The 60,948-nt window shown below is 32.2% G+C and overlaps 6 protein-coding genes, 1 long non-coding RNA gene, 1 other non-coding gene and 1 pseudogene across 9 annotated transcripts; 6 read left to right on the top strand and 3 right to left on the bottom strand.

The window, feature by feature from the left end:
• LOC109362308 (shikimate kinase 1, chloroplastic-like) lies at positions 283 to 5,893 on the top strand. The gene is made up of 11 exons (XM_019608015.1): positions 283 to 393; positions 507 to 751; positions 2,432 to 2,490; positions 2,665 to 2,719; positions 2,822 to 2,894; positions 3,308 to 3,395; positions 4,672 to 4,754; positions 4,839 to 4,968; positions 5,113 to 5,191; positions 5,480 to 5,544; positions 5,693 to 5,893. Exons 2-11 carry the CDS (start codon positions 526 to 528, stop codon positions 5,738 to 5,740), a joined length of 906 nt encoding a protein of 301 aa, XP_019463560.1. The 5' UTR covers positions 283 to 393; positions 507 to 525; the 3' UTR covers positions 5,741 to 5,893.
• LOC109362305 (protein SUPPRESSOR OF GENE SILENCING 3-like) lies at positions 8,628 to 13,228 on the bottom strand. The gene is made up of 6 exons (XM_019608010.1): positions 12,946 to 13,228; positions 11,029 to 12,139; positions 10,484 to 10,778; positions 10,086 to 10,330; positions 9,297 to 9,454; positions 8,628 to 8,976 (listed from the first exon to the last, which is right to left on the bottom strand). Exons 2-6 carry the CDS (start codon positions 12,112 to 12,114, stop codon positions 8,772 to 8,774), a joined length of 1,989 nt encoding a protein of 662 aa, XP_019463555.1. The 5' UTR covers positions 12,115 to 12,139; positions 12,946 to 13,228; the 3' UTR covers positions 8,628 to 8,771.
• Positions 18,662 to 18,742, bottom strand: TRNAL-AAG. Its single transcript has one exon. It is a non-coding gene; the product is annotated as a tRNA-Leu (tRNA).
• On the top strand, positions 21,710 to 26,998 carry LOC109361901 (annotated as a pseudogene).
• Positions 27,374 to 28,121, top strand: LOC109362314. The gene is made up of 3 exons (XR_002109388.1): positions 27,374 to 27,407; positions 27,672 to 27,736; positions 27,884 to 28,121. It is a non-coding gene; the product is annotated as an uncharacterized LOC109362314 (long non-coding RNA).
• Positions 30,840 to 35,327, bottom strand: LOC109362306 (protein SUPPRESSOR OF GENE SILENCING 3-like). 2 transcript variants are annotated; one of them, XM_019608012.1, is made up of 6 exons: positions 35,116 to 35,327; positions 33,252 to 34,311; positions 32,711 to 33,005; positions 32,313 to 32,557; positions 31,524 to 31,681; positions 30,840 to 31,202 (listed from the first exon to the last, which is right to left on the bottom strand). In XM_019608012.1, the coding sequence occupies exons 2-6, from the start codon at positions 34,284 to 34,286 to the stop codon at positions 30,998 to 31,000; spliced, it is 1,938 nt and encodes a 645-aa protein (XP_019463557.1). In that variant the 5' UTR covers positions 34,287 to 34,311; positions 35,116 to 35,327; the 3' UTR covers positions 30,840 to 30,997. The 2 variants fall into 2 exon arrangements, with proteins under 2 accessions (XP_019463557.1, XP_019463558.1); XM_019608013.1 differs by lacking the exon at positions 35,116 to 35,327 and having other exon boundaries at positions 33,252 to 34,455.
• LOC109361702 (protein SUPPRESSOR OF GENE SILENCING 3-like) lies at positions 39,477 to 43,439 on the top strand. The gene is made up of 5 exons (XM_019607228.1): positions 39,477 to 41,032; positions 41,279 to 41,573; positions 41,727 to 41,971; positions 42,603 to 42,760; positions 43,082 to 43,439. Exons 1-5 carry the CDS (start codon positions 39,998 to 40,000, stop codon positions 43,284 to 43,286), a joined length of 1,938 nt encoding a protein of 645 aa, XP_019462773.1. The 5' UTR covers positions 39,477 to 39,997; the 3' UTR covers positions 43,287 to 43,439.
• Positions 49,334 to 51,836, top strand: LOC109362010. The gene is made up of 2 exons (XM_019607587.1): positions 49,334 to 49,676; positions 51,514 to 51,836. The coding sequence occupies exons 1-2, from the start codon at positions 49,419 to 49,421 to the stop codon at positions 51,736 to 51,738; spliced, it is 483 nt and encodes a 160-aa protein (XP_019463132.1). The 5' UTR covers positions 49,334 to 49,418; the 3' UTR covers positions 51,739 to 51,836.
• LOC109363091 lies at positions 52,972 to 59,024 on the top strand. Its single transcript, XM_019609272.1, has 14 exons — positions 52,972 to 53,241; positions 53,683 to 53,721; positions 53,811 to 53,864; positions 53,978 to 54,041; positions 54,152 to 54,210; positions 54,552 to 54,676; positions 54,782 to 54,844; positions 55,995 to 56,053; positions 56,587 to 56,666; positions 56,785 to 56,823; positions 57,282 to 57,344; positions 57,432 to 57,479; positions 57,551 to 57,679; positions 58,418 to 59,024. The coding sequence occupies exons 1-14, from the start codon at positions 53,110 to 53,112 to the stop codon at positions 58,463 to 58,465; spliced, it is 1,002 nt and encodes a 333-aa protein (XP_019464817.1). The 5' UTR covers positions 52,972 to 53,109; the 3' UTR covers positions 58,466 to 59,024.

The raw sequence follows: 60,948 nt of genomic DNA, 5'->3' as shown, positions 1-60,948 counted from the left end.
TCAACTATGATAAAATATTATGCGGTATGAGTCTGTTAGTATGTATAACTATTTTGCGTACATTCTTTTTTCTCTTAATTGTCTGAAGAGTATTTGGTAACTTTTCGAGTGTATTTTGTCTAAGGAGTATTTTTATGGGTACATTTTGTCTAACGAGTATGAAATAAAGAAAATATTGTTGGGAAAATTATCAATATTTTTCATGCGAAAAAACAAAGCCATTAAAATTTAGCACGAGCCTCCCGTGCAACGAGAGTGAAACAATTCCACTACAAAAATCATATTTTGCTTAAAGTTTCACTGCTTTTTAAATCCTTTTTCAACTCTGATATTCCATTCAGATTCTCTTTAAACTATTCTATTTTTTCCTTCCAATCCAATTAATAACAACAGGTCAGATTTCGGAATTCTCTTCCTCTCACTCTGGATTCAAATTCAATTTCCATTTCCTCATTTGTGTCGTTTTACATGGATAACTGAGCCATAATTGCGTCGTTTTAATACAGTAATTGAGTTGAAGAAGCCATGAATGCTTACGCTGCTCAAACATCGTTACAAGTTTCAGCTTTCCTCCTCCAACATGACAAGGTTGGAACAAGACCTTGTAGTTCTGTGACTCTGTCTCGTGATCCGAAGAACCTTCCGGTTAATGTTTCGGTGAAGTTGCAGAAGCAGCAGCATTCAAGAGCTTCAAAGATTCGCCGTAGAACAACAACGTTGGAAGTTTCTTGTTCCCATGACAATCTTCCAGGTTTCATATTAATATCCATTCATCTTTTTGTTTCTTCTATTTTATTTTTATGGTGTTGGCTTTCGAATTTTAGAAGTACGGATATGTGTTGTCTTTCTGATTCATAATTTCTCAATTTGGATTTCACTCTTTTACTGTTATTTTTTTAAAAAGAAATATTAATTTTGAGATATAGAGGGTGAGCTTCCGCAATGGTAGGCTTCGTGTTCAAATCGTGGAAGAGACTCTTCCTTACTATGGTAGTGCACTAAACCGTCATTATATTAATTTTGAGCTCATCGTCATTCAAAAAGTACTAATTACAGTCAGAAGGTACAGTGGACCATACTTGCTAGTCGCCAATGAATTGAATTGGGATCAGACCTCTCCTGATTGTTTGCAAATTTGTATATATGTTATGAATCACCAATACTACAATAACCTTCATGTATTCCATACAAATATTCTCCAATACTTCATCAATATGTATTCATAGGGTATCGAAATTATTTTTTGAAAAATAAATAAGATACGTCCGGATACTCGCCTATACTCATAAATTGTTTTTCCGATACCACTCTGACACCCAAACAACCATATGATAGTATTTAAGTAGGCTTGTAGTGAGAGAAAAAAGAGGAAATGCATCTCCATAATGTTGATCAGGAATCAATACTATTCCTATTTTTCGACACTAAGCAATAATTTCTTATAATAATATGATTTTCATATTATTCCTATTCTTTATTTGGAATTTTATAACAATTATATGTTAATTATGTTTTATGGATTTTATGTGCATATTTTACATGCATATCCCACGTAATGTATCCTGCATTTTCAAGAATATGCATATCGACGTATAAGATTTGTATCGTATCAGATACTCGTATTAGTATCGGTGCTTCATAGTATATATGTATGCTTCATTAGGCAGTGGCTTTTGTTTTTGCTGTTTTCTCCATTTCAGCTGTACCTTTTCTGTTTTTATTTTTTTGCAAATTTGCTCTCAAAGGCTCCTTCTCCATTTCTCCTTTAGAATTTTTCACAAAAAAGTTGTGTTGAGGTTTTTTCTTGTTTTTACTAGCAACGGATAGATGCCAAGTTTTGTTTAGTTTTTTTTTCTTTTAACACATCTGATTCCTCCAGTGTTCTTTAAATAAGGATATATTGTAAGTAAGATTTGCTTTATGACAAATTGATTGAAAAACTTAGGCACTGATGACAGTCTCACACTCTCACTAGATGGATCCTCTAGAGTAATTTCTGCCAAGGTGAACCAGAGGTTCTTTATTGCCCAAATTTCAGCTAGTTTAAAATACATTTCCTTGTACTGATTAGTTGGGAAAAAACTACTTCCTTGCCGTTCCTATTTATCTGTTCCATTACGTGAAACACAAATTAAGAAATGCAATAAATATGTTGATATTCATCAAATTTATTGTGTTTTTCTTCTTCTAATATGCCTTTTATGGCATTAACTTCTAAATTAGGCAGATAATTACGAACAAAAATTCTTCAAATGATACAAATAAATAGGAACAGGAGGAGTAACTTTTCACTTATTTTAAAGAAAAGCATGGTGTTTAACAAGATGTTGTATGTACATATGTCTGCATTGGATTCTAGTTTTAACTGACTGAAATAAGCCTGATACCCATCTTGAATCTTTACACTTTATTTCAAATGTTACTCTTGTAGCTTCAACATTGGAATCTGGAAGCTGTCGTGCTCCTCTTGATGAAGAGTTAATTCTGAAGGTGAAAGCATGATACTCTACGTCAGTTTTAATTAACTTAAGCCAATTTAGTTCAGTGATGTTAAATCTTTCTATTGTAGTAAGCAAAGCATCAAGAAATGGTAATCATAACACGGTTTGTTACTTGTCTAAGCTGCTAAATGCCATTATCTTTCTTGATTCAATAAAATTGCAGAAAAAATCACAAGAGATCAAGCCATATTTAAATGGACGCAGTATATATCTTGTTGGTCAGTTTCTTGGTTTAAAGTCTTTGTGATTACACGGTGTATGCTGAAAGCATAAATTATGTTGGCTTTGGCATTCAAAAATACTTTAAATCTGACATGCAGGAATGATGGGCTCTGGGAAGACAACTGTGGGGAAGGTTATGTCGCAAGTGCTTGGTTATTCTTTTTGTGATTGGTTAGTATGGTAACTTCTTCTCTTCTTTTCTGTAAAGAAAACAATTGAGCTGTCAAGCAAGTAAATCATGCATCATTGGAATACCCAGTAGACTAGTAGAATAGAGAGAGATAGAGATCTTTGGCTATAAAGCTACTCCATATGTGATCTAATGTATTTCAACAGATGTTTATATTCAATTGATATTAGAGGAATCCATGGAGATGCAACAAAGGTATATTTGTATGATTGCATCCTATAGTTGAAAACAGGGTAGGTCTCAGTTAAGGTTAGGTGTACAAGATTTATAGTTGAGATCATTTTATAACAAGGTTCATGTATTTGTCTTTTACAATACAAATGCTCATTTCATGGCCACATTAGAGTTTTTGCTGAATATTCTTCTATATGTTCTAAACTTATCTGTGCTTCAGTGACTCATTGATAGAGGAAGAGGTTGGTGGAAACTCTGTAGCTGATATATTCAAGCACCATGGAGAGGCTTTCTTTCGTGATAAGGAGGTTGGTTGGAAAGCACTACGTTTTCATTTTACGCTTTGCTGTTAACTTGTTTTGAACTTTTAGATTTCCCTGTAACTTTAATTACATCCAGTCTCCACATTCATCTATCTTTATATCATAGGCTTTGCAAAGAAGATGCAGGACCAATGTGTTCTGAAATACTGATTAATGATGGTATAGTAGGTCATGGGCAGGAGTGTAAAATTTGCAGAATCAACTTGAAAATGCAAATTAAAATGCTTTCTAGTAGTTTGTGTTGCTGACCAATCACTTCTTCTGAATAAGTCAATGGATGCTTGCCATATATTTTAGGCTCTTTCGTAAAAATATATGAATAAAAATATTACTCGAAGCAGTTTGGACTACTGCAATTAAACTTCTGGGTTTGGTTTGTTGAGAAAACAAATGCAGTCAGTAACTGAGGAAAGAGCATGAATCATATTTATAGTGTAGGCTCTCCCTTAACAGCATGGCTTTTAGGAGTGAGTTTTTATGTAGATTAAGTGGTATTGGACAGCCTGATTTGTCTTCCCTTTGGTGTTGGATTTAAGTCTCATATTGGCTGGGTGTGAGAAACAGGGTTCCATTTATAGTGGAGACTTCAACCTGTTAACACACTGCCTTTTCTTAGGTCTGATTCTCATTTACAATGCCCACTGTGTTTGAATAACTTTTGAATAAAATCGTCAAGGTTCGTTGCTCTACCTTCTTCCACAAACGAATCCTTCTCTCAGAATTTATAGAGGGAAGGTACTGATTGTGAAGTTGTAAGTCACTAAATGTGGTCACAGGAGGCCTTTATGCAGCAAGAAATTAATTGTGAATGTCATTTTGGTGGCCAGCAGTACTGAAATTGTTGCTTGGTACTTATGGTCAGAGGGCACTGGCTATGCTACCGTCTCCCTCATGGAAGTGGAGTTACAGCCTAATCCTAGCCCTGATAGCGGAAACATGCTTATGCTTTTCAGTTCTACTGTGAGATTGGTCTCAAACAACATGCTGGATCATTTGATGCACTGGTTTGTTTGTTACAAAACTAGGCTAGGTTTAATGTTTGGTTCATCTGTAAAATAATTCCTTATAACTTAGGCTCTGGAATGTGATGTCAATAAAAGTAGATGACTTAATATCTAATGATGATGGTAAAAGCTAACAAGCCACTGCAACATTTCCCTAAATCCTAATACTATTCTTCTATTCTAATATAAATTGTTTTCCTTCATAGTTCTGTTAACACATTCACCGTTCCTTTTCCTTGCTTGTTGTACTGTTTTAGACTGAGGCATTGCACAAGCTGTCCCTGATGCATAGACTTGTTATTCCTACTGGTGGAGGTGCTGTTATGAGGCCCATCAATTGGTATTACAACCAACATACTAATTAGAAATGTCTGGCCTTCCCTTTTTATGATTAATATACATGTCCTTGTACCTGGGTTGCTAGGAAATATATGCACAAGGGGGTTAGTGTTTGGTTAGATGTACCGGTGGAAGCTTTGGCACAAAGAATTGCAGCCGTAGGAACAAATTCTCGCCCTCTTCTACATTATGAAGCAGGAGATGCTTACACACAGGTAAATTACTTATTTACCATGGTACAGGTATTTTTGTTTATTAAGCATAATCTGTTAATGACCAAAAATTCATACGTTTCCACTAAATATGCATCAAAATTACTTTTCCACTAAATATGTTGACCCTCTGGAATTCACCTGCAGGCTTTCATGCGTTTGTCTGCTCTTTTTGAAGAGAGGAGTGAAGCATATGCCAATGCCAATACTAGGGTCTCATTAGAAAGTATGTCTAAAACTTCGTTTTTTTGTTTTATCAAGAATTTGTGGGTTTGTATTCATTCATAGTCTCCTTAGTGTGACTTCTTAAGTTTATATTGGTGTGATTTCTGAAGTTATATTTTTGGTCCTAATGTCTGTATCAATAAGTGTTTCAAGGCTTCCAAAGGAAAAGGTTCCGTACTTCCATTGCGTTTCAATCTTTTGTGAAGCTCAGTATATTATTCATCCACATTGTATACCTTCCTATATAACAATAAGAATGCAATATCTAATACTTTTCTGTTTTGTGCAGACATAGCATCAAAACTGGGTCAAGGAGATGTTTCTAATTTGTCTCCAACAGCCATTGCAATTGAGGTCTTCATCAATTTCTGCCCCATGCACTTCTAACTCCATTTCAGTTTTTCTAATCTTGGCCAACTGAAACATTCTTGGGGCGCTATCATTGTATTTAAATTTAATGTTGGTGATGCTTATCTAATTTATATGCCTATGTATCTTACAGGCACTAGAACAAATTGAAGGCTTTGTGAAGGGTGAAGATGGCTGTTAAGCAGGATCCTAGTACATACTTTACTTCAAGCATGTTTTGATTGTTTTTATTTTTCACAAGTTGCAATTTGCAATTAAGGTCTTGATATTGTGCAGTCTCAAAAAAAAAGTAATGAATCTTTAACACATGTTTATAAATAACTTGTGCTATAGCCATTTTGCATAATCTCAAAACTAATAGACCTGTTAGTCAATAGTTAATAGCCACAGCAAAGAATTCTTTAACACTGTTAATATGTATTTTATGCCTAAAAACCTTTCAAAGTGGAAGTAGACAGCGACCCCAATAGTCTTACATATATGTTTGTGGGCATACCCAGTAAGACAAAAATAAATGGTATCCTCTATGAAGGGTACTATATGGCTCCAGCTTGGGACTATGTTTCTTTCACAAATTGCAAAGGCTCTATGAAATCCTAGTAATGATTGAATAGAGTTATGATTTGTGAAGTCTTATTAAAGTTTAGATAGAGTCTAATGGTGGATACAAAATTTGAGCATATGAAAAGTTGGCTCCCCATTTCTCTTTTGTTAGCAAACTTGATGTAAATTCGAACAATTAAATTGCAAGGAGGAATGAAGAAGAAACAAAAACAAATTTAGAATGGAAACCAAATCCACGCACTCCTTGTTTCTGTTATGTTTGTGACATTCAAGGAAAAGCTGCAATATAAAGATGAAGTATCTTGCAATTCAAAATCTTTAGAGCTATAACAAACTGACAGGAATTGAAACCATTTAATATAACAACAAAGATAAATGCCAGCCTAAGGTGATTTGATGGAAGTAAAGCAACGCTGCTTCATTTTTGTATCTCAATATCCAAAGGGAAAGGGGAGAAAATAAGCTTAAAAAGAAAACAGAAAAAAGAAAAAAAGGGAAAGAAGAATAAAAAGTGTGAAAGAGGAGTTTAGTTATGGATTTTCTAGTGCAAGGTTGAGAGCCAGTTATGACAGAATTTGTAACCTCAAGAAGCAGTCCTGCCATTTAGGCACATCAACTACAAAAAAGGATTGGCTTAACTCAGATTTTAAGAAAACCAGCTATCCTATAGAGAGGGAGAGACAACTTGAAGATTATGACCTTTTTAAGATAATGCTCTTCTAGATGACCAAAGACCTTGATGTAGAAGTAACTCTAAATTGTGTCTGTGAGATTTTGAAGGCACAAAAAGAACCACAGTCTCTTTGAACTATTTATTAATTATTAGGGATCTTCTAGAGTTCAATATTTACCTTAAAGGGGTTATAATTTATAAGGTCCTACCAATCAAAGCATGAAGTAATTCACTTCAAAAAGAAATAGTTTTATTTGATTTCATAAAAAAAATTATCACTGGCTGGGAGACACAAAATATAACAAACATACATAAGGAAATAGGCATCAACTCTACCTTGCTAACATTAGTTTGGTTGTTAGAAATTTAAACCAATGTAAACTTTATTTTTCATGTATCAGTAATACTTTGCTCATCACATGCATGCAATATGTCATGTCAGACAATGTATCACATTTTAATTTTTGACTCCAAAAACAGGGAAATACTCTCATTATAAGGTCATGAATGGAGTCAACCAAAATATTTTCTGTTTGGTTGTGTGAAAATCGTACAACATGTTGCTTAATTCAAGAGGAACTTGGCATCAAATGAAAAAAAGCAGACAAAACTAAGGTATACATCATACGCTTTAAGGCAAATAACCTAACCTGAAAAACTTAACAGAGGAAATAATTAACAAAGTACATTCAATAATAAACCAATGTTATCGATGGCGGATGGCAGCACATGACAATTCCCAAAATTCAGCAATCATAATATTGCAAGCAAATAGCAGACATCATCAACGATTGATAAAAAATAATTACAAAATATAATCACAGAAAAATATAAAAAACGCATTTCAAAAACTTCACTTGAAAAATATCAGAGAATACAAATTAAGTATTTTACTAAATATGTCAAGAGTAGTAATAAAAGTTTAATAAAAATTAAAAGCCTTCTAAAAGACAATATTACAGTTCATAAAAAATAGAGTATAGTTTTAAAATAAAATAATATAAGTATATAAGTAATATATCAGTTAAGAAAAAAATAAAGAAAAAGGAAAACGAAGAGACTTAATGAATTAATTTGAAGATATAATTTTCCCATTATAACAGGTCGTTTAAAAAGATTCTCTGTTCTTCCATCAACTATTCGGTTTTTCCCCAGATACTCGGGTTCAAATATCCATGGATTCGCTGTTTGTTTACTGTCTTCATATAATTCAGAAAACACAAGTTTTCTCGAAGCCTCTTGTTCATACGATAACAGTGGTGGTGGAGGCAGAAGCTGGTCGTAGACTATAGAGACGATAGATAGGGGAAAGTTTCTCTAAAATTAGAAAGGGTTGGAGTTTAACCCAAAATTGGGCCAAAAAACTCAACCCAACCTATTATTTATTTCAACAAACCTACCTAGAAAAACGCATTTATCTAAGTTCCACATTTTCTTTCATATCGATTGTCGATTCCACTGCTATACGGACATAGCTCTGCTTTCGCATAATGGCAGACAAAGCCATATGATAGTTTTTTGAAATAACTAATGACAATTGACTGGAAAAAACAACAGCTATCTGCTATGACGGGACCATGATTATCTCTTTATAAAGAAGTAACCGATTCAAAGTTGATCATAATATTGAATCAGTCATCCTTAGAAGCAACACAACTAGGATTGACTGATGATCCTAATCAAGCCCCTCCACATATCAAACAAGATGGAGTAAATTTGGATACACTCCTATGACATGCCCATCTTGTTTTGGATATAAGCCTGGTTACTATTCATAAAATTTGTATCGAAAAACACAAAATAAAACCAATGACATCAAATATCTAGCCAATGGTATCAAAGATCAGCAAAGATGCATAATCATTATTTTAGTGAGCTTTCAATCCAGAAAGAAGTCATTGTCTCCATGTACTAAAGGAGAAACATAAATAGAATGTTTTTAATTCCCAATTCATAAAATGCTGATGGAATTTGTTTATGCCTGAGATGGGGCATATTTCTCCATGAGCTTGGCCTTTTCCTCATTGAATTTTTTTTCCAACTGCACCTCTTCATCTAAATACCTCAACTTCAGTGCGGCAATATTTTCTTCATGAAATTGGCGAAGGTTCTCCTCTTCGGCAACATATTTACTCATTTTTGTACCCTGAATCTCAACAAACTCTTCACATCCATCCACCCTATGATCCAAAAAAAGTCAAAATTAATCATAACCATTGAAAGTTATAAATATCACAAGTGCACAACCAAAACAATGGGGATCCAAACATTCTTTCAATATATGTATATGCACCTCTTCGCACACAAAAACAAAAATCAGAGTCATGTGAAATTAGTTTTCTTTCAAATTAGCCTTAGACAATCCATTTCATAACCACCTAAAAGATATTGCATTCCCCAGAATTTACAGAGCACATATAAACAACGGATGTGAAAAATTATTATATGAGATTATCACAACTAAATCCAACATATAATATGAGGGAATGACATTCCATACTTGATTATCTGTTCCTTTGGATTTAAAGAACTGGTACTTGACTGCTTCACCTCCTTACGTTTCTCTTGATGCAACCTCTCAAAATCATCCTCATTTGCATTCCTTAAATCCTGAATGATTCTGATCTGGTCCTTGAAAAATTGCTCTTGCAAGTACAACTTTCATTGAGACACAATTTACAATGGTTAGAAGAGGTAAAAAGAAACATCAGAGATATTTTGTGACCAATGAAAAATACACTAGTGACAATTGCTAATTGAGAAGGAAAAGCAAATTGAGCCTGAAGTCATTATGTGGGGATAAAGTATTACTTCTTTAAATTGAAAATAGACAACGCTTATTTTATTATATATTTTATGAATATCATTAGATAAAATAGCAAAAGAATATAAATCATACTTCACTACAAAACATATGCAATTTTCCTTCACTAAATATTTACAAGAACGGGTCTTGTTCTTCTAATGCATTATAAAAAACATCCCTTTTAAATAAACTATCACATTTTGGGATATGCAACTTACTACCAATGCCCATTGATTGAAAAGAAGACGATAAAGTGTGAAAAAATTGGACAAACTCAACAATATATTTTCTTCCTAGCTCCTCAACTATGACAAGTTAGACAGAAATTCTATAGGCACACAAATCACATCGTATACAAAACCGTTTGAATCATAAAGAGAAGGCAAATTTGAGTGTGTTTAGCTTATCCATGCTTTCTCTAACAAAGCTTCGGTACATCCCCATAAATCTAGGTTACCATAAAGATTCAGATGTTAACATTACCTCTTCGCTAGTTTCGTCATGTTGCTTTTTGGTTCTAAGCCTTACGATATGACTTTCATCTATTGTCTGCCGCATTCTCTCAGCCATTACACTTAAAGATTCTTCTAGAATTTTTTTGTGTTTTTCATATTTGCCAGCCTTGGTCACCCAATAGCGAAGTTGTTCATTGTCCTCACCCATTTTACGAATTTCTTTTACAACCACCTCCAGGAATGATTTCATCTCATACTTAAGCTGAGTTTTGCCTATGCGATTTCAGATAAAACAAACAAAATAAAATCAGCACACCGTCTCCATAAAAATTGTTTTGCGGACATGCAACCATTACTCATCAAACAACCTGCATGACCTGAGTATGACAAAGAAAATGAAATGAATGAGGAAGGATGAAAAGGAACCTTGAGAATGCCTGTTGAATAAATCCAGATCTTCTTTTTGAGCCATGTATCCATAAAGCTGACGCTGTCCACCAGGGAGAAATAACTTTCGGTGACCAAGCCAAGAATCTCGGCCAGTTCCTTCATCTATAAAATGCATGTGCAGACGCTCTGCCTCAATATAACCTGTAGGTGACTTTTCAAATATCAAAAGACTTATCCCTCGATGACCTTGTGGGCCATATGCGTGTCGAGCTTTTGCAGCAGCGTATGTGTTGAAGTACTCCAGAAGCTCCTGGTTACCCATACCTATCCACTAAATACAAAGAAAATCTGGATTTAACATAACAACTAGGAAAGTTTTTGTTAAATTGAGAATGTTTTGCTATATTAATACAAGAAAAAAAGGACAGACCAATGCACAAGGCTCCCACCTAGTGGGGTTTGAGGAATGTGGATATACACAGTCTTACCCTCATAAGAAAATAGGTTGTTTCAAGGATTTGAACCCATGACCTTCAGGTCACAAGGCAATTTTTGTTGCAAATATGAAAATATAGTTATACCTTCTCATTTTCAACTTGTTCAAGTTGTGTATTCTGAATAACAACCATCGGAGGCCAAACTATTTCATGATCCCTCTCCCTACCTTTTAAACCTTTCCATTTACCATATACTTCGCCAAATGGAATTACTGAAGTGCCTCTTCTATGTAATTCCTCATCTAAAATTATAGAAAGCTCTCTATGGATCTTCACCCTTTTTGACCCCTTTGTTTTACAATGATTCATCAGAGGTTGTAGACCTCTGTACCAATCAATAGAACCTGAACCACCTTGACAAGCTGGACAGTGCCATTGCCTATTTGGTTCGTTGATCTGTTCGATAGTTAGGGAATTCAAAGTTGCAAAGAATTTCTTAAACCACTTGTTGTTCTTACAAGTCTCATGTCTCTTTTGACTACTATCAGAATCATTATCTTCACTCAACAGATCATCATCAGTATCCTCCATATCATCAAAATCCTCCTCCACTTCATCATCAACATCATTGTTCTTTACAGAGGACTTCAGTGCAGTTTCATCAATTACCGTACTAACATCACCACTTATGGACTGCTCATAACTAGTTCTAGATTTCCAATTCCACCCCTTCTCAAGAGGAGCCCGAACTAACGGATTTGAACTGACATTGTATTTTTGAGGTCCAGTTGTAGTGAACTGGGGCCTTCCATTTCCTCTGCCAGCAGGTCTCCTAAAGTCAGCATTTTGTGTCTGCCATGGATTTTCAGAACCCCTTCCGACCTCACCATGATTCCAAGTGCCTGACCTTTGTGCCATCCTTGTGGTTCCCGCTACTCTAGGATTGAAATTATGAATTGGAAGTGCCAATTGTCTTGCAAAATTGCTTCCACCTCTGTTCTTGGATTTCCTTGATTGTACCTCCCACTCACCATCATCTTGTCCCGTGCCTATGTTAATATCAACAAGACCCTGACTCAATTGCTCAACCTTTGGTTGAGGTTCAACTATTACTTTCCCTTTGGAAGAAGAACCATCACGTTCAGCTATGCCTTTCTCTTTGGAAGAAGAAGAACCATCATGTTTATAGGAAGGAAAAGGTCTTGCAAGTGCTCCTCTTTTTGAACTCATTCTGCAGGTGCTCAGTTTTGGATAACTGGTTGATTTCACTTGTTAGTCAAGCATAAATATGGAATTGATAATGTTCATAAAGAATAATAAAATAGATGGTTGAGTGATGGCGAAAAAAATGTTACATGGGCAATTGACCAAAATTGAACTCTTTTATATTGCTTGAAAAAACAATACTAATATAAAAAATATAATACCTAAACTAACTTTCACTGTCTTACACTCATCAAAACAATTAGGAAGAGGGATGAGAATAAAACTAGAAATCCAAGCTATAAAATGAATTATAGGATGATAAGGATCAAATAGAAAAATCAATAATATGGAGAAACTATTAATTTCATAATAGCAAACCAATTTGAGACGGGGGAATTGCAAGGTTTCAAATAGTTGTTGTGGTAACAGTTTTAGAGACTCACAATACCTTGATGTTACAAACTATTAAGACAAATGTTTAAGTTTGTGATGCAGTTTTAGAAATACCCAAAATCTTCACATGCGGCGTCTGTAGCGGTTGTGGCCCCAAATTTAAAACAAAAAAGCAACAATCAAATCTTAACCCCACTAGGTGGGGTCGGTTGTGGACCCAATTTAAAACCTTGAAACAAATTAAAACCTAGTCCCACTTTGGCATACAAATCGTAACTCTGATAATTAACATCCTCTACACTATCCACATATCCGATTCCAAATATAGGGAAAATGATTAAGGAAAACATAAGTTGCAGGAGAAAAGGGCATATACAAAAAATGAGTTTTTCACATAGATATGAGAAATTACGTGCAAGAAATGAATGAAACGCATAAAGAGGATGTAGTACACGACAATACCTCAGTGATCGGTAGCAAATTCAGTAGCAGGACAGTAGCAGAGAAAATATTGAACGAGAATTTTTTAAGATGATTTAGACAAAATGAATATTTTTCTTTCAGCTCAAGCTGCCGACCTACCCACGAGTGTATATATATACATACATACATATACATATACATTGTATGTGCACATATTTTCATCATATTTGGGCCTATTGGGCGATGTTCTTTTCACTCTAGAACCTTCTTGGTCCATCCATAATTGGTTTGGATTCCTAACATGAATTCACAATGCAAGATAGATACGCTTAATAAAATGTATATCCGAAATAAAAATAATTTCTTACATTAAAAAAAATGCTACCAAATTTTGATGCAACTCTCTGTGAAATTGTTAAAAAAATTGGAATCATAATTTATGATGATATTAAGTTAAAAAATGAAGGACCAAAATCATGACATTTTTTCATTTTTATTGATTTACTTTTACATTTTGTGGTGTTACTTTAAAATTTCAAAAGGTTATTTTGGGGCAACCACATAACAAAAAATAATATAAAAAACTGTAACAATATTACACAAAAGTTAAGCATGGTTTGGAAAAGAACAGATCTTTTTCTAGAGCATGTCCAACCAAATAAGTTTAGACAATTATATGTATAAAACAATTAAATTACAATAGTCCAAAACAAAATGTAAAAAAGTCAATATAGGAAAGTATACTAAATGTTTTGATTTGTATGACATTTTATATGGTATATATACATTTGGAAAAATGTAGGTCATTTGATATTAAAAAAACATTTGTTACATTACCCAAGAATAGATATTTAAATTTATATATCTTTAGTCCTTACTTACAAGGAGATCAAATATTATCTCACATAAATATCGACATGACATAGGCAAAAATAGAGCATCCATAGAAAAAGGTTCAAAATATGACCAAGAATTCAAAATAAAAAAATATTGCAGCAACCAGAAACGAAATCACGAGAAAAAATTAATTATACAAAGAATAAAGAAAATATAGTCAAATATATTACCTATTTGGGTTTTGAGTTTGCTGCTAAGTATTAGGGCCAAATAATATTATGATGCTGAGAACAATATAGAGAAGATAGGAAAACATCATAGAAGCAATGCTATATGCCTTGTGTTCTAACCACCCAAATGATCTCATGCCCTCTCTTTCATCCTTCATTCTCTTTTATATTGATATTCCTCTTCATTATTATTGCACCTTCCACACCAATTCCCCGATTTCACATGTCACATCTATAGGAGTTACACAACTTCCGCCACGATACTTAATATATCCCCCGTGTTTCCTCATTTTCGTTCTCATTTCTACGATAAACATGAGGCCTATGATTCAGAGGCCCGTCATTATGCCGTCAAAATGTGCCATTGGCAAAGACCGTGAAGTGAAATGAAATTTAATTAATTTACTTTATGTTGCTAGACAAACAATGAAAATTTCCCTTAAATGCCAATTAAGTATAAAATGTACAATATGAACAATACACTATTCTGGATCCAGTTGGAGCCGAAATACAAGAGTAATGTGACAATTAAGTAATGAAAGATAACAGAAAGAAAATGCATCATACCTTAACAACACTATAACAAAATAAGTGATACACAATTATGAACCTTAGACACAAGATTTTCGCCATGGAAGTGTCGATATGATTTTCCGGATTCCATCGATTTGTTCTAAACACAAACAAGTTTCCAGCAACATCAAATGAAATAACACTGATTTTGCCACAAATTGATGTGTGCAAACCCTCATTATCCAAAAAACTTAAAGCTTTTCTACTTGTTATTCCAACAATCATTATTTGGCACATGAAATCCATGAAGTATTCCCCCGAGGCGGTGATAGATAATATCATTCACGAAAGTGAACCCTAAAAGAAGTAATAGTTAATGCCTCGTTGTAATTTGTATATCCCTGATTATATTTCCATATTAAGGTAAAGCCGTAAGTACTCCCCATTTACTTAGATGAAATGGGCCACGCAGTTAAACCCAATTAGTATAGTTTCGTTTGCGAGTTTGGTTTCGGAGGAAAAAAATAGAAAGATAAGGCTTACGAGTGATCTCTTTGAAGCCTTTCATTTCCCTCCAAAACAAACTCACAAAAACCTTACCAGGTAGTTCGACATGAATGGTGGACTCAGCGAAACCCAGTTGTTGAAATGAAAGAGAGTGATTCTAATTCCGAGGATCCAAATCTCTTACCCTTTTCAGCTTACAGACAGTTTGAGAACACTGTTGAGGGAGTAGTGTATTCCAATGAGATCATTCTATTTATATCTTGTTCATTTAAAAAAAAATTCAAATAATTGATTATAAATTACTCTCTTTTCATTCTAATAATGGGTTTTAATATCATTATTTCATTCTAATAGGTTTTATATATCATTATTTTATTCATCAAACATATCATCATCTATCTTATATGTTATGTTGTGCCTACTTCAAACACTAAGACATATCCATATCCGATAATATGTGTTAGGTATTATTAAATTAATATTCTTATGTATTATTTTGGACTGAATTGCTTCAAAATAATCATTCTCGCGTGATAACTTCAGGTTTTTTACTTTTTTATTTTTAGTCACATCATAATATTGAATATAAGTCATATAATTATATAGGTATAGTATCTTGGTATGGTTTGTGCTTAAATGAGAATATATTTCTTATAACTTCATTTACTCACGTTAGTTATCTTTACATAGAATAAAGTCTCTAACCATCTTAACTCTTAAGTCTTAACCCATCAAACCCTGAATCATGAGGTATCACACGATAATCTTCATAACAAAAATGAAATTAATAAGCCACAATAACAAGAAAGAAAGGTAATGATAAACCATTAATGATAAAATAAATTCTGTCGTCAAAAAAAACTTTAGAGTGTGAAGTAGTTGTTGCTCTTGATTCTCTACACTATTTTGATTTATCCCTTTATCTTATAGACTCAAATGCATTTTTATTTCTTTAATTTGAAGTATGTGCAATTTTATTCCCGGTCAGCTCTTCTTATTTTTTGGGATATAAAATAATTTCAAAAGTTTTTTTTAAGTGAAATGTGTTAAAGTTATTAGTTGATTTCAGTTTGTTAATTGTAATATTGTTTTTGTTAATCGATTAAGAGTTTAATTAATTTATTAACTAGTTAGTTATTAGTTATGTATTGTAGTATATATAGAGTGATTCCCTTATTCCTTGTAGCAACTCAATTTAATATAGAAAGTTTTCATTTTCTCATTCATGATTCTTTCATACTTCTTGATTCATCAAGAAGATTTTAAGCATGGATCTTACCATTTTAATATGATATCTGAGCAATAATTACGTGCTTCCGTTTAAACTTCTATCCTTCCATTTCATACCAATCTCCTTTTTTTCTGTCATGGGATGCACCACAAAACTCTGTTTCTAGAGGTTGTGTTCTTTGCAAGAAGATGTGATCTCTCAGGTCCTCCTAGTGCCACTTTCCCAGCCATATGCTTCAGAAAATGATCAAGTAGGCCTATGTCACCGATATGCTTCAATTGAGAATTTTCTCTTTTTATTGTTGTGAACCACAAGTTGCTGCTTCTTTGGGTTATTCGTTACTACCTTAGATTTCTGAAGCCCGATGTTGCTACTCACATTTTGATGATTTCTCTTACATTGAGGAGTCATCCTCATCACTCAAACATTTGGTGTGACTGTTAAGCTTTCTTCTCTTTTATTCCAAAAATATGTTTCTTTAGCTTCTCAAATTCAAGAACTGCATTTGGTTCCTCTCTCTAATTCAACAAGATAAAATGTTTCTACAATTCAAGTTAATCCTAAAAATGGTTTTGGTTATGCAAGCTTTGAAGCTTTGGGTTATAATTTTACTAAATGATTTTGATAGAATATGAAACTCATGGCACTGTTTTGGATATGTTGTTAACTTGGGAAAAGAAATTGTATGAAGAAGTCAAGATGTGCTTATAAAGCATCCTTCCCAGGTAATAGGTTGTTCCAGCAGAAAAAACATATATCAAGAAACATAGGTTCTTGGAAAGGATAATACAAGTAATGCAAGGACACTATAGAAGGAGAGTGTTTGATCATCTTGTTGAGCATCATAGTCTTGTTAATCACTTTGGGAGTCTTCTTGTTAATACCACTTACTTATTTCTATGCTTCTCTTCATCTTCCCACTATCTTTTCACATCCTTATTCTTATTCTTTCATCTTTTAATCACACACATTAAGGGTTGATCTGCTATGGGTGTTTGGAATTAGTTGTTTCAGGTTTCAAGGTCAATGTAGTAACTTGGAATCAATTTTTTCTTCTCAATGACAACAAGAATCTACACATTCTTTCATCTATTACCCTCAGTTATTTCTCATTTCTTTATTATTCTAGTTTCTTTATGCATATCTCTCATTAAACACATAACATTATAGTGTATAATTTTTTTCTCATTGGAGCAACATATAAGGATCAAGATTAAGGTCCATCTCATTTCTCTCCTTCATCCCTTATAATTGATTTGCTTCTGTCAAAAAAATGGTTAAGCGTTGAATGAAATTGCTTTTTCCAAATGGTGGTTAAGCATTAATATTGCTTCACGTTCAGATTTCAAGACTGGGAGACGAAGATTCGCTCACCAGCAAGAGGAGGTATTAGAGTATGTGTGGTGTTCATCACAATCATGCCAAGCTTGGAATGCTTGACACATTCTAACTTGAGGGGTGCTAAAGTTGTTAGTCGATTTCAGTTTGTTAGTTGTAAAATTGTTTTTGTTAATCGATTAAGAGTTTAATTAATCGATTAACTAGTTAGTTATTAATTAGACATTGTAGTATATAAAGAGTGATTCCCTTATTTCTTATAACTCAATTCAATATAGAAAATTTCCATTTTTCTCATTCATGATTATTTCATACTTCTTGGTTCATCAAGAAGATTTCAAGCATGACTCCTACCATTTTTAAGAAAATGTAACGTAATAATTACAATATTTGAATAGCTAATATAGAGAAAAATATAATTTGAAAAAGAACAAATAACCCACCTTCTACACAAAGAGTTACAAGCTAATTTTGTTAAACAAAGACTTTTTGAAAGTTAGTTATCAAACACTACAAACTCTCCTTTTATATCTAAGTAACTTTTATTTTTTGTTAATTAAAGTCTAATATTCAATAAGCTACATTGTGTATTACACATAGGTCTATATGGTATAACTAGTTGATAGTTGTAAATGGAATATATTTGTACATAAAGAGAGTAGTAATGTTAAATAGTAGTGGATCAGCTAAATGAAGTTGTTTGAGCAAAGAAATGGAGTTTTCATCCTCATGTTTCACAACAGTCTCCACTAGAATTATGCAAGCTTCATCATCACCTCCTGTTTTAATATTGAGAATTTAAGATTTGAATTTATCATATGTACACACTATACTTGAAAATATGCTTATTTTATGTGCAACAAGGCAGCCCAAATGATTCTGCTATTCTTGTTGGGTAGATTCCTGTGGGGGTTGGGGAATCTCTGGCACACTTCTGCTTTGGTCAATAAATATGTTTCATGGTCTCATATGCTACAATATCAGACGCATGACATAGAGGAATGGTGTTTATAAATAAAATATGAGATTATTGCATGTTTTGCTGGAGCAGAAAAGGACTCGAGGATTGGTAGGAACTGAGAAAAAATAATGAAAGTAATGTTGAGAGTGGGATTTGAACCCACGCCCTTTCGGACCAGAACCTTAATCTGGCGCCTTAGACCAACTCGGCCATCCCAACATTCATGCATATAATTGTTACACTTACCTACTTATAGTACAAAAAACGTAGTTTAGTTACTTAGAATTAAAGGTGTCAAAACGGGCTACCCGGACGGGTTTGGGCTAAACCGGACCGGACTAAAAAGTTCGGATACAATTTATACATATCAAATAGTAGTCCAAACCCGCTCTAAGCGGGTTGCGGGTTGTGGCGGGCCGAACCGCATAAACTAAAAAATATTTTTTTAAATTTTAACATTTAATCTATTCAAAAAATATGTATCATTTGATATTAACGTATAAATTTTTTTAAACATATTTGTTATGTCAAATGCAACCAAACTTATAGATCCAATGCATTGTGTTTGAGTTAAGACGTGATGTTAAGTCCACATGTATGATTTTTAACATAACTATTTTATTAAATATCTCATTTCTATTGGACTCTCACTCTCTAACACGATATAATTTGTTGATTCACTTTAATATAACATTTGGATACTAAAAAATATATTATCTTTTGTATGTTCTTTGCCAACACTTTCATTGTGAACTATTATATAAGGTTTGGTTATGTGGAGTTCTATGTGATAAACAATTTGTGTTGATTTTAGTTTTGTTGTAAACTTTATTTTCTTTATTATATATTTGTGGTAAAGATTAAATCTAATTAAATACACAATAACATAATATTATTATTATAAGTTGTTTTGTGAATTTTCATTTAGTGCTTATTACCGAGCCAAAAGTCTTAAAAAAGATTAAAACATATAAGTAAAACGGGTAGCTCGAACCCGTCCGAGTAAGCTCGACCCGAGCCCGAATTTATAATAGTCCAGTCGGGCCGGGTCGACCCTAAAATGATACCCAAACCCTATAAATTTTTGGGCTTTGGCGGGTCGACCCGATCAGGCCCGTCCATTTTGACAGCTCTACTTAGAATCATTCAAAAATCAGTTATGCTTAGTATTTGAAAAATAAAAATCTCAATTTTATCCATATTTTTTTTAAATATTCATCAAATAATTTTTTTTAAGATAAATCTTGTTTACAATTTAGTCATGAAAATTTTCATTACACAATTTAGTCAATGAGATATCATTTAATTTGTCTAAGATTGGGCTCAAATCAAACCCATTTTGGTGGGTTAAATTCACTTTAAGCTTGTACAATTTGTCCAGAAATTTGAATCAAACCAATGTATTTTGTGTTAGTTAGTTTTAGTGGATTTATAGATCCAAAGTGTAATGCACAATTTTTTAAATACGGAAAAATAATAATGTTGAATGGAGAAATTAAGAAAATGTCTGCTGGTAAAACTAGATTATTATGTTGTCAATTTTTTCAACTAAAACAATATTGCCTCTATAAAAAAAATACTTAGGTTGGTAAGCGAAAAACACAAACAAACTTTTTATGAACTCGAATTATAATGATAAATTTAATTTATCAATTGAATGATACATATACTTTAGCTCACCTTAGGAATAGGGTTTAGAATAGGTGAGACCAAATCAATACTTAACAATTAACATGAGCAAGTTTTGACCATGTTGCAAACTTAAGGCTAGAGCTTGGCCGTTAATTGAGCAAGTTTTGACCATGTTGCAAACTTAAGGCTAGAGCTTGGCCGTTAATTGAGCAAGTTTTGACCATGTTGCAAACTTAAGGCTAGAGCTTGGCCGTTAATTGAGCAAGTTTTGACCATGTTGCAAACTTAAGGCTAGAGCTTGGCCTGTTAGGCCATCATATGCCAAATTTGAAGTATTGCCCTTACTTATTTCGAGTATTGATTCTACAAGCTTTTTTAATTTAAGTTTTTTAATAGAGATCAAATTGTTCACGTCAAAATATATGAAAAACTGAAATGAGTATTTACTCAAAAACTTATTATCACTAATAATATATATTGTTATCATGCAATATATAATGTCTAAATACAATAATTGCCTTATATCTATAAATATGCCACATAAATTTCATGTCTACTTTTAATTGTAAATAAGTTATGAGTTTTTTTACATTATTAACATATTATCTACAATTAATTTGTATTATTTTTATTTGAAAGTTAATAATGATTTACATATGAATAATCTATAATATTGTTGAAAGTATAAAAAACACATACATATTAGTATATACATATTAAATTCATAAGTTATTAGGTCTTCCAATGTAAAAAGGAAAGTGGAAAAATAGTGATAATTCAATTTCTCTAACGGTGTCATGGGATATGATTTTAAAATGATAGTAACATGAGACTTGCATAGAATTAAGATAAAACATTATGTTAAAATATTATATAGTTATATATATATATATATTAGGTTATTAGAGCAGTTTGACAGATTTAGGTAGAAGATTGCTCTTAAACAAGTGAAGTCAATTGAACAATGGAACAATAACTTCTAAGGTTCTACTAGATGTTTAAGTAAATTAAAAGATAAAGAAATATATTTTTTAAAGTAATATTTATTAAGAAAAATATTCATCTTAAAAAGGAATAAAACATTGATTTAATAATATAAGATTGTATTAGATATTTAAGTAAACTATATACTGAAGTGTTTAATTTCTGAAAGTAATATTTATTAAAAGCCAACATTTATCAAAAAAAAGATTTATTTGGAAATAGTGAAACCAAATGTTGCAATCATTTATTTTACTCATATTTTCACATATTTGGTGGGAGTGAAATATGTTATTTCACAAATTATGATATTCAATATACTGTTTGTATTTGGTATGCAAAATATTTAATAATTAAACTTTAACTTAAATATATTTTTTTTGACCAATCACAACTCACTCTCTTTGCTCATCCAATCTCCTTCCTTCCCATAAGGGTTAGTTTGGGAGTTGGATTTTGGAAGGGAATGGAGGGAAAGAAAAGGCCATAAAATACACTTATGAGATGACTTCCAAGTCTTTCCTTTTTTTCCCTCCAAAATTCAACTCCCAAACTAACCCTGAGTTAATAGACATGTTTGATTTTAGGGAAGAGTTTACCATAGAAACTTCTACAATCACGTGCCTCATATCATATGGATTCAACTCCTTCTCTTTCTTCTCCTCATCTTCATTCTTTTATTTTTCTCACCCATTGCTTTTGAAACTTCCCACGATTCAACCACCGCCACCACCACCGTTTCTGCATCCACCGCCGATATTCACCACTCACAAAAACTACTCACCAACAACCAATCCTCTTCCACACCTATAACTACACCCTCCATTTTTCTTCTTTTTAATTTCATTTTTTCCTTTAAGCTGAAGCTTAATGAATAAATTCAACATAGATTGATTGGTTTTCTAACCTTATTCGTGTTGTTGATTTCTTGTTCAAGTTCAAAACTTTGTCATTTGTTTGTTGTATTTCTGAGAATTTTGTCTAAATGGCGTTCATAATAATCCTTTACTGCATAAAATTTACCGTTAATCTCGTCAGAGTGTTAGTTGTACTCTCAATTGGATTTTACCCTTGAAGGTTAGTTTGCTAGTTTCTGATCCAGTGGCACGTATAAGGCAAGGAAATTTTGAGTCCGGTTTGGAACAAATATTTCTAATTTAGGTGTTAAATCAAAATTAATTCGAAATACAGCATAATATTATATGATAAATTCTTATATCATGTCTCATGCTAATCAATAAAAATATGACATATAAATTAAAAAATTTAAATTTTTATTATTGTTGTTTATATTTTATTATCCTTGGCACATAAATTGTAGAGACAATCTGTGGCAAACCTTTAATTATCATATTCACACTGTGATTTACCATTTCAATTTTCTTAAAATAATATGCAAAACGATGCGCTTTCGGATGCCATATTTCAACCAGTTGACATCCTGTGGCACCATTAGTTCATGTTAATTCTCATATTATCAGGCTTGACAAAAAAGGTGCCATATTTGTTTGAGGACATTAGCCAAATGTTTAACAAGGAATTTTAATGCTGTTAAAAGTCAATTACATTCTGTTAGAATAAATGTGGACTATCTAGTTATGTTTGATTTTCATCTAATTTTCTATAAAGCTTATAATTTAACTCTTTTACACTCTATCTTTCTGTTGAATAAATATCTACTCATCACTTTCCATGTTTACTAGAGGGGCAGATTCCATCCCATTTTACAAGGAAAGGGATCACCTGTCACGGGTTTTCATTCCCTGTCTCAGACCAATCACATATTGTCATGTGAATAAAATAAAATTTTAAAAACAAAAAATAACATTTTGATTGATTCGAGACAGAGAATGAGACACCGTTGAGGACATGTAATCTCTGTCCATTTTACTGACAATGTGATGTAAACCAAGGGGGCAACCTATGATTTGTGTAGAACAATCTTACAATTAGAAGAGTCACTTGGAGTTCATATTCTTGGAAAGAAATTATGAAAGTTTTTAGTTTATTTATTTATTTACTTAAGTTTAATAAATGAGAATTTATTCTCATAGGTAGTCTTATGATTTAATTTTGTCTTAGGAGTTATTTCATTTAAATGTTCAAGTGTTTATTTCAATTATTCATGTAATATGTGTTGGGAAATTAATTGAAGAAGATAATGTGGAGATAAAGATCTGAAATCCAGCATGCTTGATTTATATGAATTAATCTCATATTCTTGCTTACAGATAATGTGAATATTAAGTGGATTTAATCATCACAATTCAACAAGCCACAATTCAAATTGAATTTGGCAACCTTTAGCATCGGAGATCAAACAAAAACATGGAGACCTAGTCAAGCAAGCAATTTCAACTCAACCAACCTAATTTGATGCACATAATCAGTTAGGATCTTATCTACATGATTAATTAGGAATTTTATTTTGTTTATTAGAAGATAATTAGGATTCTATCTTAGTCTTATCTTTATCTAGCAAGGCATATTGCCTATTTATATTTTATTTGATCATTAATAAAAGTCAAGTTTATTTTTGAGAAAAATTGGATTGAATTCTTAAAGTTGAGCCAAAGCTCCTTAATTTGAACTTATCAAGATCCTTATTCTTGCGGTGTTCTAAGACTCATCATCCCTCGGTTTGGCGTCTAAATTCTTATCCTAAATTCTTATCAAGGATCCTTCCTTGTGGTGAATATCATTGACTTATCAAGCTCTTAAGCTTGTGGCGTCTCCATCTTCATATCTTTTCCATCTTTCCCCACAAATTTATCCTAAAATTGTCCTAAAAATCTCTATCAATACCAACACCGAATTCTGATTTATAAAGCTCTTAATTTCAAGTTAAAATGATCCTAATTCTAAGGCAGCCCCTTGAGGTTGTCAGCAAGTGGTCATCAGAGCTAGTTTTAACTTGAAACCCAAGTCATGGTCGAGGAGGCCAACCAAAGGACAAACATCTTTCATTCTAAGTGTTTGGTCCAAGGAAATGTCTGCTTATTGAGTATTGATGGTGGATGTACCAATATGTCTAGTTTAAGGTTAGTTTCAAAACTAAACCTTGCGACTAAACCACATCTCACTCCTTACCAACTACAATGGTTAAGTGAGATTGGGGAGATTATTGTGAATCAGCAAGTGGAGGTTCCCTTTTCAATAGGAAAATATGAAGATGTAGTTCTTTGTGATGTGGTTCACATGGAGACCAGTCATATACGTTTGGGTCGTCCATGACAAATGGACAAGAGAATCATCCATGATGGATTCTCAAACAAATACACATTTTTCACCAAAACCGAAAGGTGGTGTTATATCCCTTATCTCCTGCACAAGTAATTGAGGATCAGAAGATTTTGAAAACGAGAATTGAGGAGGAGAGAAAGGAAAAGCTGTGCAAAATTGAGAGTGAAAAGGAAAACGGGAAGAAAAAAGTTATTGGAAGAAAGAGGAAGATTAGTGAAGAGGAGAGAAATTTCCTTAAAAAAAAAAGTAAGGTTGAGAATGTGTTGAGTCCAAAATAGCACATACCCCCATTCCAGGGTGGAAAATTGTTTTTTACCACTAACAAGTCTTTGCCTGGTTTTTTCAAAAATATTTGCAAGACATTGGAATAATATTCCTTAAGGAAGAAGCACCTGATCACCCACCCTTATGGGAGGCTGAATTTTACATTGGTCAAGTTGTTCCTATGGATGTGATGGGGACAAGGCATAAAGACTCAACTATTATGGTGTTTTCTAAAGATGCACATTTTTTAACAACAAATATTATGGTTGCTTTTCTTCTTGCTGAATTATTCATCAAGGGTATGACCAATGATGAATATGTGGAGAATTGTTTCAAACAATTCAAGAAGATGGTCTTTGATCCAGAAGGTGATGATGCCTCAAATTTGAGGACAAATTCTTTTCAAAAAGGAGGGTATGATGTAAACCAGGGGGCCAACCTATGATTTGTGGAGGACAATCTTACAATTAGGAGAGTCACTTGAAGTTCATATTATTGAAAATAAATTATGAAAGTTTGTAGTTTATTTGTTTATTTGCTTAAGTTTAATAAATGAGAATTTATTCTCATAGGTAGTCTTAGGATTTAATTTTGTCTTAGGAGTTATTTCATTTAAATGTTCAAGTGTTTATTTCAATTATTCATGTAATATGGGTTAGGAAATTAATTGAAGAAGATAATGTGGAGATAAAGATCTGAAATCCAACATGGTTGATTTATGAGAATTAATCTCATATTCTTGCTTAGAGACAATGTAAAGATTAAGTTGATTTAATCATCACAATTCAACCAGTCATAATTCAAATTGAATTTGGCAACCTTTAGCATTGGAGATGAAACAAAAACGTGGAGACCTAGTCAAGCAAGCAATTTCAACTCAACCAACCTAATTTGATGCACGTGATCAGTTAGGATCTTATCTACATGATTAATTAGGAATTTTATTTTGTTTATTAGAAAATAATTAGGATTCTATCTTAGTCTTACCTTTATTCAGCAAGGCAGTTTGCTTATTTATATTTTATTTGATCATTAATAAAAGTCAAGTTTGTTTTTGAGAAAAATTGGATTGAATTCCTAAAGTTGAGCCAAAGCTCCTTAATTTGAACTTATCAAAATCCTTATTCTTGTGATGTTCTAAGACTCATCACTCCCTCGATGTGGCGTCTAAATTCTTATCAAGGATCCTTCCTTGTGGTGAATATCATTGACTTATCAAGCTCTTGAGCTTGTGTCGTCTCCATATTAATATCTTTTCCATCTTTCCCCACAAATTTATCTTAAAATTGTCCGAAAAATCTCTATCAATACCAACACCGAATTCTGATTTATAAAACTCTTAATTTCACGGTAAAACGATCCTAATTTTAAGGCAGCCCCTTAAGGTTGTTATCACAATGAACATCCTATTTCAGTATTGTTGGAAATTCTACTACATTGTTAACTACTAAATCCACATTGACAGCTAATAAATGTTCATTCTATAAGTTGTTGCTAACTTGCTATACTTTTTAATTCTTATTTAGGGAAAGAATTATTTTGATGATTTGTATTTTTTATTATATTGACTATGTATAAATTTTTATATCGACGATTCATAGATATTACACTATTTCTGAGTATGTAAATTAATTTTAGTATGACGCTTATATGTTCTGGATGAGATATTGAATTTAATTTTATTAGCAATTTGGTCTGGGAGTGTGGAGTGGGAAATAAATCATATTGTAATGATGTTCTTTTACGTGTATGATTGGTCTTGCTCTAGAAGTTGGATAAACTTATTTCCTCTTCTTCTATCCAAGTAGTAATATGGGGGTGTTCTTGAATTCCTTTATATATAAATTCCTTAATCCTAAGAGGTTGGAAATCCGTATAAAGTTTTAATCAACTATGTTCCTTGAACATTATTTTCTTCTGTGGAAAAGAACAAAAAGATCAAACATACTCACCAAACACAAGTACAAATGAATTGAGCATACGCACTGACAGTATTTTGACAGGGGGTAGAGAACCTAAGTATAAAAGGTGAGATAGCAACATGCCCAAGCACAAGGATAGTGAGAGAAGAGATTGCAGAGAGGGAGGGTTCATCATTGTATTTCCTCCATCCATGCTATTATTTCAGATTAGCAAGAGTAACATTTCTCAAATGTCTGGGCCTAGATTCTACATCTGAATCTGATGGCCCTTCAACTCAAAAGCTTAGGAAAAGAAAAGAAAACTGATTATGAAATTTATGTACCCATTGTTTGTTTGACAGAAATTCTTTCATCATTCTGAACACTTTCCTGATTAATTTTCCTAGTTCTTTTTTCGGGCCCTAGTTTCTCATAAAGATTCTTTCATTATTTAACATGATAAAAGTTGAAAAGCGAAGCACAATTTTAAAGCTCTGAAGTTGGACACAGTCACACTGCAAAGTTCTTTCTAACTCTAATTTAATATGTCTAGTAAACCTTGATTTAACTTTAGTTTGATGTCATCATGTCATGCCCAACGTATTATGGCACTAATGAATAATAATTTTCTTTTATAGTCTACTTGCGAGTTGGTTTTTGGAGGGCAAAGAAAAAAATATGAAAACTGAAAAGTCATGAAATATACTTATGAGATGGCTCTCTAGCCCTCATTTTTTTTTTCCTTTCCAGAATCAAACTCGCAAAGAAACCCTTTGGGATTCACGTGCAGGCTTTAGTGCGTTTGTCTGCTCTTTTTGAAGAGAGGGGTGAAGCATATGCCAATACCAGGGTCTCATTAGAAAGTATGTCTAAGACTCTTCTTTTGTTTTATCAAGAAGTTGTGGGTCTGTGTTCATTCATAGTCTCCTTGGTATGACTTCTTAAGTTAATATTTTTGGTCCTCATGTCTGTAACAATAAGTGTTTCAAAGCTTCCAAACAAAGAAGGTTCCATACTTCCACTGCGTTGCAATCTTTTGTGAAGCTCAATATATTATTCATCCAAATTGTATACGTTCCTATATAACAAGAAAAATGCAATTTCTAATATTTTCCTGTTTTGTGCAGACATAGCAGCAAAACTGGGTCAAATAGATGTTTCTAGTTTGTCTCCAACCGCAATTGCAACTGAGGTTTTCATCAATTTCTGCCCCATGCGCTTCTAACTCCATTTCAGTTTGTCTAATCTTGTCCAACTGAAACATTTTTGGGCACTATAATTGAATTTAAATTTAATGTTGGTGATGCTTATCTAATCCATATGCCTATGTATCTTGCAGGCACTAGAACAAATTGAAGGCTTTGTGAAGGGTGAAGATGGCAGATACACAGGATCCTAGTACAAACTTTACTGCAAGCATGTTTTGATTGTTTTTATTTTTCACAAGTTGCAATTTGCAATTAAGGTCCTGATATTGTGCGGTCTAAAAAAAAGTAATGAATCTTGACACATGTTTATAAATAACTCGTGTTACAGCAATTTTGCATAATCTCAAAACTGATAGACCTGTTAGTCAATAGTTAGTAGCCACAGCAAACAATTTTGTAACACTGTTAATTTGCATTCTATGCCTAAGAACCTTGCAAAGATGCCTACTGTTTCAACTAGCACCTGATATAAAAATTTAACTTGATATAAAACTAACCAAAAACGTTTGTTAACATAAAATCGAGTGTCAAAGTGTAATTCAGCTAGTCAACCAATAAAAGAGTAACCAACTTAAAATATCACGGATTATGTAGCACAAATTATAATCAACATCAATTCAAAAATTTGGAGTCCATGAAATATGATAGATGGATCTTCAAGTAGTAAACTGAAAATTTTGTAATTAAACCAAGAATCACACACAAAATGATAATGATTTGTTGTCTTAGTGATTGTCTCATAAAGAGAGGGGGAAAAAAAGAAATGGAGTGGAATCACACACAACGATAATAATTTGTTGTCTTAGAGACTATCTCATAAAAAGAGAAATGGAATGCCAACTTTTTATATGCTCAATGATATACCAAATAGTGATATTCTATGTTTGCATGCAATGGCATACCTAATAGTGATTGGTTGGATAGAGTATAAGGGTGGATACAAAATTTGAGCACGTAAAACAGTTGGCCCTCCATTTCTCTTTTAATAGCAAACTTGATGTAAATTTGAACAATTAAATTGCAAGGAGGGATGAAGAGGAAACAAAAACAAATTTACAATGGAAACCAAATCTATGTACTCCTTGTTTCTGTTATGTTTGTGGCATTCAAGGGAAAGCTGCAATACAAAGATGAAGTATCTTGCAATTCAAAATCTTTAGAGCTATAACAAACTGACATGAATTGAACCCATTTGTTATAACAACAAATATAAATGCCAGCCTAAGGTGATTTGGTGGAAGTAAAGCAATGATGCTTCAATCTTGTATCTCAATATCCAATGGGAAAAGTGTGAAAGAGGAGTGTAGTTATGGATTTTCTAGTGCAAGGTTGAGAGCCAGTTATGACAAAGAATTTGTAACCTCAAGAAGTAGTCCTACAATTTAGACACATCAACTATCCTACCAAAAAAGGATTAGCTTAACTCAGATTTTAAGGAAATCAGCTATCCTAAAGAGAGAGACAACTTAAGATTATGACCTTTCTAAGATAATGCTCTTCTAGATGACCAAAGACCTTGATGTAGAAGTAACTCTAAATTGTGTCTGTGAGATTTTGAAGGCACAAAAAGAACCACAATCTCTTTGAACTATTTATTAATGATTAGGGATCTTCTAGAGTCCAATGTTTACCTTAAGAGGGTTATAATTTATAAGGTGCTACCGATCAAAGCATGCAGCAATTCACTTAAAAAAGAAATAGTTTTATTTGATTTCATAAAAAAAATTATCACTGGCTGGGAAACACAAAATATAACAAACATACATGAGGAAATATGCATCAACTCTACCTTGCTAACTTTAGTTTGGTTGTTAGAAATTTAAACCATTGTAAACTTTATTTTTCATGTATCAATAATAGTTTGCTCATCACATGCATGCAATGTCAGACAATGTATCACATTTTAATTTTTGACTCCCAAAACAGGGAAATGCTCTCATTATTAAGGTCATGAATGGAGTCAACCAAAATATTTTCTGTCTTGTTGGATGAACATCATACAACATGTTGCTTAATTCAAGAGGAACTTGGCATCAAATGAAAAAAAAAACAGAGACAAAACTAAGGTATATATCATATAAGCTTTAAGGTAAATAACCTAACCTGAAAAAATGTGACAGAGGAAATAGTTAACAAAGTGCATTCAATAACAAACTAGTCGATAGCAGATAATGGCCCATGGCGGTTGCCAAATTCAACCATCATAATATTGTGAGCAAATACTGAATATCATCAACAATTGATAAAAAATTATTAAAAATAAAACCACATGAAAACCCACATTTTAAAAACTTCACTTAAAAAATAATAGAAAATACAAATTATGTATTTTACTAGATATATTAGGGAGTAGTAATAATAGTTTAATAAAATTAAAAGTCTTCTAAAAAACAAAATTACAGTTCATAAAAAAAAATAGAATAGTAGTTTTAAAATAATATAATATAAGTATATAAGTAATATAATAACAATTAAGAAAAAATAAAGAAAAAGGAAAACAAAGAACGAGAGAGGACAATAGTGATGATGGAGACAAAAGCTGGTTGTAGACTATAGAAGTTGTAGAGAGGGGAAGAGTTTCTCTAAAATTAGAAAGGGGTTAGAGTTTAACCTAAATTTGGGCTTAAAAACTTGACCCAACCTATTATTTATTTCAACAAACCTACCTAGAAAAGTGCATTTACCCTAAGTTCTACCTTTTCTGCCATAGCGATTCCACTGCCACTACCATACAGCCATAATGTCGCTTTCGTATAATGGCAGACAAGGCCATGTGACAGCTTTTTGAAATAACTAATGACGATTGGCTAGAAAAAAACCACGACTATTTGCCATGACGTTGCCATGGTTATTTCTTTATAAAGAAGTAACCGATTCAAAGTTGATCATAATATTGAATCAGTCAATTTCTTTAGAAGCAACACAACTAGGATGGACTCATGATCCCAATCAAGCCCCTCCACATATCAAACAAGATGGAGTAAATTTGGATCCACTCCTATGACATGCCCATCTTGTTTTTGATATAAGCCTGGTTACTATTCATAAATTTATACAGAAAAACACAAAATAGGACCAATCACATCAAATATTTAGCCAATGGTATCAAAGATCAGCAAAGATGCATAATCATTATTTTAGCAAACTTTCAATCCAAAAAGAATTTATTGTCTCCATGTACTAAAGGACAAACAGAAATAGAGTTTTTTCTAATTCTCAAGTCATAAAATGCTGATGGAATTTGTTTATGCCCGAGATGGGGCATATTTCTCCATGAGCTTGGCCTTTTCCTCATTGAATTTTTTTTCCAACTGCACCTCTTCCTCCAAATACCTCAGCTTTAGTGTCGCAATATTGTCCTCATGAGATTGGCGGAGCTTCTCCTCTTCAGCAACATATTTACTCATTTCTGTACCCTGAATCTTAACAACCTCTTCATACTCATCCACCCTATGATCCAAAAAAAAAATCAAAATAAATCATAACCATTGAAAGTTATAAATAGCATAAGTGCACAACCAAAACAATGGGGATCCAAACATTCTTTCAATATATGTCTATGCATCTCTTCGATACAAAAACAAAAATTAGAGTCATGTGAAATTAATTTTCTTTCAAATTAGCCTTAGGCAATCTATTTTAGAACCACCTAAAAGATATTGCTTTCCCCATAATTTACATAACACATATAAACATCGGATGTGAAAAATAATTATTTGGGATTATCGCAACTAAATCCAACATATAATATGAGGGAATGACATTCCATACTTGATTCTATGTTCCTTTTCATTTAAAGATTTGGTACTTGACTGCTTCATCTCTTCACGTTTCTCCTGCTGCAACCTCTCAAAATCTTCTTCCTTTGCATTCCTTAAATCATGAATGATTCTGATCTGGTCCTTGAAAAATTGCTCTTGCAAGTACAACTTTCATTGAGACACAATTTACAATGGTTAGAAGAGGTAAAAAGAAACATCATAGATATTTTGTGACCAATGAAGAATACACTAGTGACAATTGCTAACTGAGAAGGAAAAGCAAATTGAGCCTCAAGTCATTATGTGGGGATAAAATATTACTTCTTTAAATTGAAAATAGACAATGCTTGTTGTATTATATATTTTATGAATATCATTAGATAAAATAGCAAAAGAATATGCATCATACTTCACTAAAAAACATATGCAATTTTCCTTCACTAAATATTTACAAGAACGGGTCTTGTTCTTCTAATGCATTATAAAAAACATCCCTTTTAAATAAACTATAGCATTTTGGGATATGCAACTTACTACCAATGCACATTGATTAAAAAGAAGACGATAAGGTGTGAACAAATTGGACAAACTCAACATTATATTTTCTTCCTAGCTCCTCAACAATGACAAGTTAGACAGAAATTCTACAAGCACACAAATCACATCATATACAAAATCGTTTGAATCATAAAGAGAAGGCAAGTTTGAGTGTGTTTAGCTTATCCATGCTTTCTCTAACAAAGCTTTTGTACATCCCCATAAATATAGGTTACCATAAAGATTCAGATGTTAACATTACCTCTTCGCTAGTTTCGTCATGTTGCTTTTTGGTTCTAAGCCTTACGATATGACTTTCATCCATTGTCTGCCGCATTCTCTCAGCCATTACACTTAAAGATTCTTCTAGAATTTTTTTGTGTTTTTCGTATTTTCCAGCCTTGGTCACCCAATAGTGAAGTTGTTCGTTGTCCTCACCCATTTTACGAATTTCTTTTACAACCATCTCCAGGAATGATTTCATCTCATACTTAAGCTGAGTTTTGCCTATGTGATTTCAGATAAAACAAACAAAAGAAAATAAGCACATTGTCTCCATAAAAATTGTTTTGCTGACATGCAACTAATACTCATCAAACAACCTGCATGGCCTGAGTATGACAAAGAAAATGAAATGAAGGAGGAAGGATGAAAAAGAACCTTGAGAATGCCTGTTAAATAAATTCATGTCTTCTTTTAGAGCCATGTAACCATAGAGCTGACGTTGTCCACCAGGGAGAAATAACTTTCGGCGACCAAGCCAAGCATCTCGACCAGTTCCTTCATCCACAAAATGCTTATGTAGACGCTCTGCCTCAATATAACCTGTAGGTGACTTTTCAAATATCAAAAGACTCATCCCTCGATGACCTTGTGGGCTATAGGCGTGTCGAGCTTTTGTAGCAGCATATGTGCTAAAGTACTCTAGAAGCTCCTGGTTACCCATACCTATCCACTAAATACAAAGAAAAATATGGATTTAACTCAGGAACGATTTTGTTAAATTAAGAATGTTTTGCTATATTAATACAAGAAAAAAAAGGGACGGACCAATTCACAAGGCTCCCACCTAGTGGGGTTTGAGGAAGGTGGATGTACACAGTCTTACCCTCACAAGATAATAGGATATTTCCAGGATTTGAGCCCATGACCTCTAGGTCACAAGGTAATTTTTGTTGCAAATATGAAAATATAGTTATACCTTCTCATTTTCAACTTGTTCAAGTTGTGTATTCTGAATAACAACCATCGGAGGCCAAACTATTTCATGATCCTTCTCCCCACATTTTAAACCTTTCCATTTACCATATACTTCGCCAAATGGAATTACTGAAGTGCCTCTTTTGTATAATTCCTCATCTAAAATTGTAGCAAACTCCCTATGGATCTTCACCCTTTTTGACCCCTTTGTTTTACAATGATTCATCAGAGGCTGCACACCTCTGTACCATTCAATAGAACCAGGACCACCTTGACAAGCTGGACAGTGCCACTGCCTATCTGGTTCGTTGATCTGTTCGACAGTTAGGGTATCCAAAGTTGCAAAGAATTTCTTAAACCACTTGTTGTTCTTATAAGTCTCATGGCTCTTTTGACTATAATCAGAATCATTATCATCACTCAGCAGATCATCATCAGTATCCTCCATATCATCAAAATCCTCCTCCACTTCATCATCAACATCAGTGTTCTTTACAGAAGACTTCAATGCAGTTTCATCAGTTACCTTGTTAACATCACCACTTATGGACTGCTCATAAATAGTTCTAGATTTCCAATTCCACCCCTTCTCAAGAGGAGCCCGAACTAACGGATTTGAATTGACACTGTAGCTTTGAGGTCCTGTTGCAGTGAACTGGGGCCTTCCATTTCCTCTACTGGCAGCTCTCCTAAAGTCATCATTTTGTGTCTGCCATGGATTTCCAGAACCCCTTCCGACCTCAACATGATTCCAAGTGCTAGGATTTTGTGCCATCCTTGTGTTTGCCGCTGCTCTAGCTCTATTCTTGGATTTCCTTGATTGTACCTCCCACTCACCATCATCTTGTCCTCTGCCTATGTTAATATCAACAAGACCCTGACTCAATTTCTCAACCTTTGGTTGAGGTTCAACTATTACTTTCCCTTTGGAAGAAGAACCACCACGTTCAGTTATGCCTTTCTCTTTGGAAGAAGAAAAACCATCATGTTTAGAGGAAGGAAAAGGTCTTGCAAGTGCTCCTCTTCTTGAACTCATTCTGCAGGTGCTCAGTTGTGGATAACTGGTTGATCTCACTTGTCAGTCAAGCATAAAAATGGAATTGATAATGTTCATAAAGAATAATAAAACATATGGTTGAGTGACGGTGAAAAAATATTACACGGGCAGTTGATCAAAATTGAACTCTTTTATATTGCTTAAAAAAATACTAATATAAAAGATATAATGCCTAAACTAACGTTCACTATCTTCCACTCATCAAAACAATTGGGAAGAGGGGTGGGAATAAAACCATAAATCCAAGCTAGAAAATGAATTATAGGACGATACAGATCAAATAGAAAAATCAATAATATGGAGAAACTATTAATTTCATAATAGCAAACTAGTTTGAGAGAGGGAAAATGCAAGGTTTCAAATAGATGTTGTGGTCACAATTTCATAGACTTATAAGACCTTGACGTTACAAACTGTTGAAGACAAATGTTTAAGTCTGGGATGTAGTTTTAGATCCATCCTAAACCTTTAGATTCAGCATCTGTAGCGGTTGTGGCCCCAAATTTAAAACAAAAAAGCAACAAGCAAGCCTTAATCCCACTAGGTGGGGTCGGTTGTGGACCCAAATTTAAAACCTTGGAAAAAATTAAAACCTAGTCTCATTTTGGCATACAAATCGTAAATCTGATAATTAACATCCTCTACACTACCCAAAGATGTGATTTCAAATAGAGGGAAAATGATTAATGAAAGCATAAGTTGCAGGAGAAAAAGGTAGATACAAAAAAATAGATTTTTACATAGATATGAGATGATACGTGTAAGAAATGAATGAAACACAGAAAGAGGATGTAGTACACAACAATACCTTAGTGATCGATAGCAAATTCAGCAGCAGCAGAGTAGCAGAGAAGAGATTGACCAAGAATTTTTTAAGATGATTTGGACAAAATGAATATTTTTCTTTCAGCTCAATTTGCCGACCTACCCACGCGTATATATACATATACATATACATTGTATGTGCACGTGTTTCCATCATATTTGGGCCTATTGGGCGATGTTCTTTTTCACTCCAGAACCTTCTTTGTCCAACCATAATTGGTCTGGATTCCTAGAATGAATTCACAATGCAAGATAGATGCGGTCAAATTTTGGTGCAACTCTCCACGAAATTGTTAAAAAGTTCGATCTTACAATTTATAATGATATTATGATATTAAGTTAAAAAATGAAGGGCCAAAATCATGACATTTTTTCATTTTTATTGATTTATTTTTACATTGGGCAATTAAACCCAATTACTTTCATTATTTTTTCTCAGTTCCTACCAACCCGAGTCCTTTTCTCCACCAGCAAAACATGTAATAATCTCATATTATATTTATAAACACCATTCCTCTATGTCATGCGTATGATATTGTAGCATATAAGACCATGAAACATATTTATTGAGCAAAACAGAAGTGTGCCAGATTCCCCAACCCCCCACAGGAATCTACCCAACAAGAATAGCAGAATCATTTGGGCTGCCTTGTTGCACATAAAATAAGCATATTTTCAAGTATAGTGTGTACATATAATAAATTAAATCTTAAATTCTCAATATTAAAACAGGAAGGTGATAATGAAGCTTGCATAATTCTAGTGGAGACTGTTGTGAAACATGATGCTAAAAACTCCATTTCTTTGCTCAACCAACTTCATTTAGGTGATCTAGTACCTCTTTAACATTACTACTCTCTCTTTCTGTACAAATATATTTATATTACCATCTTTCATTTACAACTATCAACTAGTTATGCCATACCTATGTCTCTAATACACAATGTAGATTATTGAATATTAGAGTATAATTAACAAAGATTAAAGGTTACTTACATATAAAAGGAGAGCTTGTAGCTTTTGATAACCAGCTTTCAAAAAATCTTTGTTTAACAAAACTAGCTTGTAACTCTATGTGTTTTTATCTGTGAAGATATTCTTCCTCAAGAAGTAGAAGTAGAAGATGGAGTATTTATACATTTTCAAATCATGTTCTTTTCTATATCATCTATTCAATTATTGTAATTATTACGTTACATTTCACCTAAAAAAATATTTGATTGGATAAAAAAACTTGGGAACAAAATTGCATATACTTCAAATTAAAGAAATAAAAATGCAATTGAGTCTATATGATAAAGGGATAAGTCAAAAATAGTGTAGAAACAACTAACAAGGATTCTCTCCATATGGGAAGGCAAATGGTTGTTTTTTTTCTTCATATTTTCAATGCCAAAAATGTGATTTCATAGCAAATATAAGGATAAAAGTGTCATTATAATTTGACTTTTGTATATTATTGTGTGACATTTGCTAAATGGAGAGAATCATTTCTCAGATCAACTACTTCGCACTAAAGTTTTTGACGATATAATATCGGATACAAATATGTCATAGTGTTTGAAGTAGACACAACATAAAAACTATTAGAATGAAATATTGATATCTAAAACCTATTATTAGAATGAAATAATGATATGTAAAACCTATTATTAGAATGAAAAGAGAGTAATTTATAATCAATTATTTGAAAGTTTGTTTTTAATGAACAAAATAGAAATAGAATGGTACTATTAGAATACACTACTCCCTCGGCAGTGTGTTCTCAAAGGGCCAATAAGCTAAAACGAGTAAGAGATTTTGATCCTCATAATCAGAATCACTCACTTTCATTTCAACCGCTGGACTCCACTAAGTCCACCATTCATGCCGAGCTACTCGGTAAGGTTTTTGCGAATTTGTTTCGGAGGGAAATGGATTTCATAGGCATCACTACTGAGCCTTATCGTTCTATGTTCCCTCCAAAACCAACTCACAAACAAAACTATACTAATTGGGTTTAATTGCCCGACCCATTTTCAATTCATCTAAGTAAATGGGAGTATTTACGGCTTTACCTTAATATGGAAATGGAATCAGGGATATACAAATTACAACGAGGCATTAGCTGTTACTTCTTTTAGGGTTCATTTTCGTGGATGATATTATCTATCACTGCCTCGGGGAAATACTTAATGAATTTCATGTGCCAAATAATGATTGTTGGAATCACAAGTAGAAGGGCTTTAAGTTTTTTGAATAATGAGGGTTTGCACACATCAATTTGTGGCAACAACAATGTGATTTCATTTGATGCTGCTGGAAATTTGTTTGTGTTTAGAACAGATTAATGGAATTGGGGAAATCATATCGATGCTTCCTTGGAGAAAATATTGTCTCTAAGGTTCGTAGTTGTGTATCAATTATTTTGTGATAGTGTTGTCAAGGTATGATGCTTTTCTTTTTGTTATCTTTCATTACTTAATTGCTACGTTACTCTTATATTTATGCTCCAACTGGATCTAGAATAGTGTATTGTTCATACTCTATATTTTATACTTAATTGGTATTTGAGGGAAATTTTTATTATTTGTCTAGCAACATAAATTAAATTAAATTAAATTTTATTTCGCTTCATGATCTTTGCCAAAGGCACATTTTGACGGCATAATGATGGGCCTATGAATCATAGGCCTCATGTATATCATAGAAATTGGAAAGAAAACGAGGAAACACGGGGATATATTAAGTATTGTAGTTGCGTAACTCTAATAGAGGTGACATGTGAATTCGGGGAATTGGTATGGAAGGTGCAATAATCATGAAAAGGAATATCAATATAAAAGAGAATGAATGAAGAAAGAGAGGGCATCAGATCATTTGGGTGGTTAGAACACAAGGCAAATAACATTGCTTCTCTGATGTTTTCCTATCTTTTCTATATTGTTCTCTGCATCATAATATTACCTGACCCTATTACTTAGCAGCAAACTTAAACCCAAATCGGTAATATATTTGACTATATTTTTTTCACTCTTTGTATAATTATTTTTTTCTTGTGATTTCGTTTGTGGTTGCTGCGATATTTTTTATTTTTAATTCTTGGTGATATTTTGAACCTTTTTCTGTGGATGCTCTATTCTTGCCTATGTCATGTCAATACCCGTGTGAGATATTGTTTGATCTCCTTGTAAGTAAGGACTAAGAATATATAAATTTAAATATTTATTATTGGGTAATGTAACAAAGGTTTTTTTTAAATATCAAATGACCTACATTTTTTCAAATGTATACGTACCATATAAAATGTCATACAAATCAAAACATACAATATTCTTTCCTATTTCTGACTTTTTACATTCTGTTTTGGACTATTGCAATTTAATTGTTTTATACAAATAATTGTCTAAACTTATTTTATTGGACTTGCTCTAGATAAAAATCTGTTCTTTTCCAAACCATGCTCAATTTCTGAATAATATTGTTATAGTTGTTTATATTCTTTTTAACTGTATGGTTGCCCCTAAATAACCCTTTGAAATTTTAGAGTAACACAACACAATGTAAAAATAAATCAATAAAAATGAAAAAAAAATGTCATGATTTTGGCCCTTCATTTTTTAACTTAATATTATAATATCACCATAAATTATAAGACCCAATTTTTTAACAATTTCATGGAGAGTTGCATCAAAATTTGATAACATTTTTTATTTATAATTAATGAAATTATTTCAATTTCTGATATATACTTAATGAATATTTTACCGCATCTATCTTGCATTGTGAATTCATGCTAGGAATCTAGACCAATTATGGTTGGACAAAGAAGGTTCTAGAGTGAAAAAGAACATCGCCCAATAGGCCCAAATATGATGAAAACATGTGCACATACAATGTATATGTATATGTATATATATAATCGTGGGTAGGTCGGCAAATTGAGTTGAAAGAAAAATATTCCTTTTGTCCGAAACATCTTGAAAAATTCTCGTTCAATATCTTCTCTGCTACTCTACTACTCTACTATTGCAGAATTTGCTATCGATCACTAAGGTATTGTTGTGTACTACATCCTCTTTCTGCGTTTCATTCATTTCTTGCATGTATCTTCACATATCTATGTGAAAATCTATTTTTTTTATCTACCCTTTTCTCCTGCAACTTAAGCTTTCATTAATCATTTTCCCTATATTTGGAATCAGATCTTTGGATAGTGTAGAGGATGTTGATTATCATATTTACGATTTGTATGCAACAGCGGGACTAGGTTTTAATTTTTTTCCAAGATTTTAAATTTGGGTCCACAGCCGACCCCACCTAGTGGGGTTAAGGCTTGCTTGTTGCTTTTTTGTTTTAAATTTGGGGCCACAACCGCTACAGATGTTGAATGTGAAGGTTTAGGGTGGATCTAAAACTACATCCCAGACTTAAACATTTGTCTTCAACAGTTTGTAACGTCAAGGTCTTGTGAGTCTATGAAATTGTGACCACAACATCTATTTGAAACCTTGCATTTTCCCTCTCTCAAACTGGTTTGCTATTATGAAATTAATAGTTTCTCCATATTATTGATTTTTCTATTTGATCCGTATCGTCCTATAATTCATTTTCTAGCTTGGATTTATGGTTTTATTCCCACCCCTCTTCCCAATTGTTTTGATGAGTAGAAGATAGTGAATGTTAGTTTAGGCATTATATCTTTTATATTAGTATTTTTTTTAAGCAATATAAAAGAGTTCAATTTTGATCAACTGCCCGTGTAATATTTTTTCACCGTCACTCAACCATATGTTTTATTATTCTTTATGAACATTATCAATTCCAGTTTTATGCTTGACTGACAAGTGAGATCAACCAGTTATCCACAACTGAGCACCTGCAGAATGAGTTCAAGAAGAGGAGCACTTGCAAGACCTTTTCCTTCCTCTAAACATGATGGTTTTTCTTCTTCCAAAGAGAAAGGCATAACTGAACGTGGTGGTTCTTCTTCCAAAGGGAAAGTAATAGTTGAACCTCAACCAAAGGTTGAGAAATTGAGTCAGGGTCTTGTTGATATTAACATAGGCAGAGGACAAGATGATGGTGAGTGGGAGGTACAATCAAGGAAATCCAAGAATAGAGCTAGAGCAGCGGCAAACACAAGGATGGCACAAAATCCTAGCACTTGGAATCATGTTGAGGTCGGAAGGGGTTCTGGAAATCCATGGCAGACACAAAATGATGACTTTAGGAGAGCTGCCAGTAGAGGAAATGGAAGGCCCCAGTTCACTGCAACAGGACCTCAAAGCTACAGTGTCAATTCAAATCCGTTAGTTCGGGCTCCTCTTGAGAAGGGGTGGAATTGGAAATCTAGAACTATTTATGAGCAGTCCATAAGTGGTGATGTTAACAAGGTAACTGATGAAACTGCATTGAAGTCTTCTGTAAAGAACACTGATGTTGATGATGAAGTGGAGGAGGATTTTGATGATATGGAGGATACTGATGATGATCTGCTGAGTGATGATAATGATTCTGATTATAGTCAAAAGAGCCATGAGACTTATAAGAACAACAAGTGGTTTAAGAAATTCTTTGCAACTTTGGATACCCTAACTGTCGAACAGATCAACGAACCAGATAGGCAGTGGCACTGTCCAGCTTGTCAAGGTGGTCCTGGTTCTATTGAATGGTACAGAGGTGTGCAGCCTCTGATGAATCATTGTAAAACAAAGGGGTCAAAAAGGGTGAAGATCCATAGGGAGTTTGCTACAATTTTAGATGAGGAATTATACAAAAGAGGCACTTCAGTAATTCCATTTGGCGAAGTATATGGTAAATGGAAAGGTTTAAAATGTGGGGAGAAGGATCATGAAATAGTTTGGCCTCCGATGGTTGTTATTCAGAATACACAACTTGAACAAGTTGAAAATGAGAAGGTATAACTATATTTTCATATTTGCAACAAAAATTACCTTGTGACCTAGAGGTCATGGGCTCAAATCCTGGAAATATCCTATTATCTTGTGAGGGTAAGACTGTGTACATCCACCTTCCTCAAACCCCACTAGGTGGGAGCCTTGTGAATTGGTCCGTCCCTTTTTTTTCTTGTATTAATATAGCAAAACATTCTTAATTTAACAAAATCGTTCCTGAGTTAAATCCATATTTTTCTTTGTATTTAGTGGATAGGTATGGGTAACCAGGAGCTTCTAGAGTACTTTAGCACATATGCTGCTACAAAAGCTCGACACGCCTATAGCCCACAAGGTCATCGAGGGATGAGTCTTTTGATATTTGAAAAGTCACCTACAGGTTATATTGAGGCAGAGCGTCTACATAAGCATTTTGTGGATGAAGGAACTGGTCGAGATGCTTGGCTTGGTCGCCGAAAGTTATTTCTCCCTGGTGGACAACGTCAGCTCTATGGTTACATGGCTCTAAAAGAAGACATGAATTTATTTAACAGGCATTCTCAAGGTTCTTTTTCATCCTTCCTCCTTCATTTCATTTTCTTTGTCATACTCAGGCCATGCAGGTTGTTTGATGAGTATTAGTTGCATGTCAGCAAAACAATTTTTATGGAGACAATGTGCTTATTTTCTTTTGTTTGTTTTATCTGAAATCACATAGGCAAAACTCAGCTTAAGTATGAGATGAAATCATTCCTGGAGATGGTTGTAAAAGAAATTCGTAAAATGGGTGAGGACAACGAACAACTTCACTATTGGGTGACCAAGGCTGGAAAATACGAAAAACACAAAAAAATTCTAGAAGAATCTTTAAGTGTAATGGCTGAGAGAATGCGGCAGACAATGGATGAAAGTCATATCGTAAGGCTTAGAACCAAAAAGCAACATGACGAAACTAGCGAAGAGGTAATGTTAACATCTGAATCTTTATGGTAACCTATATTTATGGGGATGTACAAAAGCTTTGTTAGAGAAAGCATGGATAAGCTAAACACACTCAAACTTGCCTTCTCTTTATGATTCAAACGATTTTGTATATGATGTGATTTGTGTGCTTGTAGAATTTCTGTCTAACTTGTCATTGTTGAGGAGCTAGGAAGAAAATATAATGTTGAGTTTGTCCAATTTGTTCACACCTTATCGTCTTCTTTTTAATCAATGTGCATTGGTAGTAAGTTGCATATCCCAAAATGCTATAGTTTATTTAAAAGGGATGTTTTTTATAATGCATTAGAAGAACAAGACCCGTTCTTGTAAATATTTAGTGAAGGAAAATTGCATATGTTTTTTAGTGAAGTATGATGCATATTCTTTTGCTATTTTATCTAATGATATTCATAAAATATATAATACAACAAGCATTGTCTATTTTCAATTTAAAGAAGTAATATTTTATCCCCACATAATGACTTGAGGCTCAATTTGCTTTTCCTTCTCAGTTAGCAATTGTCACTAGTGTATTCTTCATTGGTCACAAAATATCTATGATGTTTCTTTTTACCTCTTCTAACCATTGTAAATTGTGTCTCAATGAAAGTTGTACTTGCAAGAGCAATTTTTCAAGGACCAGATCAGAATCATTCATGATTTAAGGAATGCAAAGGAAGAAGATTTTGAGAGGTTGCAGCAGGAGAAACGTGAAGAGATGAAGCAGTCAAGTACCAAATCTTTAAATGAAAAGGAACATAGAATCAAGTATGGAATGTCATTCCCTCATATTATATGTTGGATTTAGTTGCGATAATCCCAAATAATTATTTTTCACATCCGATGTTTATATGTGTTATGTAAATTATGGGGAAAGCAATATCTTTTAGGTGGTTCTAAAATAGATTGCCTAAGGCTAATTTGAAAGAAAATTAATTTCACATGACTCTAATTTTTGTTTTTGTATCGAAGAGATGCATAGACATATATTGAAAGAATGTTTGGATCCCCATTGTTTTGGTTGTGCACTTATGCTATTTATAACTTTCAATGGTTATGATTTATTTTGATTTTTTTTTTGGATCATAGGGTGGATGAGTATGAAGAGGTTGTTAAGATTCAGGGTACAGAAATGAGTAAATATGTTGCTGAAGAGGAGAAGCTCCGCCAATCTCATGAGGACAATATTGCGACACTAAAGCTGAGGTATTTGGAGGAAGAGGTGCAGTTGGAAAAAAAATTCAATGAGGAAAAGGCCAAGCTCATGGAGAAATATGCCCCATCTCGGGCATAAACAAATTCCATCAGCATTTTATGACTTGAGAATTAGAAAAAACTCTATTTCTGTTTGTCCTTTAGTACATGGAGACAATAAATTCTTTTTGGATTGAAAGTTTGCTAAAATAATGATTATGCATCTTTGCTGATCTTTGATACCATTGGCTAAATATTTGATGTGATTGGTCCTATTTTGTGTTTTTCTGTATAAATTTATGAATAGTAACCAGGCTTATATCAAAAACAAGATGGGCATGTCATAGGAGTGGATCCAAATTTACTCCATCTTGTTTGATATGTGGAGGGGCTTGATTGGGATCATGAGTCCATCCTAGTTGTGTTGCTTCTAAAGAAATTGACTGATTCAATATTATGATCAACTTTGAATCGGTTACTTCTTTATAAAGAAATAACCATGGCAACGTCATGGCAAATAGTCGTGGTTTTTTTCTAGCCAATCGTCATTAGTTATTTCAAAAAGCTGTCACATGGCCTTGTCTGCCATTATACGAAAGCGACATTATGGCTGTATGGTAGTGGCAGTGGAATCGCTATGGCAGAAAAGGTAGAACTTAGGGTAAATGCACTTTTCTAGGTAGGTTTGTTGAAATAAATAATAGGTTGGGTCAAGTTTTTAAGCCCAAATTTAGGTTAAACTCTAACCCCTTTCTAATTTTAGAGAAACTCTTCCCCTCTCTACAACTTCTATAGTCTACAACCAGCTTTTGCCTCTATCGTCAATGTTGTCGTATGTTGTCGTTGTTGTCCTCTGTCGTCTCTTTGTTTTCCTTTTTCTTTATTTTTTCTGAACTGTTATTATATTACTTATGTACTTATATTATTTTATTTTAAAACTACTATTCTTTTTTTTTTTAAACTGTAATTTTGTTTTTTTAGAAGAATTTTAATTTTATTAAACTATTATTACTATTTCCTAATATATTTAGTAAAATACATTATTTGTATTTTATGTTATTTTTTAAGTGAAGTTTTTAAAATGTGGATTTTTATGTGGTTTTATTTTTAATTATTTTTTATCAATTGTATTTGATATTCAGTATTTGCTCGCAATATTATGATGGTTGAATTTGGGAACCGCCATGGGCCATTATCTGCTATCGACAACACTGGTTTGTTATTGAATGCACTTTGTTAACTATTTCCTCTGTCACATTTTTCAAGTTAGGTTATTTGCCTTAAAGCTTATATGATGTATATCTTAGTTTTGTCTCTGTTTTTTTTTCATTTGATGCCAAGTTCCTCTTGAATTAAGCATCATGTTGTACGATGTTCATCCAACAAGACAGAAAATATTTTGGTTGACTCCATTCATGACCTTAATAATGAGAGCATTTCCCTGTTTTGGGAGTCAAAAATTAAAATGTGATACATTGTCTGACATTGCATGCATGTGATGAGCAAACTATTATTGATACATGAAAAATAAAGTTTACAATGGTTTAAATTTCTAACAACCAAACTAAAGTTAGCAAGGTAGAGTTGATGCATATTTCCTCATGTATGTTTGTTATATTTTGTGTTTCCCAGCTTATATGAGGATCAAAATATCTTACTCTTTTTAGCTTATAGGCCATTTGAGAACACACTACCGAGCGAGTAGTGTATTCTAATATTACCATTCTATTTCTATTTTGTTCATTAAAAAAAACTTTCAAATAATTGATTATAAATTACTCTCTTTTCATTCTAATAATAGGTTTTACATATCATTATTTCATTCTAATAATAGGTTTTACATATCAATATTTTATTCTAATAGGTTTTATGTTGTGTCTGCGTCAAACACTGTGACATATTTGTATCTGATATTATATCATCAAAAACTTTAGAGTGCGAAGTAGTTGATCTGAGAAATGATCCTCTCCATTTAGCAAATGCCACACAATAATACACAAAAGTCAAATTGTAATGACATTTTTATCCTTATATTTGCTATGAAATCACATTTTTGACATTGAAAATATGAAGAAAAAAACAACCATTTGCCTCTCCATGTGGAGAGAAACCTTGTTAGTTGTTCTACACTATTTTTGACTTATCCCTTTATCATATAGACTCAATTGCATTTTTATTTCTTTATTTTGAAGTATATGCAATTTTGTTCCCATGTTTTTTTAACCAATCAACTCTTCTTATTTTTTTGGGATATAAAATAATTACAAATATCTTTTAGGTGAAATGTAACATAATGATTACAATAATTGAATAGATGATACAGAAAAGAACACAATTTGAAAATGTACAAATACTCCATCTTCTACTTCTACTTCTTACGGAAGAATATCTTCACAGCTAAAAACACACAGAGTTACAAGCTAATTTTGTTAAACAAAGTCTTTTTGAAAGCTAGTTACTAAAAGCTACAAGCTCTCCTTTTATATGTAAGGAACCTTTAATCTTTGTTAATTATACTCTAATATTCAATAATCTATATTGTGTATTAGAGACATAGGTATGGCATAACTAGTTGATAGTTGCAAAAGAAAGATGGTAATATAAATATATTTGTACAGAAAGAGAGAGAGTAGTAATGTTAAAGATGTACTAGATCAACTAAATGAAGTTGTTTGAGCAAAGAAATGGAGTTTTTAGCATCATGTTTCACAACAGTCTCCACTAGAATTATGCAAGCTTCATTATCACCTTCCTGTTTTAATATTGAGAATTTAAGATTTAATTTATTATATGTACACACTATACTTGAAAATATGCTTATTTTATGTGCAACAAGGCAGCCCAAATGATTCTGCTATTCTTGTTGGGTAGATTCCTGTGGGGGGTTGGGGAATCTGGCACACTTCTGTTTTGCTCAATAAATATGTTTCATGGTCTTATATGCTACAATATCATACGCATGACATAGAGGAATGGTGTTTATAAATATAATATGAGATTATTACATGTTTTGCTGGTGGAGAAAAGGACTCGGGTTGGTAGGAACTGAGAAAAAATAATGAAAGTAATTGGGTTTAATTGCCCAATGTAAAAATAAATCAATAAAAATGAAAAAATGTCATGATTTTGGCCCTTCATTTTTTAACTTAATATCATATCATGCATATAGTTGTTACACTTACTTAGGGATAGTATAACCGACGTAGTTTAGCTACTTAGAATCATTCAAAAAACAGGATTATGGTTGCAAATTCTGGGTAAAGTACATGCAGTTTGGCTATTTAAAAACATAATAATTTATAAAATAGGGTTGCAATAAGAAATTACATAAGTAAATTGCTTTGTACTTCTAATATTTATTTGATTATTTTATATTTTCTTAAACAATGCTTTTAGGATACTTGGTAACATTTTCTATAAATAAAAAATTCAAATATTACTTAGATGCTTTGTATTTGAAAAATAAAAATCCCAATTTTATCCATATTTTTTTTAAATATTCGTCAAATAAGTTTTTTAAGATAAATCTTGTTTACAATTTAATCATGAAAATTTTCATTACACAATTTAGTCCTCATTAAGATATCATTTGTCTAAGATTGGGCTAAAATCAAACCCATTTTAGTGGGTTAAATTGATTTTAAGCTTGTAAATTTGTCTAGAATTTTGAATCAAACCAATGTATTTTGTGTTAGTTAGTTTTAGTGGATTTATAGGTCCAAAGCCTAATGCACAATTTTTTTAAATATGAAAAAATAATAATGTTGAACGGAGAAATCAAGAAAATGTCTGTTGATAAAACTAGGTCATTATATTATCAATTTTTTCAACTAAAACAATATTGCCTCTATAAAAAAATACTTAGGCTGGTAAGGGGGAAAATACAAACAAACTTCTTTTTATGAACTCTATAAACTCTCTTATGAATTATGGTGATAAATGTAATTTATCAATTGAATGATATATATACTTGAGCTCACCTTAGGAATAGGGTTTAGAATAGGTGAGACCAAATCAATACTTAACATGAGCAAGTTTTGACCACGTTGCAAACTTAAGGACACCTTGGCATGTTAGGCCATCATAGGCCAAATTTTAAGTATTGTCCTTATTTCAAGTAATGATTCCGCAAGTTTTCTTAGTTCGAGGTTTTCAATAGAGATTAAACTGTTAGGCCATCATGAGAAACTAAAATAAGTATTTACTCAAAAACTTATTATCACCAATAAAACATATGGTTATCATGCTATATATAATGTCTAAATACAGTAAGTAATTGCCTTATATCTATAAATATGCCAACAAAATTTCATGTCTGCTATTAATTGTAAATAAGTTATTAATTGTTAATATAAAGTTTTTTATACTGTCAGTATATTATCCATCATTAATTTGTATTACTTTTATTTGAAAATCAATTATGATTTACAAATGAATAGTCTGTAATTTGTTGACGGTGTAAAAAAATACATACAATATTAGTATATACAAATTAAATTATAAGTTATTAGGTCTTCAAATGTAAAAAGGAAAGGGAAAATAGTGATAATCCAATTTCTGTGAGTACCATGTGATATGATTTTAAAATCATATTAACATCAAGCACTAGAGACGTGCATAGAATTAAGATAAAACATTATGTTAAAATATTATATAGTCTAATATTAAATATATGTATATTAGGTTATTAGAGCAGTTTGACAGGCTTAGGTAAAATTGCTATTAAACAAGTGAAGGGAACAATAATTTGTTAGTCTCTACTAGTTTAAGTAAATCAAAAGATAAATAATTCAATTTCTAAAAATGATATTTATTAAGAGACATTTATAAAATAAAATAAAATAAGACATTGATCAGTAATTTAAGATTTTCTTAGATATTTAAGTAAACCAAAAATTAAAGTCTATCATTTCTGGAAGTCATATTAATTAAAAGCAACATTTATAAAAAAAAATTAAGAAACATTTATCAAAAAGATTTATTTTTTAACCAGGATATGCTTGTTAATACTTAAAAAAAGTGAAATCAAATGTTGTAGTGAAGTCATTTAATTTAATCATATTTTTACATATTTGATGGGAGAACATTTGTTATCCCATAATTTATACCACTCAATATCCTACATGTTTGTGTTTAGTCAAAAAATATTTAGTAATTAAATTTTAACTTAAATATTTTTTTTATTATGTTGCAAACTTAAGGCAAGAGCTTGTCTTGTTAGGCCATCATATGTCAAATTTGAAGTATTGTCCTTACTTATTTCTAGTATTGATTTTGTGAGCTTTCTTAATTTAAGTTTTTTAATAGAGATCAAATTGCTTAGGTCAAAATATATGAAAAACTGAAATGAGTATTTACTCAAAAACTTATTATCACTAATAATACATATTGTTATCATGCAATATATAATGTCTAAATACAATAACCGTCTTATATCTATACACATGTCAACAAAATTTCATGTCTACTTTTAATTATAAATAAGTTATGAGTTGTCAATATAAAGTTTTTTACACTATTAGCATATTATCCACAATTGATTTGTAGTACTTTTATTTGAAAGTTAATAATGATTTACATATGGATAATCTATAATATTACTGAAAGTATAAAAAATATATACATATTAGTATATACAAGTGAAGTCAATTGAACAATTGAAAGGAACAATAATGTGTAAGGTTCTACTAGATGCTTAAGTAAACTAAAAGATAAAGAAATAGATTTCTTAAAGTAATATTTATTAAGAGAAATATTCATCTTAAAAAAGAATAAAACATTGATTTAATAATATAAGATTATATTAGATATTTAAATAAACTATACATTGGAGTGTTTAATTTCTGAAAATAATATTTATTAAAAGCCAACATTTATAAAAAAAAGATTTATTTCCTATACATGATGTGAGAGGATATGGTTGTTAATACTAAAAAATAGTGAAACCAAATGTTGTAATGAAGCCATTTATTTTATTCATATTTGATGAATGTGCATCAGTTGTCCCACAATTTATGACACTTAATATTTGGTACCCAAAATATTTGATAATTAAATTTTAATTTTAATATATTTTTTCTGACCAATCACAACTTCATAATACACCATAATACATGGACTAACACAACATATTTGTACCAGGTTTGACCCTGTCCCCACTTTCTAATTTCTACCAATCTTCAACTCACTAGCTTTGCTCATCTCATCTTCTTCCTTCACTAAGTGAATAGATATGTTTGATTTCAGGGAAGAGTTTACCATAGAAACTTCTACAATCACATGCCTCATATGGATTCAACTCATTCTCTTTCTTCTCCTCATCTTCATTCTTTTATTTTTCTCACCCATTGCTTTTGAAACTTCCCACGATTCAACCACCGCCACCACCACCGTTTCTGCATCCACCGCCGATATTCACCACTCACAAAAACTACTCACCAACAACCAATCCTCTTCCACACCTCTAACCAATCGTCTTCAGATTTCACGGGTACACCCTCCATTTTTCTTCTTTTTAATTTCATTTTTTCTTTAAGCTGAAGCTTAATGAATAAATTCAACATAGATTGATCGGTTTTCTAACCTTATTCCTGTTGTTGATTTGTTCTTCAAGTTCAAAACTTTATCTTTTGTTTCTTGTATTTGTGATAATTTTTTCTACTTGGCGTTCATAATTATCCTTTGCTGCATAGTTAATCTTTTACCTGTGCCAAAAATAAATTTTCAATGGTTCATATTTTAATTTATTTTTAAATTAAATAATTTAAAAAAATTCATCCCTTAAGTTCTTAATATTATAGAGTTCAGTACAATATTAGAGTTCAGTACTGCCCTATTCATATAACTAAGGCAAGGAAATTTTGAGTCAGGTATGAAACAAATATTTCTAACTTAGGTGTAGAACGAAAATTAACTTGGTATATCCAATACTCTATCATAAATGTTTAATGAAAAAAGATTCTCTCTTTTATAATTATTTGCCTATGATGCCTTGAGGAATATCAATTAATCTCGTAACAAAGTAACATAAAAAATTCAAGCCTTATACTTTAACTGATTTAGCACATTTGAAAGCAAGAGACTGGAAGCCATTTTTTAAAGCAAAACATTGATGAATTTATATTTGCAAGCATTTGATTGATTTCCATCTCCTAGCCGAACATACACACAAATCTAATGTCTCATATCTGGTCTCATGTGATGTGTGATATTTCTTGCTGCCAATAAAAATATTATATGTCAATTAAAAATTTAATTTTTTCATTAATTGTTATTTTCGTTTTATTATGATTGACACATTAATCATATGAGACAAGATCTGTGTTTCTCCTACCACCTTAAATCCTTTTCAATCTTCTTAAAATAATATGCAAAACTATGCACTTTCAGAGACCATATATTTCAACCAGTTGACATCCTGTGGCACCATTAGCTCATGTTAATTCTCATATTATCAGGCTTGACAAAAAAGGTGCCAAACATTTAGCAACGGATTTTAATGTTGTTAAAAGTCAAGTACATTCTGTTAGAATAAATGTGGACCATCTAGTTAAGTTTTTATTTTGATCTATTTTTTTATAAAACTCCTAATGAAACTCTTTTACACTCTATCTTTCTCTTGAATAAATAACTACTCATCCCGTTTTACTGAACAATGAACATCCTATTTCAGTGGTTGGAAATTCTACTAAATTGTTAGAAGTGAAATCTTATATCATTTTCCTATGCCCAACCCATTACTGTTAATAGGATTTTGATAGATATATATTAAATAAATATTAAATTGTTTTTTAAGTTAACAACATTATTACACAAGGTAGTATCTGAATGATTGATAATAGAAGGATAAAGTTATTTTGACATAGATGATTTTTGTTCACATTGTTAACTACTAAATCACATTGACATCTAATAGATGTTCATTCTATAAGTTGTTGCATTCTTATTGAGGGAAAGAATCTTTTGATGACTTGTATTTTTTATTACGTTAACTATATATAAATTTGTAAACTAATGGTGTATAAATATTACATTTTTTCCTTACTAGCGAGTATGTAAATTAATGGTGATGATATGTTTTGGATGAAATATTGAATTTAATTTGAATAAGAATTTGGTTTGGGAGTGTGGAGTGGGAAATAAACATATTGTAATGATGTCCTTTTTATGTGTATGATTGATCTTGATCTAAAAGTTGGATAAATTCATTTTCTGTTCTTCTATCCATGTAGTAACAAAGTTCAAAAAGAACAAAAAGATCAAACATACTCACCAAACACAAAACCGTACAAATGAATTGAGCATACGCACTGACAGTATTTTGACAGGGGGTAGAGAACCTAAGTATAAAAGGTGAGATAGCAACATGCCCAAGCACAAGGATAGTGAGAGAAGAGATTGCAGAGAGGGAGGGTTCATCATTGTATTTCCTCCATCCATGCTATTATTTCAGATTAGCAAGAGTAACATTTCTCAAATGTCTGGGCCTAGATTCTACATCTGAATCTGATGGCCCTTCAACTCAAAAGCTTAGGAAAAGAAAAGAAAACTGATTATGAAATTTATGTACCCATTGTTTGTTTATGACAGATTTTTTTTCATCATTGTGAACACTTTCCTGATTAATTTACCCAGTTCTTTTTTTGGGCCCTAGTTTCTCATAATGATTCTTTCATTATTTAATATGATAAAAGTTGAAAAGAGAAGCATATTTTTAAAGCTCTGAAGTTGGACATAGTCACACTAGAAAGTTCTTTATAACTCTAATTTAATATGTCTGGTAAACCTTGATTTAACTTTAGTTTGATGTCATCATGCCCAACGTATCATGACATTAATGAATAATAATTTTCTTTTATAGTCTATTTACCAGTTGGTTTTTGGATGATAAAGAATTATGAATTATCAATTATGAGATGTGACTACCAACCATTGGCCACTGGGGCATTGCATACATGGCCTTGGGGAAAGTATGTTTAAAACGTAAATGGCTTTCAATTTCAGTAAAATTTTGACTATTTTATTCATTCAATTTTGATTAGTTACACAATCTTCAACATTCTTTATTGTACTAAAAAAATATGTGCTTATAAAAAATGTAAATCCTTTTTACATATTATGTCTGATGGACATGTAGATCTAGTTTAATAAATAAATAAAAATGTATATATTGATATTATAAATTTTTTTATTTACTGTATATATTTAATTAATATTAACTTTTAAATATATGTATATAAATAAAATTTTGATGTTATATCAACAATATATAAAAACTTTAGACTAATTATATATATATATATATTTATTGCACTTTAATAAATTAGTTAATATGTTTCTAACTATACTATTGATTAAAAGAATATTGTTTATAAATCACATTCAACTATTAATATATTTTATATAAAGTATTGTAAACTAACAATGTGTTAATTTAATTATATAAAATTTCGCTAGTGTTCATAATGATTAAGAAATGAAGAGTTTAATTTTTGGAAGTAACACTTGTGATTATATATCCTTCATAGTATAAAAAATATATGTACTAAACATATATAAAGATTAACTCCTCTATATGTATTTTGATTAATATACAACAATCTAAACCACTAAATCAATGAATATACTGGTACATTCTAGCCGGCAAAAATGTTATCATGCGTGGCAGATATGAAATTTGAAACGCAGTGAAAACTCAACTTTACCCCTATGAATTTCAGCGTTGATCTTACGCTCACGAGACACGCCTTATAAACCCCTCATATAAAAATCTCCTTCCATTATATGCAATAAAAACAACATCTCTCTCAATTTGAACCGGGATCTAGCGCCTTCTTCTTCAAACACCAAAACCCTATTATTTTTATTATTTTTATTTTACCTACTTCTTCTCTCTCTAGATTCTTGTTGCAACTTGAAGCACAATGAAGAAAGGATCGAAGAGGAATACGAGTCAAGAGCATGTATCTAAGAAGAACCAACCTCCACGTGTTAAACGAACCAAGTCCTCCAAACCTCAATCCGAACCTGAGTACTTCGAAGATCAACGCAATTTGGTAATTTCAACTTCCAACCTTGAATCTCTGTTGTTTTTGTTATTCCATATTTTTTTACACTGTATAACGCTTCATTATGCTCCAATAATAATACATGAAACTTTAAACGATAATAGTTGCATTTAGCTACAGCTATACTTAGAAGTTGATATAACTGTTTTTGTTATTTCTGTTTATTGCATATTTCAGTTATCTTTCATTTTCGTCTACATGTTAGGGATTATAGATAAGGTGTTCGAGCTAGGGAACATAGCTAAGGAAAAAAAATAGAAAAAAATAGAAGGATATATAATATTTTAAAATTTAAATATCATTGATTCTTTGGTGTTAAGTGTCATGACATAATCCGAATAGATCTGAATCAACTGTGATATTTTTTTTGCATTGGTAATCACTATTTCTATTGCTGATAGATAATGTTCGTTGATTCGAATTGTGTAGGAAGACTTATGGAAGGAAGCATTCTCTGTTGGAACAGAGGTTTGTTGAATTTTTAGATTTTTCTTCTTTGCATGAGTTGATATTTAGTTTTTGTGTCGTTTTCTTATTGCTTTCTGTTATAATGCTAGTGGGACCAATTGGACATGGTCTATCAATTCAAGTGGGATTTCTCTAATCTAGAAGTGAGTATTTAGGCCAGCCTTTTCGTCTTTGATATTCATTGATGATTTCTGTTCGAGTGAAGTTAATTGATTTATTCGATGAATTACTGTTGATGGTTTGATTTGTGTTCCAGAATGCATTTGAAGAGGGTGGTATTTTGCATGAAAAAAAGGTTTACCTCTTTGGTTGTACCGAGCGTAAGTACCTTTTTTGGTCGTTTTGAAAGGTGATAGCTTGAATTTACTTGGTAGCAATTTCTCCTTATTTGATCATTCATCTTACATCTTATTCGCCCTGTCATCTGCAGCTCAACTGGTCATGTTTAAAGGTGAAAGCAAAGTTGTTGGCATACCTGTTGTAGTAGCTGTAAGTTGTTGAACCAAGCTTCCTACATTTACATTAAAGATGTGTTGACTGCATATATTATTACTTTTGAGCTCTTGTATGAAACATAGTCCTTCGATCTTGCAAAAATGCAACCATCATGTTCCTTCTAGCTGCAATTTATTTCTCCACTTGTGGGACCTGGTTCTTGGGCATAGATTTAAGGCCCTTATGCCCAACATTTTTGGTATTAAGGTGTTGTCTTGAAATGTAAGATCTTAGCATGTGTCATGTTGATCAGCCCTGTATCTATTTTGATGATATTTATTGTATTTTCCAGTGTGATTTTAACTTTTTAAAGCATTCCACCTTTCTGCAAACAGGTTGTATCACCCTTCCCACCATCTGATAAAATTGGTATCAATTCAGTTCAGAGAGAGTCTGAAGAGATAATTCCCATGAAACAGATGAAAATGGACTGGGTTCCATATATTCCCCTCGAGGACAGGTATTCATCCCAATTTTTTTTGGGGGTGCTTTATTGGTTTGCTTATATGCAATATTGCTTTATGATCATCTCTGAACTTCTTCATAATTTTATTATCTTCAACAGAGATAGTCAAGTTGATAGACTAAAGTCTCATCAAATATTTATCTTGAGATGCACCCAAAGAAGGTACACCTTTTTATTTTCACTTCCCCTCACAGTCTTGTATTCTATAAGCATGCTTCTGAACTTGCTGGTACATAAAAGTCCTCATTTAAGAGTTTTGCTCTGTAAGGAATCTTTCTTAGAGAGTGGTCTCTGTTCTTGCATCTTGATAGGTTTTTGTTTTGTTGCTCGAATTCTTTTGTTCCTCGAATTCTTTTGTTCCTGATTGTGTTAAATGTATTTGCTGTGAACAGTCTCTTATTATTTTTTTCCCACCACCTGATTCTGCCCTCTGTTTATTTTAAAATAACTCTACAACATGCCGATCACACACCTTTGCCACTTGCCCTCATGGGTCCTTCCTATTCCCTTACAGTGTACCTTAGTTATAGAAGTGTGGCTATCATTGTTCTCGTGTTTATTCTCTATTTATTATATAGTCATCATTATTACACTTTTCAAGTTAAAAATTTAATGAGTTATACATAATCCTATCATATTATATTTTGTATGGTATTTGCATTTGCGTTTGCATTTGCATCTGCATCATGCCCTTTCTCTAATTGCAGCCTGTCTAGATCATTAGTTTTATTTTATTTTTAAATCGCTTGTAGAATCCTTCACTTTGCGTATGACTCTATTTAAATTTATATTATTGCTTTGATAAACAGTAATGCATTTTTTAATAAGTTGCTTGGATCAATGGGTGGGGAGTGCTTGGGAATATCCTTTGTTCTTGATTGTTTATAATGCAATACCCTCCAAAACAAGCCTGATTATTGATGCAGCTGTACTTACGTCACAAAATTATGTAAATTTTGAATAGTGTTTTCATTATCCTTGCTGTGATGCAGAAATAGGCTTGGCATCAAAAGATACAATTATATTTTATGCCCACAGCATTTTATTGCTTGTCTTGATCACTACAGAGTAATGTCTCAGACCTTAGGGCCATATGAAGGAATGTTAGTTAGGAAAGCTAGATTTAATCATACTTTCTACTGTTTTAAAGTTGGCAGCTTATTTCCTAATTCCTATAAACAGGTCAATTAATTAGCCCTTTACTCTAGTTGTTGGTATTTGTATGTTTATATCTTTATCTGCACATTGACCTTTGATATAGTACATTTATGAATGACTTCACCTTTCCTGTGCTATAATGTATGTGATACAGGTCTGCTTTAAAAAACCTGAAGTTGGACCGTTTGAAGAAATACGAGTACTGCTTGCCTTGTAAGTTTCTGGTTTGAGAATAGGACAATTGTTTACATACATGGTCTATTAGTTCTATCTACTAGGGACCAGGGAGGAGAAAATAATTGTCTTCTCTAACCATTGTCATGAAATATGGAATTTTACTATATAGTTAAAAAAGAGAGTAGAAATGCACCTGTAAAGGAAAATATTGTAGAATATCATCAAGATGGTTTGGTTGGCCGTATGAGAAGAGAATCAATAGAAGCTCCAATTAGGATAGTTGACCAGATGGAGGGGAACTCCTTAATTTATGGGGGAAAAAGACTGAAGGTGAAATAGAGTGGTATCATTTGATCGATGTAGTTGATCTCACCTAATTAAAACGGTTTTGAATGTTCTTATTGTTCGATATTAGGCGAGAATAGTAATGGGGAATTGATGACACAACTGTTACTTGTTTCATTGATCATTGGTACTTCATTTTGTTTGAATTGTGACGGTACGTCATTAGTTAGTGTTAATGTTCTTATTAGGGTAGTTGTTGATGATTACGTCAACTCTTCTTGCAGATTTCTATCAGCCATTTAAGGAAGATGAACTTGAACAAAGCACCGAGGTTCAAATAATATATCCAGTTGAGCCAAAACCGGTAATCACGATAGAGAACGTTTTCTACTGAATTGACAATATGTGTTTGTTTGGGATCATTTCTTCATATGACATGGAAACACCTTTTTTTCTTCATGTTTATGTTTTTGTTATTGCAGATTTTCTGTGAATTTGATTGGGAGTTAGATGAACTCGAGGTAATGAATTAACTTTCTGGTGTTTTTATTTTAGAATGTCGATTAAGCAAGCTAGTGATGTAGTTTTGAATTATTGTTACCCTTTTGCAGCCACAATCAATAGCCACTTTTCATAATAGCTTGATATCTACCTGCAGGAAGTTCAATGTTTCTTTTGTTTGTCATTTTGAAATACCCTTTGCTGGCTATAATTGGCTGCATGTTACTGTGTTATATTGAACTCCATAAAATCTTAACTTATATGTATCAAGGGATAGGGCTTGTGAGAAAATGAGAAGACATTGTCTTTTGTTTGCTGTTTTGTGCATTTGTTTCGCTACTGCACCACCTTGTTGTCCTCCCAATAGAGAAGATAAAAATAAAGGGCAACTGGAAATAAAATAATCATGGAAATAAAGGGCAACTGGAAATAAAATAATCATGGAGTGACTCTTACACTCATTTACTTTGTTTTGCAGGAGTTTACTGATAAGCTCATTGAGGAAGAGGAATTATCAGAAGATCAGAAGGACGCCTTCAAGGTACCAAACGATGGAGGATATGTAGTTGATCAATTAATCCCATACCTTTCATGTAGTAAGTTAGGCTAATACTTTTACTTTATTCAGGAATTTGTGAAAGAAAAAGTTCGTGAAGCAAAGAAAGCAAATAGAGAGGTACTTATGGTACTGCTGGTTCCTCCATAAAGTTTTTCTTTCTACATTCTCACCTCTTCATTCTCCTCTAGGCTAGGGAAGCTCGGAAAAAAGCCATTGCAGATATGAGCGAGGAAACAAAAGCTGCATTTGAGACTATGAGATTTTATAAGTTCTACCCTGTGCAATCTCCCGATGCACCTGATGTATCAAATGTTAAGGTATGTGTTGGTCATTTTAACATTACTCATGGTCACCGATAAAAGAATAATTCTTTAAGACCAAGAGATGTTTATAGAGAGTTTGGTGGATAAAAGGTCCTACTTATAATCAAAAGAAAGAAAACATCAATGAAGTGGACATACTCAATCCCTCAACATATTTATAAGGGAAACTCTTATAAATCATTTAATCTTAATCCTAAACTAGCTGCTCTGATTTGATGTTGTTTTAGTTTTAATGGAATTTGTAATGTGCAAGTTTATGAATTAAAAGTCTATGCGTTCTAAAAGTTCTGCACAATATCATCTCGTATAATTTTATCATTTTAAATGACTCTTGAGAAAATCATGTAGTTCTTCTGCTATTTTTACTCTTTTGATCAGTCTGGTATACATTTAGTTTGATACTGTTTACAATTTATTGGATGGAAAAGATAGTGAACATAGCAACACCTTTATGGCTGTAACCGTTTTCTCCCCCTGAATCAAAATCCTTTTAATCTCTTTCATCCTTAGTCTTTCTGTTTCACGGCATGAATATTGAGTAAAGAACACACATTTGGATGGGTATATCACTATATCCATTATGGTTTATAGAAATGAAATACTTTTCTAGGTAGGATTGCCTCTGATTCTGAAGCTATTACTCATGTGTCTTGATCTTTTAGTTGATTGCATTTTATACATTTATAATGCATTTTTCTTATTGTTATATTGTTCTGCTGTTTGTGTTTGCAGTCTCCATTCATAAACAGGTATTATGGAAAGGCTCATGAGATTCTGTAATTCGCCCAAAGTTAACTATATCAAATTTCCTGGCTAGTTTCGCCAAACATAATTGAGATTTTGTTCTACGATGAAGTTTTGGAGGCAACATCCTGGTGCCTCATCAATTTTACTTTGTATGTCAGAATTCCTAGAGAAGTGAAACTAGATATTAGAAGGAATTGAGGCATTTTATGGCTTCCAATTCGTAAACTTCTGAGCTTCAGGAACAGCAATTACTACGGCTCTTGATTTTCTTGGTTATCTCTCAGAGTATTCTTCCCCCCCTTCAGAATTTAGGTGTATGGTAGTTTACATTAGAAGCTAAATGAAGAAATCAGTATCATTATTGTTTCCTTTAATATAACTTTGCCATGAGGAGTCAAAAATCTTTTCTCCATGTAATTCTTTTACTATATAAGTGCGTGGTTTTAATTTCAACTAAATAAAGAAATGTTTTCAGAACTAGAGCGGTTATTGAACCGGGGTGAATCTACTGATACTGGATTGAGCCGAGGTTGTAAACAGTATTCACGAAAATATATATATTGGAATGCATTTTTGACATGGGTTTTATAAACCTAAACATTTCAAATATATATTTTTTACTTTATTATATAAATCACCTTTTAATATTAATTTTTCATGTGTGCTTAATATGTGAATGATGATGCTTGAAAGAGAATCACACGACTATAACGAGTACTAGCATGATGCAATAACTTGATACTAGCACATTGATGCAGTTATCTATCCAGCTGTTGTAAGGTAAGGAAGTGATTCATGATAGTCAATTTAATATCTTCAAGATTTATCCTTTACTGATAATTAATGATGCACTTGAAATTATTTGAATAATCATCTTGGATGCAGCTTCGGACAATGATCAAGTTAATTCAAGTCAATTATTTTTGAGCTTCTTGCATGATTTGATGCATTCTAACATTGATTGCACCTCGAGATTCGAATTTTAAAATCTTGAATATTTATTCTCCAGGTAGGAGTTATCTGTCATTGTTTTTTTGATCTCATCATGACTAGCCAAAAAGTATTTCCGTTCCATAGTGTTAGGAAAAAGTTATTAGGATATCTCCAATCTTCAAGTGTCTTAAATAGTTGTTTGATGAATTTTATTATTAAGCTCTCGACGTTTAAGCATACCAACAAAATCTTAGCTATTACAATTTTTATGGTTTCCATTGGAGGCCCTTTGGGACAATTTTTATTATTTATTTTATATGGAACAAATCTTAGCTATTCCGAAATAAGCTATTTCCGTTCATAGGATGTTCTATTGTTCATTTCATTCGAAGTTGACTTTATCCCTTTTTAAAGCTATCACGTTTGAACTCATGGTGTGTTGATATTTATTTTCTGTCATTTGATTATACTGTGGGTATATTTGATTATTTATCTCCACTCCCATTCTCCCCAGTATAGCGAAGTTTACTAAACTACAACAAAATAGAAGAATTATTATAAAGCCAAAAGTCTTGATATAAAGCTCAAACTTTTTAACAAATATAACGTCATCTTAAGTTTATCATGTTAAAATAATTAGAAAGAAACTCAGATAACAATTTCAAACTCAAAGAATAATACATCATTTTCAAAGTACAATTATTTTTAGTAATGATTATAAAATATGTATGCATAAAAGAAATTCTAAAAATTAATAGTATGAGAATATCTTCCTACGAAAACCATGTCCGCTCTCTTAAAATTACAAGCAATGTGCAACAATACCTCTATTACCCTTAACTTCAGGACCATCACTGAGCAAGTGAGCAAACTCAATAAACATGTTGTGGTAACCAAGGCTTTCATTAAAATTGTTAATTTTAAGAAAAATGTAATATATATATATATATATGTAAAGTTGCACATTTCATTTGATTACTTTTTTATCATTATTTTTTTGAAGAGTTAATAATAATTAAATATAAATAATAAAAAATACATTGACAATATATAAAATTTATACACTCTAAATAGATACATTTTTTCTCTATGAGAAAATCGCTATGCATGAGCACTTTACGTGGTTTTAGACCACATCTTCTATCCCACAAAGTATTTCATTTCATGTGTCACTTGATGTGATTGATTGAAAAAATACATTCATTTTAAAAGTTTAATAATGAAATATTTTCTCACTTATTACATCGAATAGTAGATGAAGTGACACACTAGAGAATTCTCATGTGGTCCTACTTAAGTTTACAATGGAACCTCACTTATTTTCTGTATCTTGGCATTATGAGGTAGACTATTCACGCTTTAATTTGCAATTCATAATCCCCACTAATTAATCATGATTACTTAAGAAATGCGCCAAAATCGAACCTTTTATGGCTCGATAGTCTAAATCTTTACTCATCAAGAATAACAAGGTAATTGCTAATTTTTACTCTCTCCATTTCATAATTTTTGTTGTTTAATCTTTAATGATAATGCATAGAGATTATGAGATCATTAATAAATATTGTATTTTGACTAAAACA

This window comes from Lupinus angustifolius, chromosome LG12 (assembly GCF_001865875.1).
Source record: "Lupinus angustifolius cultivar Tanjil chromosome LG12, LupAngTanjil_v1.0, whole genome shotgun sequence".
NCBI lineage: Eukaryota > Viridiplantae > Streptophyta > Magnoliopsida > Fabales > Fabaceae > Lupinus > Lupinus angustifolius.
Note: the sequence above shows the minus strand (reverse complement) of the source record. Positions and strands in the feature narration are given on the sequence as shown.

What these genes read in the sequence shown, in the direction of transcription:
- LOC109362308 (XM_019608015.1), top strand. Translation starts at nt 526, where the DNA reads ATGAATGCTTACGCTGCTCAAACATCGTTACAAGTTTCAGCTTTCCTC. An exon ending in TTCCCATGACAATCTTCCAG is followed by an intron (nt 752 to 2,431) that starts GTTTCATATTAA and finishes TTACTCTTGTAG; the next exon opens with CTTCAACATTGGAATCTGGA. An exon ending in CTTTCTTTCGTGATAAGGAG is followed by an intron (nt 3,396 to 4,671) that starts GTTGGTTGGAAA and finishes GTACTGTTTTAG; the next exon opens with ACTGAGGCATTGCACAAGCT.
- LOC109362305 (XM_019608010.1), bottom strand. Translation starts at nt 12,114, where the DNA reads ATGAGTTCAAAAAGAGGAGCACTTGCAAGACCTTTTCCTTCCTATAAA. An exon ending in ATTCAACAGGCATTCTCAAG is followed by an intron (nt 10,331 to 10,483) that starts GTTCCTTTTCAT and finishes GAAATCGCATAG; the next exon opens with GCAAAACTCAGCTTAAGTAT. An exon ending in CCAAAGGAACAGATAATCAA is followed by an intron (nt 8,977 to 9,296) that starts GTATGGAATGTC and finishes TTTGGATCATAG; the next exon opens with GGTGGATGGATGTGAAGAGT.
- LOC109362306 (XM_019608012.1), bottom strand. Translation starts at nt 34,286, where the DNA reads ATGAGTTCAAGAAGAGGAGCACTTGCAAGACCTTTTCCTTCCTCTAAA. An exon ending in ATGACGAAACTAGCGAAGAG is followed by an intron (nt 31,682 to 32,312) that starts GTAATGTTAACA and finishes TCTCAATGAAAG; the next exon opens with TTGTACTTGCAAGAGCAATT. An exon ending in GAAAAGGAACATAGAATCAA is followed by an intron (nt 31,203 to 31,523) that starts GTATGGAATGTC and finishes TTTGGATCATAG; the next exon opens with GGTGGATGAGTATGAAGAGG.
- LOC109361702 (XM_019607228.1), top strand. Translation starts at nt 39,998, where the DNA reads ATGAGTTCAAGAAGAGGAGCACTTGCAAGACCTTTTCCTTCCTCTAAA. An exon ending in ATTTAACAGGCATTCTCAAG is followed by an intron (nt 41,574 to 41,726) that starts GTTCTTTTTCAT and finishes GAAATCACATAG; the next exon opens with GCAAAACTCAGCTTAAGTAT. An exon ending in ATGACGAAACTAGCGAAGAG is followed by an intron (nt 41,972 to 42,602) that starts GTAATGTTAACA and finishes TCTCAATGAAAG; the next exon opens with TTGTACTTGCAAGAGCAATT.
- LOC109362010 (XM_019607587.1), top strand. Translation starts at nt 49,419, where the DNA reads ATGTTTGATTTCAGGGAAGAGTTTACCATAGAAACTTCTACAATCACA. An exon ending in ATCGTCTTCAGATTTCACGG is followed by an intron (nt 49,677 to 51,513) that starts GTACACCCTCCA and finishes GTATTTTGACAG; the next exon opens with GGGGTAGAGAACCTAAGTAT.
- LOC109363091 (XM_019609272.1), top strand. Translation starts at nt 53,110, where the DNA reads ATGAAGAAAGGATCGAAGAGGAATACGAGTCAAGAGCATGTATCTAAG. An exon ending in TATATTCCCCTCGAGGACAG is followed by an intron (nt 54,677 to 54,781) that starts GTATTCATCCCA and finishes TATCTTCAACAG; the next exon opens with AGATAGTCAAGTTGATAGAC. An exon ending in TTGAGATGCACCCAAAGAAG is followed by an intron (nt 54,845 to 55,994) that starts GTACACCTTTTT and finishes TATGTGATACAG; the next exon opens with GTCTGCTTTAAAAAACCTGA.